Below are 72,089 nucleotides of genomic sequence, written 5' to 3'. Positions count from 1 at the left end.
AGTTCACCCCAAGGATCACTACAGTTGCCCTACTGGATAAAGGCATTGTGAACTAACATCAGGTGGCATGGTGCCAGGGCAAATTTTTGGGGGCTAGCTTAGTACACACCTATGAACCTACGGGGTCTATATCATATGAGCGAATCGTACAAATTGCGAACGCTCATAATATCACATGTATTGGACCTCAAAGTGCTTTTTCTGAGATCGTGGTACAGTGAAGAATGGGATATTTTCCCTTTCCTCACTGTAGTGCAATCTCAGAGTTGGAATATATATTTAGTGGGGAGTGTGGGGGACGCAGCAGCCCCCACAATAGGAAGTTTGAGGTCCGGTACGTTCGATATTATGAGCGTTCGCAATTTGTGCGATTCGCTCATATGATATAGACCCAACCTATGGTGAACTTGGCTCATAGCACTGATCACGGTCACTTAGTGCCATTTGTCCTTGTGCTTCATTTCCCTCTCTGACTGTGTAAGCCAGGAAGACCACCTAGCATGCCGTCCGATAAAAAGAACTTTCCCTTGGAAGAATGTGACCCTTCTCTGTCATCAGTTTGTGTCTCATGTTGGCAGGTGATTTCTGAAGTGAGAACAAAATTTGTTCACCATTGTTATGCTGAATAGAGCTAGTGTCCAATGCTTGCATGCTGAGACTCCTGCCCCAGTTTTCTAAAATTTTCCCCCAAGCACTCATGTCATGTCATCACTCAGTATTGTATTTTATGCCTCTCTGTTTACAGCAATGTTAAATACTTACATTTTTCTACAATGTTCTCATGGGCCTAAGTATGTTTTCTGTTTTACTTACTGACAGCACACAATGCATATGTAATATGGTAAACACTTCAGTATTAATTATTTTGGAAGTTTTATTTACATTTTTTTATGTTTTACAACAACTAATATGTAAGATTGTTGACATAATGGTATAAATAAGATGTACATCTGTGACACATGTCTTAGAATCAGTTAATGGCCCAAGCACTTGAAGAGAGAACAGGGGCCAGAGAACTGAATAGTTAAGTTTTTGCTCTCATCTTCTGGACAGAGGTATGATAAAGTGCTGCAGGTCAGACTCATACATTAACTGAGGTCTAACTCTCAAACCCTTCAGTATGTCTAGCTATAAATAGATATCCTGTGGTTGGGTATGCACCAGGAGCATAGCCAGGTATAAAGAAAGAGGCAGTTCCTGGGGTGCAAGTTGTTCAGGTGCACAACTGAGAGATGCCAATCAGTCATTAGTGTATTACTGGTATTCCATATTCAGAAATGAATGCTGATGGTATATTTGTTGTCAGGGCTGAAGCAGTTTTGTGTGTGATGTAAGGTGTAGCAAGCAGAATGCTAGAGTTTGAAAGGAAGCAATGTTGTTTATTTTATCTCCTTAAGAACATTTGTTTATTATTAAGTAAGACAGGACCATTTTATTGCTCCTTAACTGAAAAGTTGAGAGGGCTGTCATATTGAAGATCACCACATGGTGCCAGAATAGATAGGTATGGCTCTGGTATACACAGTAGCATTTTCATAACTCCTTAAGTGATTATATATTTGCTGATGCAGGGTCATGATCAGGATAACTGAACACCTCTAGAAGAGTTTCCTTGTTTGACAGTTGTGAGAGTGCATATCTCAAACTGCCCCTCATTGGTAGCTAGCAATTCCTCAGACATAGATGACAGAGTTCTATACAAATGCTTTCAGTTGCATCTAAGAGTCAGACCTTCCTTCGCATTGACAATATAAGGCCTAGGTAGGAATGCTTGCATGACTAAGCACAACAACTTCATTCCGTACTTAGGCCCCACCACCTCAACTGGTTTCTCCCACCTTGGAAGATCAACTGTTGCACACTAAAATCCATAAGAGTTGCTAAGGTCGTCACGTTGTCGTGAAGACTGAACTCAGCTCTTCTGCAAAGGCACATACTTTCTGCTTGTCTTGTTTATATCATGTCAACAATCTTACATATTGCTTGTAAAACAAAAAAAAAAATCCGCAATCTTACCCTTTTGGACATTACCCGCAGCTTGTGACTATAGGTGAGGAATGGGATATAGAATGACAAATAGAGAGTTTTGTTGCATAACCCAGTTCTCACTTCACCACCGTACTCTTTTACAGTGCTTGCACTAATGCCACTACTAGATCCATCAATCGAATAATATTCCAATTACCTACACCATTACTTGTGATTTAAGTGATAAGATACTTAAACACCTTCATTTTAAACAGTTGCTTTCCCCTTTTCTCCAGAGAGTAATCTCATCATTTCTGGGAGAAAACCATAACCTCTGATTTGGAGGTGCTGACTTTCATCCCAGCTACTTCACATTCAACAGCATGCCACATAAATGCACTCTGGAGATTACAGAAACTAAAGTAATAGTTCAGCATCATCAAAATGCAGTTGTCAGGTAACTAAACTACAGTCCATGAATGCGCCATTATATTGCTTTTATATCTTTCCCTTAAAACATCAGGAATAGTCAGAGGACTGTAGCTGCATTGGATGAAGTTGCCTTTGCTGCAGCTTGACTTATATTTTCCAAGGCATGCTGAAGAGAGTGATCCCTCTAAAACTGAAAAATATTTTTGTTTTCCACTTTTTGAAAATGGGGACTTATATTCTAATTGTCCAAAATGATAATGACAGCACTTCCAACAATCTCCAATGTCTTCAGCATTTCCAGCCAAATCTCAGCTCTCCACCTCACCCCCAATGCTGTGCAATGGCAGCACTGTTTAATCACTGCTGAGATCTTATTTATAGACATAGAACCATTTCCGTCAGCTGCCTCTGGCATTGCTTCTTCAGTGGAGGCCAAATAATGAAGACTCAGTTCCACAAAGTCTTCTTTCCATCTTCCCACAATGTCCATAGTTGAGATTAGCATTCCTCTATCTGCAGAGAGTAGCTTAGCCAGTGTCCTGCTGAGTCACTGGATGACTTCCCAGAAACTCTTTGAGGCAACCTAACCATTATTCTCCAAGGCCTCACTAAATTTTTCCTGTGCCTAAGTTTTTTGCTTCAGTGACGATCTACACCTTTCCTGTTTTTTTGGTACTAATCAGTCAAACCCACAGAACACTGTATTCTTTAACCTGATTATTTTCCTTATCATTGCTGTCCACTTGCTAGTCCCTGGTGTCACTCCTCCGGTCAGGATAAAACAGGCGAACAGTTGTGGGTTCAGTTCAAGCAGCTTTATTATATACAAACACATCAGAATTGAGGCTTAGTAACTTAAACTTAAATAAACTTACAAACAGATTGACTACTGCACTCATACATGTTAACACTTTGGCTGTTCTCTCAAAATGGTACTGCTGCCTGCACGTGCTCTCTATTTGTACGCATATGCCCTCAGTTTGAAATGCTTCTTAAAGTTACAACACCACTCTGTTCTATATCCTCCTTCTTTGAGAAATAAGTCACGCACAGTAATAATGACAACGATCACTGACATGCAATTGTAGAGATATAATCCTTTGACATGCAGTTATAAAGAACTAATTACAAATGAAACAGTCATGTCCAGGTTGCTCTGTATTTTACACTAGGTCTGGAAATACGACCTGATCATGTGACATACAACTAGGACTGGGTTTAGCAACAGGGGATGTCTTTAATGAATGTTCAACTTCAGGGACATCTGGGATATCATCAGGAATGGGAATAGGTAATGAGACATGTCCTTCAACAGGAACATCGTCTGGAGTGCTCTGAGATCTAGAGTCTGTGTCACAGGTACAATGCTGCGATATAGACACCGGAAAAAGATGCCTGCATTTTATTCTGCATTTTATACCCTCAGATTCCACTAACTAAGATCTCGACTTGGCAAATATACCTCTCACTTGACCAATTCGATCAAAATCTTTCACCGTTTGCATCCTCACTATCTCTCCTTCTTTTAATGGATGAAGAATTCTGTTTCTTTTTCATGGTTGAACTTCTGAAATGAGTGCTTTTTAAATAGTTGGGCTTTGATTGCTCTGGTGTTTTTAGTATTAGGCACCAACAAACTGGAACTAATAGGCAAGGTTGTTCTGGTTTGCCTAGACAGAAGTCTTTGAGCAGGTGAGCCAAGTATATTGTTATGGGGTATATTTCTAAGATTAAGCAAATTTAAGAAAACATTGGTATTGTCACGCTTTGACCTCTCTGGTAATTGCTTTGCACTTTGTACTCCACGTTCAGCTAGTCTGTTTGACTGCGGGTACTCAGGACTACTGGTAACATGGATAAAGTCCCACTCTTTTGCAAATTTCTGAAATAGCTGACTGGTAAACTGGGCGACACTGTCAGAAATAACTATGTGTAGACTACCATGGACTGTGAAATGATGTTTCAACTTAGCAATGACAGTACTGGACATTAGGTTTGTAGCAGATCAGTCTCGAACCACTTTGAATAAGAGTCTACAAACACTAAGTAATGTTGACTGTTCCACTCAAATATGTCAGTGGCTACTGTTGACTTGGCTTAGCTGAAGTGGCTCTTTTTTTAAATGCGGTTTAGGACTATTGCATACTGAACAAGATGAAAGCACTTTATCGATATCTTTTGACAGAGAAGGCCAAAATACTAGTCCTCTCGCACTTCTTTTGGTAGCTTCGGAATCTGGGTGGCCACAATGCAAAATTTGGATGTACTCATGTTATAAGGAAGTAAGAACAATAACTTTAGGACCATTGAAAATGATACCATCTTCCATCAACATCTCATCTCTGTAAGGAAAATAAGGTTGCACTTCTGTTGGTACACTAGATTGCTTTGATGGCCATCCAACATTGATGAAGTTGTTGAGCTTTTGCAAAATTGGATTAGTCTTTGTATGATCTCTTACCTGATCAAGTCTTTTGGTAGAAAAATTATGCACTTCCATGACATCGAAGTCAAAATTCTTTGCATCGTGCCTTTCTGTGGTATTTCTGGGCAATATGGATAAGGTATAAGCCAGATAAAGAAGTTTGCCTTTTGTATACACCATTTTGAAGTTGTACTTTTGTAATCTGAGCATCATTCTTTGTAGTTTTGCTGGATCTGTATGCATAGGCTTCTTTAAAATAGTGACTAGAGGTTGATAATCAGTCTCAGTCTGGATAGCTCAGCCATAAATATAATCATGGAACTTCGAACATGCAAACACAATTGCCAAAACTTCCTTCTCAATTTGAGCATACTGCATCTCAGTTTAGGTAAGAGGTCTAAACGCATAGGATACTGGTCTGTCCTCTTGAAAAATAACTGCACCAAGACTGAACTTTGAAGCATCACAGGAAAGAATCACTGGTTTGTGGATATCATAGTATCTTAACATAGGTGGACTGACAATTTTCTGTTTCAGGTTATCAAATGCTCTCTGGTGTTGTTCCACCCATGACCAGGTAACATTTTTGTACATCAGCTCTCTTAAGGGTCCTACTGCTGATAATATAAACTTGCCCAAATAGTTAACCACACTGAGAAAACTCTGTAAGGCTTGGACATTGTCTAGAGCTGGCATCTAAAGAATAGCTGTTTGTTTGGAAAGATCTGGTTGCAACCCTGAACTGGTAAATAAATTACCTACATAAGTAACTTCTGGTAGTCTGAATTTACATTTCAGAGGATTGAGCTTTAGATTCACTTCGAGTGCTCTTTCCAGAACTTTCCTGAGTTTTTTGTCATGCTCTGCTTCACCATTTCCTCCAACTAGTAAATTGTCTACTATTATAGCATGTGAATAACCTATAAAAATTTGCTCCATTGCATGCTGAAAGACTTCACATCCAGTCAGGATAAAACAGATGAACAATTGTGCATTCGGTTCAAGCAGCTTTATTATATACAAACACATCAGAATTGAGGCTTAGTAACTTAAACTTAAATAAACTTATAAACAGATTGGCTACTGCACTCATACATGTTAACACTCTGGCTGTTCTCTCAAAATGGCACTGCTGCCTGCATGTGCTCTCTGTTTATACACAAGTACAGGTACATCCTCAGTGTATATCTGGGTTTCCTGGGTCTGTTCAGCTTTTACCCAGCATGTATGACCCACCCCTGTACCAAATGGTGATCATTTGATAGCTCTACACCCCATTTAGTATCAGAGCATGCAGCCTTAAGTCAAACAACATAAATTCTTCATTGGCCTTTGGCCAAAGATGAACTGGTAGTTAAATTGTGTTACATTTGTTAATCATGTAAACCTGCTGGACACAAGGGTGAGCTGGGAGCACTGGTTAAGGAACATGCTCAAACACTAGGCAAATGAAGGTGCAAGAATCAAATTCTTTATCCCTGGCTACTGGAAGCTGCTCATTAATATCATAGCTCTGAGACACTGAGAATGGTGTTGCTTTGGTTGTCTTTCAATAGAAGGGAGGGAAATGAAGCCACTGTTGGGTACTTCCAAAGACCATAGCCTTAAATCCTCTGTATTAGCTGCCATGTAGCCTCTCATTTGCTGTCACTTTCTACAAAACCTTTATGAGTGTGCTTTTTGTTTGATTGCTAACAAAAATAAAAAACATTTTGACAGAAGTACAAAAACATTTTACAACTGAAGTTCAGATCAGGTAAGCCATTCCTCCCACTAATGTCACCCCAAGAATGTGCTTCATTCTTAGACTGTGCCTCTTCTAGAACCCCATGTAAAGTCTCTAAAAAAGGTCAAATGCTCCAAATAGATGTTACGTGCACATCCATTAACAACAAAAGAAAAAGAAAGCGTTTCTTTTTGCAGCTCATAATCACCTAAATTTGCCACTGGAATGCTACCTTCCTTACAAAAGGTGGTACAACCTGAGGGTGGGTGGGTATTGGCAAGGTGTCCATGGCCTCTGGTCTAACACTGCCTTGTATATCCTACCTCTGATCCTGTAACCCCTATCATCTACTGAGACAAAGTTAAACTGGACAGCACACAGACGGGGGGGCTTTTGGGTATTCTGTATCCCCATCTTGGAGTCCACCTCATGGATCAGCTCCAGAAGGAGAGAAAGACCATCCCTGCTCCAGAATTCTGGTACCAGAACCAATGCAGAGCATGGGAAAGATGAACTAAATCTACCTACTGCTTTTCAACATTCTGCAAAAGTTCCTGCTCCTTGCTCAGCAGTAAGGTGGTATTGCCTCTATAAGGATACATTTCCCATTGCTAGGGTCTAGTCTATCATGATTGACCCTGCTCCTGACTTCCAATTGACTGTCACTAAATATGACCTCCATGCTTTACCTTACAGACTGTAAGCACACTTTGGGGTTCTGTATGGATTTTTTGAAGTGAACTCAACCATGTTACATAGCTTACAAACACAGACACACACACACACACACACACACACACACACACACATTGCACTCACCCACTTAGTAGTAGTCTGTAACCTTGGCAATCTACCTGCCACGTCTCTGGGATGTAGAAGGCACCACTAGATGCTGCATGGACACAGATAACATGCATGCCCTGCTCAAAAGGCACTCCAGTCCGGAAGTGATGTAAAGAGTCAAGTAGTTTGGGTCTGCAGTATTAACTACTGTACCATTGTACCTGGAAATATCTAGTCTGTCCATTTGTCTGCAGATAGTTATATATCATTATTTGCTATTTAAATGACATGTTTTATAAAGCACAATGTGCAACAAATGACAATAAATAAATAAATGAAAACTAGGTATTCTTAGCAAGGCACATTCTACAAAGTTACAGATGTTTTTCAAATATAGAAGCAATATGTTCAGAGGTTTCATAATTGTCTATAAACAAGGAAATAACAGAGCATTGCTTTAACCTGATGCTGTTGAACGATCCCTGTTGTTGACTTTTATTTTTAAACATCCATTTTTGTATGTGCACAATTTCTTACATAGTGTCTGCCTACTTAACTTCTGCTAGTTTGTACTAAGACTTTGTTGATGCTCTGCGGATTGCCTCAGACATGGTCATATTTTTTTACTGTTGGTGATGTCTAGATATGTTTCATGTTCAAGGATTACTTACTGATAGAAAATATCACATACATCTTTGAATCTTGCAGTACTGAGTTCCTAATTAATTACCAGATCATTCCATCTGTCACTTTATGTCTTCTAAGTAAAGCTAGATCAAAGATGAATGAGTACTGCATTGTTTGCTGCTGGCCCATTTTGTCCTGATTCCAAATTTACAACACAGGGTATGAAAGTCATCTTGGTTATACACTGTTCTCACTGTAGCTGACAACATTTATCTCCAACTGTATGGCTTCATGCATTACATAGATGATTGTTGAAAGGCAAGGAAAATCTTAACAACAGGACCCTCTTGAGTTCCACTTGGCACACTGTTTTCTGCAGTAAGCACACAGTTAACAAGCAGATTAAAACAGTAGTTGAGGAATCATGTACAGAACTAATATTTGTTTCCTTTTTTGGAATGTACAACTTTAATTCTCTGTTAAGTATAGCTAAGTCGTATATATTAGAAAAGCCTGCTTGCATTCTAAAAACTGTAAGTAACAGTGGTTGAGCCTCACAGACACATCTGTGATAAGAAGGAAGGTTAGAGCCCTTTGCATATATAAAATAATATAAAAGGGTACTATATACCCATAGTGGTTTGAAATGAATAATTGTTTGAAATCCCTCAAGTTCTGAACCTGATAAGATCCATGAACAAGTCTAGAAAGGTATTAAATAAGTGAAGAGTTTGTTATATTTATTTATTTATTTATTGACCAGAAAAATCTGACTGGGTCACAAGAGCTCATTTTCAGTGGAGGCCCAGGGAGAAACGCTTCATTTAACAGAGAAAAAAATCAAATTACATAAAAAACAGTTGAAAATTATGCATTTAAAAGGTAATCAACAATAACGTAAGGCACAGAGATGCAACAACATGTTACAATGAGAACAATGAGAAAAAAACAAGAAAATACTATATACACTTCAGGAGAACATCCTTTTGGCAAGTCACAGTAGTAATAAGTAAAAGTCATGTGTTTAGTTTAATTGTAGCTATAAAATGGGGAGATAGATTACAACAGATTAGTATAAACAGGGAGGAGGTAATAGGAAGAGGTTATGTAAAGTGTGAGAGGGAAGGATAGCCAGATGAAGATGAGGAAGTGGAGATGGGTAGATAAACTGTACAGTTAGGGGTGGAGAAAACTAGACAAGGTTGATGTTCAACCAGGTGTATAGCATGAGCGGAGCAATGAGTTTGATAGGTGGTCTTTCAGAAGTTGCTTGAAAAAGGAAGAAGTTACAGTTCTAATAGCCAGTGGAATAGAATTCCATTTTTTGGCAATAGCATAGCAGTTAAAGTTATTTCCAATTGCTTTCTGAGGTTTATAGATTGTGTGACACTGCCAGCCCAGCTATCTCGAATTTTTGTGGATAGTCATGTGTTATTTGTGAATATTAATATGATTCAAATGCTTGTCTTACAAACGTAAGAGAACTATATGTTATGTATATATTAAACTACTGGTGCAGAAATGTGTGTTGAACTGTATGTTATGTACTGAGCTTCAAGATTGTGTCCACAGTGTACCCTACTGGAAAAGAACAGAAATGTATATAAACTATACACCTGTGCAAATGTATGTTTTAATAGTAGAAACTGGAACATACAGAGTTAACTTGCAAAACTTCAAGAAAATAAGTGGAAATTGTTTTACAATTGTGTTATCTCAGTTTCAGTGTTTTCTGTATTTATATAAGATTGTCCTGCAATGTTGTTTTAAAATATTTCCTGTGATTCTTAACTCTGTAGTTACTGTGTTGTTTGAGTATTGTCTTGTTCTTTTATTATTTATTATTAAGTATATTTAAACCTTTTAATTGTAGATGGTTTGTTTAAGCTCTTAGAGTACTTGCATACGTATTTGGTGACACTGTATAGTCCACTCCAATAGCCTTGCTCTTGGTCACACTTAGCATTTAGATAATAGCAACATTACACAATAGGATTGCACACCCTTTGTAAGGGCCCTAGAGTAGCTGATAAGTAGTGGTTGCTGGCAGTGATAACTACCTTATAGTCTGGGTAGAAGGGGGAATAGGTAGTAAACCTTTGCCTGCCTTACCCAGGAGTGTCTGCATGTTTGTATATAAATCAGATCTCAAAGTGTGCATGTGCTTGTCAGCTACTTGGGCATGGACACAAAGCACTGGTTGGACAGAGAGAGTGCTGAGTGCTGGAGGTTTTTGCTTGACCACTTGGCTGAGATCTTAATCCTATATCTGTGCCAGTGGGGAGTCTCACTGGGGATCTGGAGAAAGAGGCAGAAACCAGCCCCAGACTGACTGTGATTTCTGTGGGCTCTTAAGAGAGACTGTACTTTACTGTGTGTGTGTATTTGTCATCCTCCCAATGTGTACGTCCCTCACTGGTGCTACTGGTGAGGATTGAGGCTTTTTGATTACTGGGCCAGTGCATGGGCATCACAGATTGTGAGAAGTTTTTTATCATTAGAACAAAGGTGTCTTTCTGGGTGACAGGAAGGAAGAATAGAGCTTGTTGCAGGACAGGCAAATAGTTTATAAATGATTTTGTGGGACGTAGCTAATTATATGAATTCCAGGTGGTGGGGTAGTTCAAGCCAGTTCTAATCTTTAGGGGCCTTGCAGTGATGTGTATAGTATTGTTTATTGCAGCAGATTTAGCAGCTGTGTTGTAGAATATTTCAAGTTTAGTTTTGAAAGATACCTGAAAGTTGGTAAGGCTAGGGGCACCATATAAGAGTGAAGAAAGGAGGTAAGTGGTTACTAGGGTGGTTTTACCTGAGTTAGTAAGAAAATTTTTATGTCTATAAAGCATGACATGTTTCTGGTAATTTTTTTATATATTATTTTAAATTTGGAGCTCAGATCTAAGGTTGTCATCAATTGTCACACCAAGCAGTTTTGTATAGGATAAAATTTCTATGTCTGTATTGTTAAATGAGATGATTTTGAAGCTGGATTTGTCTTTCAGATGTGCTATGGGGAGGAGTTGGAATAGTTTTGTTTTTGGGGGGTTGAGTAATAATTGGGCATCATGAAGCTAGTTTTCAACAGAGGTGAAGGCCTCTTGTGTGATTTCAAAAAGATGCGCCAGAGCGTCAGGTGAGCATATTAGTGTCAAATCATCAGCATACTGTGTAACTGATGCTTGCTTAGAAGAACTATAGAGGTCATTGATGAAAATATTAAAGAGAAATGGACTAAGAATTGGGAATGAGGAGATAAGGAGAGAAAGTGTGTTGCCATCTAACAGTTTTCTATCAGACAGGTAGCTTTTAAACCACTGAAGTGAAGGAGGGGATGGGCCAAGGTGGAGCAATTTTTGAAGGAGTTTGCCACGTGAGATTGTAGCAAAGGCTTTGGACAGATACATAAATATGGAAGAGATTAGTTTGCCAGAGTCCCTTTTCTTGTTTATATTATATAAAAATGATAATAGTGCACTAATTGTACTATAGCCAGGGCATAATCCTTGTTGAGTATTGGTTAAGAGTTGTTCTGGCATGAGTTGGTAAAGATGTTGAGCATGGATACATTTTCTGGGAGTTTTGAGAGATGGGAGAGAATTACAATGGGATGAAAGTTAAAAAAATCTTCTGTAGAGTTTCCTCCCTTTATGCAGTGGGGTGATATATACTCTTTTCCAAATAGCTGGGACATAAGGTTCCTGATTGGATTTATTTATTAAGATAGGTACTACTACGTGGTAAGGTATGGTTTTTGCTGCCATCATCAGGTATTTGAGCGGGAGTTTGTCAGCAGCTGTGGAGCGAAGTTTAAGTTTAAGTAGCATTTTTATAGTAAATATCTTTATGGGTTTTAAAGTAAACGTGTTAACATTTGTGGTTAAGGATTGTTTGGATTCATATTTTTTCTGTGGTAAATGTGGTACTGGAGGGGCAGTTTGTAATATATTATGGGTTTGTGTAGGGGAGCATGATGTGCTGTCAGTGAGTGCAGCAATGCTATCTATAATTTATTTATTCAATGTAGTTGCTATTTCAAGGTGGGAGGAGCAGGTTTGGGAGGGACAGGGATCTTTTTTTGAGCTAGGATTGAGCAAATTGTGAATAGAGGATCAAATTGTTTAGGATAATTTTTATGATTAAGTTGTAGCTGGTCATAGTGTTATTTCTTATCTTTGTATATTTGTTTGTTAGCTTAATTTCAAAGTCCCCTGCATCACTGAAAGTTTTGGGATTTTTTTAGCACTCCCTCCAAGCCTTGTCTCTGGTATACATAATGTTTTTGGTGAGGGTGGATAGCCGCGGGGAGTGTTTTACTCCTACCCTTTTTATATATGGAAGGGAAGGTTATTTAGGGAGTATAAAACAGGTATTAAAAGTTGTAACTGCATCATCTAACTGGAGAGATTTTAGTGTAGACAAGTTAAAGGACGTTAAGATACTGTTGAATAAGTCTTCACTAAATTTTGTGAGATTCCTGTTTGGTTTAAGTTTGTGGGTTTTGGGGTGATGAGTTGTAACTGTGTGTGTATTTATGCAGAGAGATGGTCACTTAAGGTGTTAGGATAGGTTCACCTGATAGTATATTTACTGGGGACTGAGACTAAAATCCATTCATGAATTGTGCCCTTATTGCTTTTGTTGTATCTAGTAAGTGTTGTGATTAGTTGAGTCACACCAAATAGATATGTGCAGGGTAAGGGACTGTCAAGGGTTATGTCACCCAGAATGATTTTTTTCATAATAGTACTAAATACCCAGGAGAGAAATTCTTCTAGAATGGGTATTTATTTTCCAGGGAAATGTGAAGTATACTAATGCAGAGTGTTTTTTCTAGAGTTTAGCTTTAAAAGTATAATGATCATTTTGGCTAAGTGAAATTTGAGGATGAAAATGGAATTGGAAGAGAGGTTGTAGGAGCTGGGGTGCAGTAGGGTGACTCCTCGTTCTTTTTTCTGGGTTTGGTCAGTCCTCATAATTTTATAGCCTGAAGGTAGTATTACTGTATCTTTCATATTGGGTTTAAGCCATGTTTCAGTGATGGTTAGGATATCTGGGGAATGGAGTGATATCCAGGCAAGTAGATCTATAATTTTATTATGAATGCTACAAAGATTTAATGTTAAAAGACTTAGTATTTAGGCCAGAATTGATGGTGTGGTGGATGGTATATATGTGAATGAGAATTACATTGGGTGGAGAATGTCTATGTACAAGGAGTAAAGGATGCATTAGAGGAGGGGTAGCTTATAACTGAAGGAGGGGTGTTATCTGAGCTGTTATGATTCTTGCAGGAAATAGTGGTGTTGAGGTTTGTGTTTAGATTAATAGGGCCAGTGTATGGGTGAATGTCCCCACACAATTGAATCTTAAGAGGCTAGGAGATATAGTAGAATAATTACTATAATTGTCTAGGTTAAGAAGGACGCTGGAATTTAGAGAGTTTGGGTTGTGCTTGTCTGATTTAAGAGAAAATGATAGTTCATTAAGTTGAAAGTCATTTCTAGAATATGACAGAATAATATAAGGAGCAGCATTTGTTTACAAGAGTTATTGATCATGGGGAGAGGTGGTAGAAGGGTGGAGTTTAGGAAAAAGTCTTTTAGATGTAAAAGTGAAGGATTGAGAGTGGGATAAAAAGATGGTGGTTGTTTGGGATGTACAGAAAGAGTTTGAGATGATTAAGAGATTAGGTAATATGTTGTGGTGATATGTTTTTAATTGTCTTGCCATTGAGTGGTCAAACCTAGAAGAGTTTGGCTGGGATGGATGAGAGAGAGCCTGAGATGATTAAGACATTAATTAATTATATGTGGGTGGAGTTTTATACTATCCTGACATTGAGTGGTCAGGTCTGTTAGGGGGAGGAGTATGATGTAGAATAGATACAGAATAAATGTAGAGTAAAGAGGGTGGGTGGGAGTTGGGGGCAGGGTAGAGGTGTGGAGTGAACCTGAGCAAAGTGAGGGTAAACAGAGCAGGATAAACATACTGATAATGTTTGGAAATACCAAAATAAACAATCAGTGGATTATACTCATAGCAGGTCAGTACTTCAATCCAATTATTGCACACAGATATAAGGATATAAAAGTCCAAATCACAGCAGATTTAAACTGTATAATGCTTAACAGTGTAGTGTAATATTCTTAGATAGAGTTTACTCCTTTGAGTTAAGGGTGCTTGAATTTTCCCTTTGAGTGTGATGGGAAAGGCAGTGGGTGAACGGAAACAGCTGCAGGATTAAATGGCAGCTATTAAGGCTATGTTTAGCAAATACATGCTATTGTTCTTATGCTACTTTAGGGTAAATCCTGAGTTATACATTTATACAGAAGTATTGGACAGTTTTTTTATTGGATATTAGGTAGGGTAATGTTGACTAGGCCCTCTGTACATGTGCACACCATTTACATTTAAGAAGACCCACTTATACAATGTGTATATGGTAATTGTGCCTATGCATCTGTTTTAGCAATAACATATTTGGCCAGTCAGTGCAGGCTGTCCTTTCTAGTTTCTCTCAGGAAATTCCTGTGAAATAATTCTGGAAATGTGACAGTTTAACGTTTCTGATACTGGAACAACAGATAAATTTCAGTGATTATAGAGGTGAGTCAAGCTGTTTTGACCAAATAGTAATGTATGCTCAAAGAATATTTGGAAAAATGAGTTTTTCCTCATAAATTCCTTAAATTTGTTAATGATGTTCATTTAGTTAGCAACAGAAGCGGTGCTTGACTCAGTGTGTTAAAATGCAATCAGCTTCTTGCAGGAATGTTTTGCTTAGAAAAATTAAGAGCATCTTTTTTGAATATTTCATCTGATTAAGTGACAGCAGCAGGAAGTCACAGACAAGCAAGGAGCACAGCACTAATGTGAATGTATTAGATAGCTAATTAGAAATTAAGTAGGCAGGCGATGGCCATCTGTAGATGGGTCTATTGATGGTTTCTTCATTACAAACTCTTAATCAGACTTAAGAAAACCAATGCAGTGGTCTTTGAAAGTACTCAAAAGCGGCATCATTCCCCCTCCCTTCTATTGAAAGACAACCAAGGCAACACCATTCTCAGTGTCTCAAAGCAGAAATGCCTTGGACTGGTACTTGACACATCATTCTGATTTACCACTCACACAGATGAAATCACCAATGACGCAGTGGTACAACTAAATACTGCTAGAGCATCACACACTTTTGTTTACCTATTGCATGGGCTGGAATTCACAAAAACTTAAACTTAAATATGATTTTGCTTTTGCTGGCTCTGTATTTTTCTTCCAATATTCCAAGATTACAACTCACACAAAACAAAATCTTAAGATTCATTCTTCTAGCAGATGCACTTGTACAGCACTACTGTCTACTTAATGACACCAAGTGGCTAGAAATAATACATAGATCCACATTTCTTTTCAGCATTCTTTTCAAAATCTATTTTTTGGCTTTATGCAATTTATTAATAATATTGTCAAACACATATATCATTAATATGCAATAGAAAGAAGAAATATGACAAGAAAACCAAAAACATTTCCAACAATGCATAACATCGTGCAATAGCATATAGTTCAGTTAAGGATCTTCTGATCCAAAACAAATAAAACAAGGTTTATAAAAAATATGCATTGGCATAATGAGTAATGAGTGTAACTGAAAGTACATCTAAATAGTTTATGCATGGAGACCGTTTCTCACCAGCTTTCATCCTCTCAGTTCTGAGTCTTCTTTACTTAGCTCGCAAGTTGAAATTTCTTTCAATTATGTAATAAGAACAGTAAAAGATGGTGGCATAGTGGATTTCCAGTTTTTAGTAATACACTTCTTCTCTTACTAACATCACTGTTTCCAGTAACTTACAGGATTTCATACATAATAAAGGTAGTAGAATATAACATAACCAAAACATTGATTCTAAAATAACCTAAGCAAAACATTGATTCTATGAGCTTAGCCTGACTCTGCCACAGTAAATTACAACTTTGTGGTAACAGATCTCTACATTTTACTAATTGGGACATCTCCAAATTCCCTAGTGACCCTGAATATCATCTTCAACAACCAAAAACTACTTCTGGATATATCATAGCCAGCTTCACTGGTGTATACAAAATTACATTTCCAGCTAAAAAAATGGAATTTATGGGACTTTTATGTGAATCTTGGAGTAGGCAACAAACTGTGCCAAAGCAAATCAACTATTGAAATTTTAGATCCCCTTCTCATGTAGGTCTATATTTATTCAGGAGCTTCTCCCTCAGACCCAGTAATAATTTGAATCATTGTCCAATGATTTTATCGTATTAGTTTCTACTTCCCTCACTTCCATCAAACAAACTTTCCATCCAGGCCAAGCCTCTGTCTTAGTTTTGTAGTTTTAGGGAGTCTGCTTTGGCTTTTAACTTCCTATAAAACTCAGTACATTTATATGGTAAGCCGTAAGTAGTTTCAAATCCTGGCCAATATATCAACTATTCATCTACTAATATTTGCTCCCAGTAATGCAGATTCACACATCTCTATACATTCACTGCAAAAGCTTGACAAAGGACTACACCAAAGCAAAGAAAGCATGGACACTGATATTAGCTCTTTCATTTACTTTATTCATTATATTTTATGAACACCTCCTAGCCATGAAGAAGAAAGAGTTAACTAATGCTCTGGCTAGGCACATGAATGTATGTGGTGATTTTTAAAAAAATCTCCTTTTTTTTTTGTTATAGATAGTGTTAGTTGTAATTCATTCTCATGTGTTTACAAGTTAATGCTGGAGTGTAAAGAATCTCTGTGGCAAATTTACCTAGGTGCAGATCATGAGCCAGGTTTAAATGACACTATTAATATCAAATGTTTTTTTGCAATCCAAATAGTTTGATTATTTTTGTGTAAATATATGATGTTTTTACTATTTGCAAAATAAGTATTTATAAACTGTGCATTCATTATTAAGTACTTTTTGAAATTAATGGAGTTTTAATTAATGACATCATGAGGCACGTGACATGAATTTTATATTTAAGTGAAGGTTGGGTTTAGGTTTTCTGAAGAAGTCCACAGGAATAAAGTGAATGAACGTGCTAATATCACTCTCTGTGCTTTCTTTGCTTTGGTGTAGTCCTTTGTCAAGCTTTTGCAGTTGCTGTATTTTCTAAGTTTTTGGTTTATCTCTATACATTCCTTACAACATTTGGTGCCCAATCTTCCAAAAGCCTTTTATCGTGTATTGGGAGAATACTTGCCAACCATTTGGTAGTGGAGGCAAGTTTAAACATTTTTTGAACCATATTTATCAAGTGAAAGATCTCACTTGTGATTCCTTCCTACTACCCGTTTCACCAAACAAACCTGTGGAGCCTCCTGTGTAAGACCTTAAGACCCTGCTGCAAATGACAAATTTATCTGCATTTACCAGTTCCCCAAATAAATTAAGCCCGGTTGACATTACATATAATTCTGGGTTTGTCAAACCAAGCCCTCCATGGGAGGAAGGAAGAGTGAGATGCTACTACTTTAGCCTTGTTTTTTTCTCCTTCCCCAAGAAAACCCCAAAGATGTGAATTCAATCTTCTCCAGAAGTGTTGCAGGGGAGTTACAGGAAGGCCCTGTTAAGGATGCATCATATTGTTGTATAAACTGTCTGTATCATGTCCAGACAGAGGTGTTTTCATCTTTGACAGCAGACCTTTGATTTTACTTACATTACCCTAGCAGTAATAACTGACAATGATAGGGCTTAAACAAATGAAGGTCAAGCATATTATTGTATTATATCCTTGCAAAAAAATGAAAATATCTAATGAGATGCTGTGATGGAATATAATGTATTTTTACTACTTTTATTTTAGTGAGATTTACTTTATTTCCAGAATATCTTCCAAACCTGCCCGGCTCAACTGAAGGGTAGAAAACATGAAACTCTCTCTGTTATGGCCCTTAGGCTACAAAGTAGTAGCAGGGGTACTTGTGGCAGTGAGTGTTCTAAGCTGCCAATGTGATAAATTCCTGGATGTCATAGCCTAGTTTATTTATTTAACATTTATTGACCAGGAAAGTCTGACTTGGAATGAAGCCAATTTTCAGCGGAGGCCCAGGGAGAAATGCTTCAGATGCATGTCTTTGTAACATGGTTGGAAACCAGAGCACCCAGAGGAAACCCACACGAACGCAGGGAGGACATGCAGACTCCACACAGAAGGCACCCCAGCTAAGAATCGAACCGGAGAACCTCTTGCTGTGAGGCGACAATGCTATTAACATTAATTAGTTTAGTAATCATCCTGAAACCATAAAAGGTAATTGACCAGCCACATACATAAAACTGAGAGAGGTAAGACATTCATGATCAGGCAAAATTCCTTTGGCTTTTCCCCATTTGACTGTGCCACTTTCAGAGTCTTTGGAGAACTGCTTCCCTAGCTTGTGTGAAATCTTAGCCTTGATTTAAGAAATGTTTACATACTTACTTTTGTTTAAAGAAATACTATCTGTGCTTAATGATAATAAAAAGGGCACCACTGTTTGTTAAACAAGAGACCCACTCTACAGTACAGCTGAAAATTCAGTAGCTGCAGCTAAACTCCTAAAAATTATAAAACCTAATAGTTACTATAACCCAGGCATAGTATTGCTAGCTAGTATTTTCTTTTCTTACTTCTCCATCTAATTAAGCATAATTGGATTCATGGTATCAAATAAGATTATAAGAATTGTCTGTACTGTTGTGACTATGCAGTTTTACACTGATTCAGTTTTCCTGAGTGCATTACTAACTTTTTATTAACTGAGCTTAGACTTTTAAGCCATGCTTTCTTGATAAAAGAGTTCTGGGTTTTATGATAAAGTACAGTTTTTGTCCTAAGGCTTCTGACACTATAAAAGGGTGTCTGAAGAGTGTTACTGGTTTACACTTAAATTACTGGGAAAAGTACAAAATATTCTTGTGAATCCGACTGACATTTTAATTGCAGCAAAGATGACATTATTTTTCTAGTGTATTTTGCTGTCACTTACACTTCCCAAAGTAAAGGGTAAGCTACATATTTAGGATTCCCAGTAGACCATTTGTGTTGATTTATTTCACTTGCTATCTTATGTTCTCTTGGTGGGAGTATTTCTGACATATGTGCAGGTATTTCTGACATATCGGCAGGTATTTCTGACATATCTGCTTGAACATCTACTGTGCACTAATTTAGATGAACTACTAGCACATGGCACACTTGCGTACATGTGTGCTTCATTTCAGGTGAGTCAGTTTATGTTTAGTACTATTACATTCATTACAATCATTGCATTTTTGAAAGATTTTTCTTAATGGATTACTTTAGTGTCAGATAACCTGACATTTCATATTACAATATATTGGTTCACTCGCAGTAGCGCAGTTTACCTTCTTTTTTTATATACTTTTCTTTGTCAAAGTGTGAGGGAGATAGGGCTAAAATTTATTTATTTATTTGACATTTGTCAACTGAGTTGGTCCAACTGAGCCAAGAACCCATTTTCAGTGGAGACCTGAGGAGAAAAGTTCCAATCTACATACAAACATACAATAGATATACAATAACATAATGGTCAAAAGTACATTCCCATAACACGAGGGGACAAGCACCACAGCACAATAACGCAATAATCCAATGAAAATTCCCATTACAAAAATATACAATGTAAAAGAGGTGCAATCATGTATTTAACAAAAGAGACAAAGCAGTGGCATAAGATCCATCCATATGATGCAAGAGTGTAAAAACACAGCATTACATGTCAGAGGGTGAAAGAAATAGAAGGAGATAATTCTAATAGAACAGAAGAGGAGTGAGTCCAAAAGAGGGGATGTGTAGACAATAATAACGTCATGTAGGGGCTTGGCATGAGCAGGACCAAGTCTTTTGGTGATAGCATTTTAACTCTCTTTTAAACTGGTGGTGTTGGGCGATATTTCTTATATTGAGGGGGAGTGTGTTCCAAAAGTGCTACTGAGTACGTGTAAAGAGACTTTCCAATGTTCTTTTTGGGTTTGTAGATGTCAAGAAGATGTTTGTCAGTTGTGTGGAGGTGTTGGTGGGTGCAGTAAGATACTAGGTTAGAGAGGGAGGAGCAGGAAGAGGGATTGTAGAGAAGAGAATGTGTGATATGTAACTGAGGAAGTAGTAGTTGATGAGAGACTTCAGGACATTGAAGCTTCTTTAGGGTGAGACAATGATGAGAATTGTGAGAAAGGTTTGTGGCAAATCTGGCTATTTTATTGTATGATTGGTCTAATTTGGACAATAGAATAGATTGAGTATTAGTAAGGATAGGGGCAGCATAAAGTAGACAAGGTAAGAGGAGTGACTGAGCTGGAGAAGGTTTGGAGGTAGGTCTAAGGAATTTCCGATTTCTGTAAAGTACTGGTGTTTTTTTTAATACATTGTTGGATGTGTAGGTTGAATTTTAGTTCATCGATTATGGTGCCAAGTAGTTTGGTAGGCGGTTCAATTTTAATGATGGTATTGTTGAGGGAGTTGATGACAAAGGATGATTTGTGTTGTACCTGTATAAAAGGAAAGAAGAGAAGGAGTTTTATTTTTTTAGGCTCTAATACTACCTGATTATTGGACAGCCATGTTTTGACAGATGAGAAGATTAGGAATACTATGGGCAGTGGAGATAAGTGTAGAATCATTGGGTTATTGTAATAGAGTAGAAAGTTTACAAGCAGGATGTAGTTTGTTTGTGAAAATATTGAACAAGAAGAGGTCCAGGATTGATTCTTGAGGAACTCCTCTGTTGACTGGAAGGAAGGGGGAGAAGGACAGTTTGCCAGCAAACAGATTGTTGCCTATTGGAAAGGTAAGTGGAGAACCAGTTTACTGAGCTGCTGGAGAGGTTGAGGTCTGAGAGAGTTTATTTAGATGTTTACAGAGAGAAACAGTATCAAAAGCCTTTGTGAGATTGAGGAATAAGCAGGAGATGACCATGTTGTTATCACGGGCCTCAGCTACTGTTTGGGTGAAAGAAAGTAATGTAATGGATGTACTGTGGTGGAGCCTGAAACTGCACTGGGTGGAGGTTAGCAGGTTATTGTCAAGCAGGTGCTTGAGTAACTGGGTATGTAAGCATTTCTCAAGAATTTTGGAGATAGGGGACAGAATGGCAATGGGCCTGTAATTAGAAGGGTCGGTAGAGTTGCTGCCATTATGTAGTGGGATTGTAAAGAAGGATTTCTATATGTCAGGGACACAGGCTTCATTAATGGATCTATTTATGAGTATTGAGACAGGGTAGGCAATAGACTCTGTAGCAATTTTGAGAAAGTAAGAAGGTAGTTTGTCAGGGGAGCTAGGTTTGAGTTTTAGCAAGAGAGATTTGAAGTAAGTGGTGGGAACTGGTTTAAATGAGAAGCTATTGGAAGGTGTTTTGTTGGGGGGTGAAGGAGGGGTAGAGAAAGTGTTATTTTGCATTAGTTTTTAGATTATTTCTATGAAGTAGTTGTTTAGGAGAGTGGCTGTTTCAGTAGCAGTGTTATGGGGAAAGAGGTTGGGTGTGGTAGGGTTGCCAGGATAAAGAAGTTTATTAATGGTTGTCCAGAATTTTTTTTAGATTATTCTGCGAATTTGATTGGGTTGAGTAGAAGAAATTATTCTTATCATTGTTAACTAGATTTTGAAAGGTTTCTGAGCTCTTTGTGCTTTTGAAGCAGGGGAGGGGATTTGATTTTGACCCACGCTTTCCAGACACCATCACTTTTATGCATACTGGAGTAGGTATGTTTGGTGAGCCAAGGGGCAAAGGTAGATTTTATTCTGATTTTTCTTGTAGATGCTAGTGAATTTAGTTTGTGTAGGAAGATTTGAGTGAATGATTTAACAGCCATATTGAGAGGGAGATAATGAAGGAAAGACCAGTTTATGCTGGACAATTTAGAGTTGAAAGTATCTGGACTGAAGTTGGTCAGTTTATGACAGTCTCTGTATAGGAGGTCTTTGAGTGGTGGCTGACAGTATCTTCGGATATAGGTAGGAAAATGGTCACTTAAAGAGTTTGGAAGTGTCCCAGGGTTATGATAAAGGTTGGGATCTGCATTGAGGATCCAGTCTAAGATAGGGCCAGAAATGGAGTTTTTGTTAGTGTGAGTAGGGAAGTTGGTGAGTTGATGGAAGCCATGAAAGTTGATGCTGGGATTAGGAGCTATAGTTGTATGTTTAGTCCAGTCTATGTTTACGACACCAAGGATGATGGTTTTGTACATTACATATTGAGCGATCCATGACAGTATGTTCTCAATGAGAGGAATATTGTTCCCTGGGGGGGATACAGATAGAGGCTATAGAAAATGTTTTGTGTGAGTTTAGGTGACAGTTTAATCAGTCAGGAAATCTTTCTATTTGGCGCACCTCATCACTAAGGGCTTTTCATCCAGAAAAAAGGAGGTCATTGTCCTACTGTACTCATCCCTCATTAGACCCATTATAGAATACAACGCCCCATTTGGTATGTACCTCTCAAGACATCTGCAACAACTGGAAAGGCCACAGAAATACCTCACTACAAGAATCACAGGCCTAAAGCAGATGCTCTATGTTGACCGCCTTAAAAAACTCCAGCTATACTCTGTCGCTTATCATCTACTCCGAGGCGGTCTCTGCTTAACATACAAGGCCATGTCAAACCCAGAGTTGTTGGACATGCTACACTTAAAGAAATCCCAATCCCACAGAGCCACACGCTCCAGGGATCTAAAGCTTGTCATCACAATAAACAAAACATGCTGGAGGGATAGGTTCCTGACCCAGAGACTCCCAAGACTCTTGAATAGACTGCCAATGCATGTCAAACAGAGCACCTCTTTGGCCCTCTTCAAAAGGAACCTTGATAATTGGATGGGAGAAAGGAAATTTACCCCGGGGATCACGTCAGTCACCCTGCTACACAGGGGTCCAGGGAAGTAAATAGTGTGGGAAGAAATAGCCAGGGAATTGTTATGGCTAGGATTGTATAGGCCCTAGGGCCAACCTATGCACCTATGAACCTATACGAAGTTCAGCAGGCTGAAAGCTAGGTATAGAAATGCAAAGTGGGGAGAGATTAAGTTGGTCAGAGTAGAGAATGACAATGGCTCCACCCCTCTTTTTGATTCTGTCAGAGAGAAAGATGTTATAACCTGGGGTAAGATTTTGGTGTTTGTGATATGTGGTTTAAACCAGGTCTATATCAGATAGTCGAACTGTGATAAGTTTGAATACGAAAATATCAAACTTCAAATTCTGAAATGTAAATAGTTCGAAAACACAAAACATTGAAGATCGGAACTCCGAATGGTTATAGTTGGCCCTTCCATATTCAATGATGTTTAGCGTCATTGTGAAAGCATGCACATGCATGAAGTATTCACTGTGGTGCAATCTCGGAGTTGGTATATTTAAGTAGGGTGGATGTTTGGGGCACAGCGCCAAATGTTGGGGGGTGTGGGGGCCGAAGCCCCCCACATTAGTAATAGTGTGATGTGTTTGTGTGTTTTGACATTGTGTATCAGAACAGCGATTTTTTCCCCTAGGAAACAAATCACTGTTCTGAATGTTGGGAGCTCTTACATTTCAAACTTCCGGGTAGTGTAGCTTCATGTGGCGGATGGGTTGTGGTATGCAATATTTCACAGGTATAGTGGTTGTGTGTTATCTTCATTATTTGAGGTAGTATGGGTGTAAATTTGGCTGACCGTTCCTATTTGGAGTTCCGATCTTAGAAGTTGTGAGTTTTCAAACTAATTACAATTCGGAGTTTGAAGTTCGATATTTTCGTATTCAAACTTTTAACAGTTCAACTATATGATATAGACCCATTTTAACCAGGTTTCTAACAGGGTTAGATATGGGGGGAAGTGTTAGCAACCCAGGAATGCAGTTCTGTAATCTTATTTACAAGGCTTTGAATATTTAAAGTGTAAATATTTAATGTTTTAGGAGAGGGATGGGGGGTGAGAAGTAAGGGGGTGAGGTGTGTGGTAAGTGATTGTGAGAGGTAGTCGCAGGTGGACCTGGGTTGGAATGGACATCCCCATCCAGGAGAAGTGTATCTATGAAAGCAATAAGATGTGTGAAGAAGTTTGTAGTAGCGGATGCTCTTAACTTCAGAGTAGAAGAGAGTGAGATGTTTGGAAAAGTGTTAACCTTGAAGAGGTGTGAAGGTGAGAAATTATAGCGAGATGGAGAGATTAGATGTGAGTGGAGGATGGTGCTGTAAATGTGTGTGATGGAGAGAGTGGGTGGTGTTTTTTGATAAGAGAGTGTGATGTGGTAAGAGGCTGACAGAGAAAGTAAGAGAAGAGAAGTAAAAAGATATGCATGGAGCATGATGAAAGATGAGCTGTGAGTCAGATATAAGGACTGAAAGCTTAAAGATAGGTAACAGTAAGTACGAATGAGGATATTGAGGTACAGGGGAGCTACTTATATGTAGTAGGATTATTGGAGATAGAGGTTGAGTAGAATGTTACAAGGAGAGGAGAGACATATTTAGTGATACTAGGAGGGAGGAGATTATGGTAGGAGTGGGAAAGTAGAGAGGATTGCTAATTGGTGGAGAAAGCTGATTGGTTTGAGTAACATGAAGAGGTGTGGTGTAGAGAATATAAATGTAAGGAAAGTGGGGGTGGATGGGAATGGGGGTAGAGTAGGGAAGCAGAGTGAGCCCAAGCAGAGTGAGGGCGAATGGAGTGGGGTGGGCGGACTTCAAGAAACAGCAGAATTTACCAAAAAACTATCAGTAAGCACTCCTGTTTTTTATCTAGTAAAAATTGAAAAAGATAGCTTGTGGTGAGGAGCTTATTTGGAGGGATAGCTAAAAATGCATGTTCGTATAATATGCACAAGTTGCAGAGTTTATTAGAGTAGGAGAGTAGAGCAGAAAGTTCACTTGTATCTAAAGGAAAAAAGAAAAAATATACCTGTAGTAGTGGTCTTTTTAAATGGGAAGCTATTACAGGGACTAACAGTGAGGGAGGAGAGAGCAGAAAATAGTGCAGAATAAATGTAAGAAGGCAGGAGAGAGGAGGGAGCAGAGAGCAGAAGCCAGTGCAGCATAAAAGTAAAAAGGCAAGATAGAGATATGAGCAAAAGGAAATCTATAAGTGATATTAGCAGGCATCAGCATTTCAACACTATGAAAAAGAGAAAGACAGCTTAGAGGGAAGGGTTGGAGTTTAGAACATCAGTGATATGCAGCATAAGTTGGGGCTTAACAGCATCTGTTATTCAAAGAAATAAATAAAATATAACAACATACATGCAATGTAATTCAGTAGTGAGGTTGCCCGGCTTTTAACCCTGGTGGCTGTTATTAAGTAAGTTTGCAACTGCCTGTCCTGATAGACCTTTAGGAGCTCTTTATAAAAATAAGGAAATGCATAAACATTACTTTTTTATAAATCATGTGTTATCCATTGACACTGGTACATAGATAGTGTTACTTTCATTTTGTGTACTTATTCAAATGTGATATAATGGTTTATTTCATCTCTAAGAGTTTAGCATGTTATTGAACTAATTACATTTCCATATCATTAATAGAGTATGAAGTGATTTCTCTGAAAGGAGATAATTTTATTGCAGACATATAATAGTAACAGTACTAAATGAAATTTTACTGAGCATAATCTAGGAGGCTAACCATGCAGGAAGTTTTAAATATACCCTAAAAGAAAATGGCCTGGAAACAAAAATGATGCATTATGACAAATTGAATGAAGACTTGGAAAGTAAATTCAAAAGTGCTTCATTTCTAATTCCAGCAAACCACAGTGATATCATTACAGGGTACACTAAATAAATCCAGACTGCTGCAGTATTTCAAAGCCCGTTATTGTTCTACTGCTATTGAGTAGGTTTTCAATTGTCTGTCATGATAGGCCTTTAGGAGACATCTTTATAAAAATAAAGAAATGCATAAAGTTGTGAATTATACAAACAAAGGAACATAATTGCAGTTATATGCAAAGAAAGCATCAAACAACACAGCAATATTTGGTGGTTACAGCATGCTGACTTGACACATTGCTAAGACCTATTCCCAGGTAGTATCACCATTTGGAAAATGTTGTGACTTCTACCTATTCAGTCTAGCATGTACTAGCACTTCTGTTTAAACTCATTTCTGTTAATTCATGAAAATGTATCGATATTTTGATGAATACCAGGAAGCTGTACATACCTATTTTAATTAAAGTCCTCCCTGAACTGGTCACTTATGACAGTGCAGATCTAGTCTATTCTTCCACTTAGGTTTATTCTGGAAAAACAACTGCTTGTACTGAAGGTAATTAACTTAAAGGTAGTCATCAATCTGTGGTACTATACTTCCATTTCCAATATAATTACAGATCAAATGGCAATACAGTGGTCTTTATTAACTGTGGCTGAAATAGAGTTGTCTTGGCCAGGTAATTAATTTGGTTCAGTAGATTTACTGGTAGCCATTTATTAAAATAGTCTTGTGCCTGTTATTACAGGTACTGTTCTAAGATCTTAGCAGCTCAGGGTGAGTGTTAACTAGTCGCGCACTGAAGGAAACTTGCCATGCAGTGCTACTAACGTAATAGTGATGACAGCTACACTCAGCAACCACAGACCATGAAAGGAAGGGACAAGCACACATCCAGTTTCAAAAACATCTGCAAAGTGATGAACCTGAGCAGAAAATATCAATATGGGCAGTGATTCTTGCTAAATAAACATGCAAACTTAGATATTAATTGACTGGATGAGTTCTGCATTCTACTACAGGTCTGCTAACTGTCTAGCAAATGCACACTGGTCTGAAAAGCCAGATAGTAAATAGCAAAATAATGGAAGGATATATAAAAAAAAATGTTGCTGTGATACATGATCTTCTTCTTCTTTCAGCTGCTCCTGTTAGGGGCCGCCACAGCAGATCAACTGTTTCCATTTCTTCCAGTCCTCTGCATCTTGCTCTGTCACACCAACCACCTGCATGTCCTCTCTCACCACATCCATAAACCTTATCTTAGGCCTTCCTCTTTTCCTGTTACCTGGCAGCTTCATCCTTATGATGATGATTAAAAAGGAGAAAGAAGCACAACTGGTTATGGGAAATTATTTGTCTTTATATTTTCATGAGAAGTTGTAACATATATTACTGCTGTGGGAATCTGGAAGGAAGGACTGTGTAGAAAAGGAAACCCATTTGCTGAGGGTCGTGGTCATAACAATGCATGTGCTGTCAGGGACAACCAGTGGATATCTATTTTTGTATAGTGTGATTGCTCTGTATGAACAGCATGTCAAAATGAAGTGAAAATGATATAAAATTACATATATAATGCTTTTGTTAATAAAGTATATAAACTATTGGACCATTTATCTGTAAATAATGCTATTAATTTAAAGAGAGCTATTCCTTTAAGAAAGACAGAAGCCTTACTTTAGCATTAAGGAAGTCGATTTATAGTATACAAAAGGAAGGAATCATTGGGTCTTCCTGGAGAGAACTTTTGTGTCCACAGCCATAGTTCTGGGTGATGCATTGCAGATTAAAAAGAGACCTGGAAGAAGACACTAGGAGGAACCTGGAAAAATTTCCCTTCCCAAGGACAATCAGCAGAAACAGAGTTGCTGAAAAGTTTAGAGAGACTTACTAAGAGTAATTGTTCCTCTGCTGTATGGAACTCTGCTTAAAATTACTTTAACTTTTTGTCATTCCACATGATTATTTCAGAAGAATCTTTTTTTTTTTCAGTGTATGCAATAAAACCACATTATTTTATAGACTGGTGGTCTCTGCTATATTTTTATATGCTTTTCATGCCAAAGGTCTTAAGTCTATACCTTTCATTGCCTACAGAAAAGCCAAGTCTTTGAGTATATTTTCCTCAACTTGAGACAGCATTCCTGTGGTGTGTGACGTCAGCAGAACTGTTGGAGCAAATCTATCTCAGCTAAAGGGAAAGCAGTCATGTGGTTTGTGCTGAGAACTTTTGTTTAGAGTGCATCTGTGTTTGTCCTTTTGTCAAGATAACAACTATGGAATTATGGTTTAAAATTAAACAATATGTACATTTTCCACACCTACTTGTAAGTATATAAAAGTTGATATGTTTAACATTAGTGATGGATAAAGGCTTGTTGCTTTGGAACACTACGTGGGTTTCATGATTTTTGGAAATTATTGTAACTGAGCTCATCAACGAAGTTTTAAGACTAATAGGTTCTTTGTTTTTTTTTTTTAACTGTGGAGTTGATGTACAGACCATTGCCAATTCTACCAAGGAGATGGTGATGGTTGCCAACTCCATACAAATGTCAAAGATATTTCCACTAATTAAAAAAAACAAACTAACCAGGAAGTAAGATCTTGAAGTGTACATTGTAGCTTTCCAACAGTGCACCCACCAGAAGGGATGAAACTGTTGTTACTGAGTTAGAATCATCTCAGACAGTTAATGTGAGAACATTTAAAAGCCTTCTTGGATAAAAAAAGGATAGAGTATCAGGAGAGTTAGAAAATAAAAAAGCACGGTTAGCCAGAGCTGGTGTTACTTCTGAGGCACAATCTCACAAATTTCAAAGCTGGACATATTTTCCTAATAAAATGGTAAAATCTCAGTTATGTGATGTAAAACATGTACTTACATTATGGCTAGATCATAATGGTTAACAAAGTAAAAGTGAATAATTAAAAATACTTGCCATTATACATTTACAGCTTTTTTTAATAAAAGTGTGTGTGATCAAACTGACAATAATGATGTGCTGGTAACTAAATGTTTACAGAGTGAAATTATGGTTAAAACTGAACAATCTAGATCTATCCAGAGTCTATTTTAAATGTGGGAAAAGGAGTCATATAGCTTGACTTTGCTCTACTAATAGTATTGCTATGTATTTGCAAACTGCAACCACCATGGAGGATCCTACTGATAATATTAAGCCTATGGAATGTAATATGGTTTCTGTAAGGATAGCTAAATCAGTCTTTTGCTGTTGTAGTACTGTATAGTTAATTAAGTGCAATGTCTTTACTGATGGGAGAAAGCAACCAGGATTGCTAGAGTCAGTCCATATGGTCATGCTTATAAAGATGTACTCTATATGTGTAAAACAAAGACCCTTGCTATAAGCATTTGGAGTGGTCTGCATTCATGGAGGTAGGAAACAATATATTATTACTCAAGTAGAAATACAAACTGAGTTAAAAGATAGTTCATCTTGTTTTCAAAGTTCCCAGTTTAACACATGATGTGGTAACAGGGATCATTTTGTCCACAGTAAAGATTTGTGGAGGCAATGAGAAGAAGATAATTTGTTTTGATACACCACCTTTTGATGCATTTTGAGAATAAGCAAATGAATAAACCTACAGGTGCACCTCTATCTAACTTAGAAAAAGGGGAGGATAAACTACCAAACACACTCTTAAGAATAAATGAAGCCAACAAATATCTGGGAAAGTTGTATGAAAGATGGCTAAGGATATTGAGAGAAAAACATACACAATTTAAAGAGATATGTAGCATGCATCTGGGACAGAGCAACCTGCAAGAGCCAAACCAGAAGAAGGAAAGGAGGTACACGCTAAATACTGAAGCCTGAAAGTATTATAAATCAGGAAATGTAAGTGTTATTACAGCTTGATAGTGTGGCAAAGTAGGGAGTTGAAGTGACTAGCAGAATAAAAGAAAAGGAATCACTCAATGAAATTATAAATTCAAAGGGAAGGAAATTAGGAATTATGGAAAATGCAGAACCTGAGCAAAATTCTAATTATTTTGTCAAACTAAAACAAATGGCCGCAGAAATGAAGAATTCTAAACAACAAGTGAGTGCTGAGACAGAGAAATGTATTAGTAAGAAATACTTCACTGGTGTAGTAAAAGAGGAAGAAATACTACTGGATAAAGGGCTACAGTCATCTATCAGTTTAAGACAGAAAACTCTTATAAGAGAGGACTCTAGGGAAAAGGTGTCTGCAGGCAAGGAAAAAATAAAATTCAGCACATTTTATTCTGAAAATACCTTTTGCAGAGAAAGAGAGCAAACTAGTGAAGAGAAATAAAGTGAGAGGGTAGTGCTCACTTACACTAAGACACAGGGAGAACAACCTAGAGAAGGACAGATAAAGAAGTGCATACCAAGAAACAAGATATACTTGAACAGGGCCCCAGTCATATTCTCTTGAGCCAACCTGCAGGATTCCTTAACTTCTGACCAATGCTCAGAACTTGGCATACCAAGTCGGGGTACATACTCTTGGGCTTTTTCTACTGTCATATCAGTTTTCCTTTAATAAGGACTCTCTTCCAAGACGGATGCATTTAAAATCTCTCATTCTTAACTCATGTTCTTCATAGGGATTAAATTGACACCCCAATGCCCTACCTAAGCATTTAAAATAATGGCACACTAATTTTCTCATGCATTTATCCTTAAAGACTCCATTATGTGCCCTTTCATGGTAAGCTATTTGTGGGATAGCTATACCCATTTGGTATAATTCCTATTTTAAGTTGTTGAAACAAATGGAAAGACCTGGAATGGAATAATAAAGGTATTAGATGGTTATCCAATATCAAGAAATCTGGATTTCTAAGCACAAAAGGTTGGTTCTATAGGTTTAGGTTTATATGAGAAAGAAACAAGGAACAAAGAAAATGAATAATGTAGAAATAACTGACACTAAATATAGGTATAAGTTGCCTTATTTGGGAAAAGATAATGAGAAGACAGTGCCAGCAATGCTAGGAGAGGTGCTACTACCTTCTACCTCATAACAGTCTGATCCTGAGGAAACTCCACAGTTTTTGACCTTCTGATAATACTGATTTACCCAGGCTGTGCCTGCGGAGGGTCTATAGTGATCAGTGCACTACCCCTGTAAACAAACTAAAATACGTTTATTTATTTATTTACAGGGAAATTCCGACTGGACGCAGGTCCTTTTTCAGTGGATGCCCGGGGAGAAAAGCTCCACATCATGTACATGATAGAGATACAAAGTTGCAGCAATTGTAAACAACATTACAGGTTGTTGGCTTTAATACAATAACAAGATATTGATTATCAACAGTATATGCAGAAAATGTTGCAAGTTAAGATAGTTTCTTGTCATTTATAATATTAGTAACAAAGTTGTCAGACAAAATGTTAAATTATGTAAAGACGACTAGCTATTTCTGACTGTGGTTAGTAGTGGCGGTAGTATAGTTGGGTTAAGAGTCTAGGTTCAGGGGGGGAGGTAAGGGTGGGGGTGTTAGTCTGGATTAGAACAAGGACAAAGCCAGCGCAAATTTAAGTATAATCTGAGTGCAGTCTTGAAAAGGCTGCTGGAAGGTAGAGTAGTTATAAAGGGTGGAAGATTGTTCCAAAGTTTAGATATGGTACATGAAAATATGGCTTCTCCTGCTGAGTTTTTGGGTTTGATAACAGTGAGCTGATTTTTGTTGCTTGATCTTAGGGGCCTAGTGGGATGATAGGATTGGAGAAAGGTTTAAAGGGAAGAGATGTTAAGGGGGTGGTTAATAAGTTTATGAGAGAGGGTGAGTTGATTAAAGTGAAGGAGTTGTGGGAGTTCTAGCCAGTTTAGTTCTTTAAGGGAGATACAATGATGGCTGCGGTAGGAGGTTCCAGTGGCAAATTTAGCAATTTTGTGGTAACAAGCATCCAGCTTGTGTAGGTCTGTCTGTCTAAGGTTAGTAAGTATGGGGGATGCACAGAGTAAGGTGGAGATTAGCTGGGAATTGGCTATGGAGATTCTAGCCACTTTGGTTAGGAATTGGTGGCTTCGATATAATGCACCAAGTTTCTTGTGATCTTTATTTATTGTGAGAGATATGTGGGTGTCAAATCTAAGTTTGTTGTCTATTTCCACACCAAGAAATTTTGTATGTTCAGATGGAGAGATGATGGTATTGTCTTTGGCAAGAATGTTGAAGTGGGGGGTGTTTTGGGTGGCTTTGGAAGGTTGGAACAGGAGAAGTTTTGTGTTACTTGGTTTGAGTAAGAGCTGAGCATTGGATAGCCAGCTTTCTACAGAAGAGAATGATTCCTGTGTGATTTGTTGTAGTTCTGGTAAAGTGGGGACAGAGCAGATGAGAGTAGAGTCATCTGCGTACTGTATAAGAGATGCTTGTGTGGTGGCAGTATGTAGGTTGTTAGTGAAAAGTGAGAATAGCAGAGGGCCAAGGATAGACCCTTGGGGAACTCCGAGAGTAACTGGGAGGCAAGGTGATGTGTTATTGCCCCAGATTACTGATTGCTGGCATCCGTACAGATAGCTGTGGAACCAGTTGCAAGCTGGTTGTGAGAAGGAGAGGTTGGGGAGAGTAGAGAGCAGTAGCTCATGAGATACCATATCAAACGCCTTTGAGAGATCTAGAAATATGGCAGTAGATAAGAGGCCATTGTTTTTGTGATGAAGTATAGTGTTGGTGAAGGAGAGCAGAGTGGAGGTAGTGCTATTATATGGCCTGAAACCATGTTGGGTTTTGGAGAGGAGATTATTAGCTAGGAGGTAGTTGGAGACTTGGGTGTTGATATATTTTTCAAGTATCTTGGAGAGAGGGGAGGGGATAGCAATAGGGCGGTAAATGGAGAGGTCAGTGGAGGGGGTGCCTTTGTGGAGGGGAATGATGTAGGATATTTTCCGTATCGAGGGAACATAGCCTTCTGTTATGGAATGGTTGATTAGAATTGAAATTGGGTAGGCTAGTGTATCAGATACAATTTTCAAGTATTCAGAGGGGAGGTTGTCAGCTGCGAGTTTGGTGGGTTTAAGTTTTGACAATAGTCTTTTTATGTTGGAGGTAGGTACTGAGGTGAAGAAGAAAAGAGGAGTGGAGGGTTTAGGGTTAGGAGCTAGGGGGGCTGTTGTTGGGAAGTGTTGTTTGTTTAGAGATGTTATAGTTTCAGTGAAGTGTTTGTTGAAGGATTCAGAAATACTGCTGGAGGAGGGGGGAATGAATGGCTGGGGGGGTATTATCCTAACCTGGGTGGAGGATATTGTTAATAGTGGACCAGAATTGCTTAGGGTTGTGGTTGGTAGGGTTTAGGGTGGATTTGTAGTACAGGGATTTGTCTAATTTTATATGCTTTTTGGCTTTATTGTGCAGTTCAAGGAATGATTGCCTATCTGAGTTATTTTTTTGTTAGATGCCAGTGCTCCCAGGCCTTATCTCTGGATTTCATTAGGGTTCTGGTGGTCTTTTGTTACCATGGGGCATGCCTGGATCTGACTCTGGCATTTCTTACAGGAGCATGGGTGTTTTGGATGGAGAGGAAGGTACTGTTGAAGAAGTGGACAGCCTCATCTAGGTTGAGGTATTTTAGTGGTGACCAGTTAATTTTTTGCAGGGAGATGAAGGAGTTGGGGTTGAAGTTGGACTTGTTCCGTATTTGCCTCTGGATAATGGGCTTCAGACTGTTTGTGTGGTGCCGAATTAGAAAAGTGGGGGAGTGGTCACTAAGACTGTCAGGTAAGCAGCCTGCTAGGTAAGAGTGAGAGGCTTTGTTGACTAGGATCCAGTCAAGTAAGGTATGATTGCTGGGGTTTTTGTTGATTCGGGTAGGGGATTGAATGAGTTGAGTGAGCCCATGGAGATTAAGGTGAATGGTTGGAAGACTGTTATTACAGGATAGCCAGTCGATGTTAAAGTCACCGAGAATTATGGTTTCCTGGGGTAGAGATAGAGTAGCCCAGCTCAGGAGATTTTCTACAGGTGTGATATTTTGCCCTGGTGGGAAATAGCATCCTATGATATTGATTGTTTTGTCTGGGTTTAGTTTGAGATTGGCATAAAGGATTTCTTCATTGTTGTGGTGAGGGGCAGATGAGTTCAGGAGATGAATATTGAGGTGGTGTTTAAATATCAATGCTACACCACCTCCTTTTTTGGACAGTCTGTCTATGCGAAGGATGTTGTATTCAGGTGGAAGTATTTCCTCACTTCTGATGTGAGGTTTGAGCCAGGTTTCAGTTAGGAAGAAAATATCTGGGGAATATATGCTTATGCTGGCTTGTAGGTCTTGGATTTTATTGCATATGCTTCTGATGTTTAGCGACATTATAAGTAAGTCTGTTATTTTCTTATTGGCTAGGAGTTGAGTTGTGGGGGGGGTTTGCTTGGACTAGGGTTTGTGGTTGGGTTGGATTTGGGAGGACCCGGGTTTGGATGGATGTCTCCAGCAAGGGCTAGTTTATAGAGAGTGTTTAGGATATGTTTTATATATATAGTAAATTGCTTATGGTATCTTAGGGATATTTTATTTTTGAGTGTGTTAGGTGTTTGGTAATGGAGTGTGTGTATTGGAAGGATGGTTTTGGTGGCAAGGGTTGTGTAGTTACAGTGTAAATGTTTGAGTGAGGGTGTTGAGAGAGTACAGTGGAAGTTGCTGGGGCATGTGACTGTGGAGCCTTGGTAGGATGTAATGTGAGCTAGAACTACACAGGTTAGGATTGTTATTATATTAGGTAGTAGCATGATTGTGTTGGCTATAGGGGGAGGGGGTGAGTAGTGGTGTAGCCTAATTGCTGGCAATTAAGGGTGGGATTAAAGCTAAGAATAAATGTAGAGATATTGGGGCGGGTGGGAATAGGGGGCAGGGAGAGGAGCGAAGTGAGCATATCAAACGGAGCGGGCTAGAACCCCCCTCCCCAGGCTAAAGATTGCAGGGTAAGTGTCTAAATAGCCAAATTGCTAGAAGTTATTAGAATGTAGTAGGGAAAAACAATCTATAGACCTGATTTCAGCTGTGTCCTTTCTGGGTAGATAACTAGTATGAAGCAGACAAAAAGTGGCAGTTTAAGTACCTTTTTGACTCTATTTTACAAGTGGGCAATTGCAGTGTATCTACTGGGTTACTTTTTTCACCTAGAACTTTATCTTGGTTTACTGATAACAAAAAAGAAAAAGTTAACTGGGGAATGTATTACAGCAGATGGGGGTGGGGATGCAGATGCCATCCCTAGCCATGGGTAGAGCCAGTTATTTCTGCTTTAGACCAGGTACTTTCTACAGCAGCAGGCTAAGAGGGAAACATAGCTAGACACCTACAGTAACCTATCTTCTTTCCAAAGCCCTTGAGTCCTTATGGCTGGTTTCTCCACTGCAGATGCACCAATGGCCAAGGATTCAGAAAGTGGGGGACTGAAAGAGAACCCGTTTGCAGGGACAGTGGTCACTAAATGAAAAGATGGAGACAAAAACAATTATTACATTAAGGTCTCTGAAAGGGGAATGAGAGAGAAGTGCTGTAAAAAGTAACTGAAATAATAAATTATCACCCAGGCAGGAAGGGTATTGGATTTAAGAGTAGCAGCACGTTACACTATTTACACAGGTACAAAATGTTTAGTAAAAAAGAAAATAAATAAATAAATAAAAAATGTTATCTGATGTGACCCTGTAGCATTGAAGGACAAAGAACTGTAGATAGTTTTTATTAGCTCAACTAAAGCTGGAATTTATCTCATTCCTCCTTCTGGAAGTACCTAAGTCTAGGATATATAATCTTCAGATCCCCATTTGCAAAACATATTTCCTACAATCCTGTAAACTCTAGAAACTTTTATTCTAAAAGCACTTGCACAAGTGAAGAGTCATGTGAACTCAGTCCCAAGATTTTGTAAGCACTTTCCTAAAACAAATTTGTAGCTTCAGATATATTTCTTATATCAATGAAAAATAGTTTTGTACATTCACAATGGTTGCTGGGATTCTTGCTCTGATATTCTGTCTCTGAAAACAATTGCTTTAAATACTGACAATCCTCAAGGCACAAATTATCATTTGAAACTATTCTGGATAACCTAATGAACTGGCCCTTCTTTTGTTTCTTTGCATGATTATTCCTGAAAAGAAAATAACTATTAGAAAATGTGGCTTTTTGTAGATGACTGATGTGAACCCAATGACTTTCAGGAGTTATAAAAATGTGACAATCCAAAAAATTGATTGCTACATCTGAAAAAAATAGGTAAAATTCAAAAACTTGGTAGTATCTTCAAATACTAAAAATACTTCTTAAGGGTTATTTGATCACCAGACAATAAGATAAAAATGCTATCCAAAAAACTAAGATACAGTTCATATATTCTGCAAATGCACAATATTTAACAACCATTTTCTCCCACTGGTACAAGATAGTGCTAGCATATATGTAGGTGCACAGGGAGCCCACATGGCTACACCTGAAATCAGTTTAAAGGACTCATCTTCAAAAGTACAAAAAAAAAATCAAAATGATTTCCACAAAAGAGAAAAGAATCTTCACCTTGGTGCTATTTGTTTAGAATTCTCAACCAGGCAGTCCCTGAACCAATCCAAACCATTGAATGGGAAATTTCTATACAGAGCTAATTAAAATCAGCTGTAAGTGAAAGATTCCCTGAAACAAAATTCACATTATGAACCTTGTCTAAAAAGATCCCAAGAGTCTCAAAGGACACAGGAGAAACATTCAGAAATGCCTTTCTACATATAATCAGCATATCTAGCAAGAGGTTCTAGTTTTGGTCTCTCTGTTTAAACAGTGAGACATGCAGGAGGCTCAAATGAGTCACTGTGCACCTTATGGATACCAGAAATCACTATATATATATATAGTACGCTTTTCTTAAACATAAATAAATCCAAACACTTCAGAGTCTATAAAGCTATTCAGTAAAGGCTCATTAAGAATGAAATCAATATTTCTTAAAGCATGGCAATTTTTATTCAAGGAAACAGTATGAGAAAACTCATTGTTCATTAGATTGTCCAGCATCCTATAACAGTAGTCAGTGGCATTCATTACAACCCCCCTTATTTGCCTTCATCATACAAATTGATCTGTCTATACACAAATTAAGCAGCACTTCCATTTCATTTGTCACATTAGACAAGCTTTCATATGGTTTATTTTTAGAAGCATTCCATATATCCTTTTTACACATTTTCTCTTAAATTAAAAAAACAATGATGTAAAGGAGGGTTCACTGTAGAGTGTCTATGCAAACTGCTATCAGTAGACTAGTAATATAAATGCAGTTCCTGATAAGGGAGGTGGATCAGTTATTATGGACAATGTGATCTATGAAGGTAAGATGATGGACATTTTGGGCGACTCCAGTACTTACTCTAGGGTCTCTAAGAATGAGATCAATTTAACCTACAAAAAAAATTGTCTTGGCTATTAATGATTTATTACTGGAGGGACTTATAGATTTGAATACTTTCAAATATATTTTAATGTGACACAACCCAGAATTCCTACAATATTTGGAATTCCAAATGTTCACAAGGACCAAATTGACCTCCCTTTGTGACCCATTGTCTCTGCAGAGGGTTCCAAGGCTACTCCTCTGGCCAAATATGCTGACAAAAAACTGAAGACCATTTGGGTATGGAGAATTTTATTTTGAAGGATTCATGGGATTTTCTTAGAAATATTGATTTGGAACAATCTTATGACAATATTATTTTTGTTACTGATGATGTAAAAGATTTGTTTACAGTTATACCCCATGATATAGGCTTAGATTGGCTGGAAAAGGCCTTGGGGGGAAACAGGTCCCATACCTAGTGACCAACTAGATGTTATTTTGTGTCTTATGGAGTTAGTATTAAAGAATAATTTTATTTATTTTTGTAGTGAATTTTTCCACCGGGTAAAGGGGGTAGCTATGGGGGCCAATTGTGCCCCCACTTACGCTAATATTACCCTGGCCTGGTGGGAAAAGTCTTTTATTTTCAACTCTGATTACAATAATTGTTGGGTCCTATGTAAGAGGTTTCTTGATGATATTTGTATTTTTTGGAAGGACTATGAAGAAAAACTGAGGGACTTCATAAAGTATATTAACAGTACTACCTCCTTTCTTAAATTTACTCACAATATTCAACATGATAGAGTTGATTTTTTGGATGTGAGTATTTGTAAAATTCAGGGGGGTATCAAATCCAGGGTGTTCCATAAGGAAACTTTTTCAAACTCACACCTATACTTTCAGAGTGCATGAGGAGCATTTATAAGGGCCAACTCGTTAGGGCCAGCCGGTTGACTTATTTACATGAGGATTTTAAAAAAGAATATGAATATTTGGAAGTGTTATTTCTCAAAAGGGGATACCCTAAGGAAATGTTGACGGATGTTAGGGATTATGTGATGAGCCTTAGAGATACTAGATATTTTCCTATTTTGGGGAAGAAGGCAGATACTATTACTACCCACTTGGTAAATATAAACAATAATGATTATCAGATGGCTTTTGCCATGGAATATAATTTCGATTCTAGGATCTTTCAAAATACTTTTTCCAAGGAATGGGACAGGTTTAGGTCCTTAACAGACCTTAGAGGTTTACATGAACAACCAATTAGGATTATATATATAGGAGGGGAAGAAATTTAAAAGATTTGTTTGAAAGACACAATACATTATTAGGTCATGATGGAGGTAGAAAGTATGGTACTTTTAAATGTGGGACGTGTGATCAGTGTAGTTTTATTTCTAATGTGAGTTATATGGAGATTAAAGATAGAGACAAGGTCTTACACAGTTCCAGTTTTAGTAATTGTAATACCAGTGGAATAGTTTACCTGGCTACGTGTTGTCAGTGCCAAGCTTTTTACATGGGGAAGACTGAGTGAAAATTAAAAAGACGGATATACGAGCATGGGTATGATATCCGGACAAGAAATGAAAAAAAAAATGCTCTGTTCAAACATTCCCTGGAATGTGATCACACCAAATTCCTATTTTTTGTTATTGAAGTAGTACCCAAGGATATCCGAGGGAGTTTATGGGAAGCAAAATTGGAGTACCAAGAGGTTTATTGGCAGGTCACCTTGGATGCAGGTAGATTTCCTGAGTTAAATGACTACATCTCTATTGCCCCACTGTTAAAACTAAGGGCAGCAAAATTATGACTTTTCACAAAGTGATTAAGAGTGAAAGTTTTTGATTTTTATATATTTTTTATATTTATATGTGTTGGTTTTAGGTACAGTTTAAATATTTATTTTAGGTAGTAAATTTATTAGTAATTATTTATTATGACCACTAGATGGTAGCACATTCATGAGGAGATTGATTATAGTAATGCTTGAAGATTCAGTTCACAAATTTAATAAAATGTCATTTTAGTCTTTTAAAATGATTTTTTAAAATGTTTTAATATAGGAAGTTGTTTACATTGACTGTCATCCTATCAATTTATGTATTTTTACTGATTTTTATACAGTTTCTATTTAGTTAAGTATTTTTTAGTTAGGATTGTTTAAGAAACTTGTGATAATTAAAATTATTGTGATTTCTATTGGTTGATTAGTGATGAAGGTTCTATATAAGCCTTAGTTGGTGTTTAATGTATTATTTCAGTCTGAAGAAGTCTTTAGAGGGATGAAAACGTATGTGCAGTGTTGGCATTTATTTACTTGTGGAAGTGACATTAAATCCTTTTTGTCAAGCTGTGTCTGTGGTTTAGTGACTCCTTGCAACCCTGTGCTTTGTGTTACTGGTCATTTTTGAGGGTTGTGTCTTCTGATTTTGCTTGGATAAATGCAGTTCAGGCATTTGGTTGGTATAAATTTAACTTCCCCTTTTTAAATAAGTTTATACATTATTCAGTTATATTAAAATATTTAAAATTGTGAATCTGAAAGTGAGCATTACCAGTACCTAAAGTGTAATATAGGGATGGTTGCTCATCTTCCATGAATGAAATGTTTGATTACAGTTGGGGGTTGACATAACATTTAAAGTGTTTACCTCAAAGGCACAAGGTACAGGGTTCGACACTCACTTTTGAAAGGAAAATTATCTAGGTTTAAAATGGCCCACAGGGGCACCTAGCCTAGTGCTTATCTGTGAGCCTATGTCTCAGTACTCCATTGATTGTTGTTTCCTAGAATGGAATTGATCCCCCTCTGTTCCTGCAAGCATCTCCTGATTGTTCCATCAGTTCATCTGCTCTGCAATCCTCACTGATGATTCTGTAAAAAAAAATCAGATGAAACATTGACAGTCTCATTAGTAGCAGTGGTCACCATAACCCAAATGAAATTGTCTGCTCTACTAGCTGGTGAAAACGTGATCTTGTATACAAAACCGGCATATTCATTCTGATTCCTAGCCACCTTTTTATCTTTGTGTTTCTTTGTTTTCCATATTTTTCTAACCTACTGAAAAATATTATTGTATTCAGTTTTGTTGCTTTAAACCATTAAGTCTTTGGTGATGCACTTCTTCCTTGACAGCTTTGTTAAGGTACACCTACTGTGTTTTAATTAGAAGGCATTCTGTACTTGTTCTCTCAAAAAAAAATTTAATTCTTCAAATAGTTCATCATTTAAACTGACTCCACTGGGAAATTTGTGGAACCTCAGACCCTTTGGTATCAGGTTGGTTTTAATACATTAATGAAAATCAGTAACCAGGAAATACAAAATTAATGTCCAAAGATGAAATAAGGAACACAGGAAATTCCACTCAACTTTATTGCACCAACAGCCAAAAGCAAAATACTAAGTGCTTTCATCCCCTATAATTCACTGGGACTTAGAGTAATTGTATGGTCACCAACCACTTCCTTTGTAATACAATCCAACTAACGAAATGCCTTATTGATAACTAATTAATCATGTAAGCACACTGAAAAACAAACATAACATGATAACGAAATAACAAATATATTAAACTACCTGTAAAATGTAACAATAAAAACTGCTTACTTTTCACTATACAAACTAAAAAGAAATTAAAAACATATACATGTATTTCAAAATTAAATTAATCGTTAGCACACTCATTAGAGATGTATAACCATTAAAACTTGGTATCATAGAGGCATTGAGCCTCATTTGCCATGAAAGTTCTTTACAATCCAAACGATTGTTGGAATCACCAACCCCCTCTCTCAAGACATAGTACCCTGTCAATAACAAAACAGTAAAATTTTTAAAAGCAAGGGCAATGTGCTCAATGCTTATTTAAAGCATTAGTTAGTTTATTCATTCTAATATAATTGTGTTCCCTAATCCTGTCCTTTAATCTTCTGTTGGTTTTACCAACATAAAATGTGGGACATTCAGTACAAGTCACTAGATACATCACTCCAGTGATGTCACAATTACATCTACCTATACAAGCTAAACTCCTATCAAAACCCCTCCACTAATACATAGGGACCTCATGAATAAACCTACAGTATTTGCATCTACCACATTAATGCATTTGGTTAAGCTGTCCAGGATACTTTACATCACCAATATTGGCATTCAACACATTTTTGATACTTTTACAGATACTAAAAATTATTGTTGGCTGTTCATCCAATTTCTCCCTCAAAACAACTGTAAACACTAAATTCCAAATTTTCCTAATAGACTTAATATATTTTGAAATATCCATACTAAAAGGGAGTACTAGTGATGGATTATTATCTCTAACTGATTGAATTACATCCACGGGTAAATTCTCTACCAATAATCCTCATCCATTTTTATCTGAAGAAGAGAGGCAAACTTGTTGGTTCTACTTACCATCACTTCTTCCTTAATTGCTTGAAGTAAAGACTTGGGGTAACCCATATCATACAACATTAACCAAAGATGATGCAGCTCATTAGCAAAAACCTTGTCATCAGTGATAAGTCTAGATAAGCGAACCATATGAACTTTCAAAATACCTTTTTTTTATGAAAAGGGTAGCAATTTTCAAAATGTAAGTAAGAATTTGAAAAGGCTTCTTATGATAAATAGTTGAGATACAGCTTTCAGATGCACAAGTCTTACCTATGGCGACTTTCAAATAATTGATGCTCGAAAAACTAGCTTGGTATATAAACCTAAAAAAAATTGAAGTACTCACCAAAAATGACTTAAAAGCCACCCATTGGTCAACAGATCCTTTCCATAGTATCAGGATGTCATCCAGGAATCTATAATAGGTATGAATCTAAGATGTGTAATCAGAGGTAAATACATGCAACTCTTCCAAAACTACCAAAACAACACTTGCATATTTTGGGGCGCATGCTGCCCCATAGCTACGCCAGATATCTAGTGAAAGTATTTACCCTTGAAAAATATGAAATTTTTGGTTAACACCATTTCAAGAAATGTTTCTAGCATCAAAATATCAGTCGTGGTGATTTTATTCTAAGCATTTAAAAAGATAGAGAAACATTTCAAACCTTCAGCATGTGGTATCACAGTGAATAAATTAATAACATCCACTGTGACAAATAACGTTTTTGTCATCAAAGGGAATCAAATTTAAATTTTCTAATAGGTGCTGAGAGTTTCACAATATATGCAATCTTGTCTCTAATAAACATTAACACTTTCATTCAATATATTTAGCCAAGAGTTCAGTTTTAGAATCCCTGACAGCCACAATAGGTCTTAAGGGGGGATTGTCTGGCACATATATATCTTTGGACTCCCAAAGCTAGAAGGAATGTTTGGTTTAACTACTTTGAGAAAGTCAAAACTCTCACATTCCATGGTTCCTTGCAACACTAGATCTTTAAGCAAACAATCCACCTTGCTGTAGGCGATGTTGATTTCATTTTTAGAAACATTTTTATATGTTAACTTAGACCAAAGATTTAACAGTTTAAAAGAATAATCAAGATTGTCCATCAACACTGCCCCACCACCCTTTTCTGGTTTGATTACATGTATATATATTCCTATCTTTCATTAAATTATTTAAAACTTGTCCTCCAAACCTGAAAGATTGTCTTTAAAATAGCTTTTTCGCATATATAATTATCTGAAGTGATCTTTACAAACTCTTTCAAAGGCAGCCACCACAGGTTTTTGTGGAGGTAAAAAAACAATCTTTTCCTTTTCAATTTTAACTCAAAATTGTCAGAAGGTTTAGCTGAAAAAAGTCTCAAATTCAAATTCCTAGTAAAAAGTTTCAACTGAATCAATGCTTTTATAATATCTAATTTAAAACTGGGAACAAAGTTAAAACCTTTTTTAAACACTGCTGAAGAAGTTTCTGAAAATGAAGTGTTGGACAGATTAAACACCTTAAAACTAGTAATGTTGAATGACATAAACGTTCTGTTTTAACTATCATATAAACAACTAGTTAATGTCCATTCCCCTTCCCCTTGCCCCTGCCATGGTGACTGGGGAAATTGTTCTTGTAGTGAAGTTGAGTGGAGCGCAGATTTGCCAGCCACTCTGACCATCTCACTTAAAAACTGTCTAAAAATGGGGGGTTGGGTCATAATCCACATCACATGGAAAATCTCTTCTGGCTTTCTCATTTTCAATCTGAGAAAAAAATGGAGTGGCAGTATCAGTGATGAACTACGCTTAGGGGAAGCCTACTTTTCATCATATTTGTGTCTGCCCCTCTCAAGTTTTTTAGATTTACATTCCCTATTTTTCCCCATCATTTTGTTAATTTTAGCAAAAATATTATTGTAATTTTCCCTAAAGGATGGAAAATGAAAGCTGTGTGTGTGTGTGTGTGTGTGTGTGTGTGTGTGTGTGTGTGTGTGTGTGTTTGTGTGTGAAAAAACAACATTCCATCAAAGCAGTTATATCAACAGAATGTTTAAATGAAAACACAAATAACACTAAAGTAAGTAGTTTTGCAGAGGGTGACACCTCCCTGCACCCTCTACATACCTTGCAACTATATAACTATACAACTACATATATATATATATATATATATATATATATATATATATATATATATATGTATATATATGTATGTATGTATATATATACACACACACACAACCCAGCCACTGGGAATGCACAAGCCAGTGCATTTCTTTGTGTCGGTCCCAAGCCCGGATAAATGGGGAGGGTTGCGTCAGGAAGGGCATCCGGCGTAAAACTTCGCCAAAACATTTCATGCAGACACCAAGATCAGTCGAGGCCCGGGTTAGCAACGACCACCACCAGTACTGTTAGCCTACAGGGTGCTGGCGGAAATTGGGCTACTGTTAGCCGAAGGAGGAGAAGAGGTGGAAGACATGGCCAAAGTCAGGAAGAGAGGAGAAAGGCTAGGACTGTGGTAGTGAGGGTCGGAACATTGAATTTTGGCAGTATGACTGGTATAGGGAGAGAGCTAGCTGATATGATGGACAGAAGGAAGGTTGGTATATTGTGTGTGCAAGAAACCTGATGGAAGGGGAGTAAGGCTAGGTGTATCGGAGGTGGGTTCAAATTGTTTTATCATGGTGTGGATGGGAAGAGAAATGGCGTAGAAGTTATTCTGAAGGAACAGTATGCAAAGAGTGTTTTGGAGGTGAAAAGAGTGTCGGATAGAGTGATGTTTATGAAGCTGGAAATTGATGGTGTAATGATGAATGTTGTTAGTGCATTTGCTCCACAAGTTGGGTCTGCAATGGATGAGAAAGAAAAATTTTGGAGTGAATTGGATGAAGTGGTGATGACTGTTCCCAAGGGTGAGAGAGTGGTGATTGGAGCAGATTTCAATGGGCATGTTGGTGAAGGGAATAGAGGGGATGAGGAAGTGATGGGTAGGTATGGTGTTAAACAAAGGAATGCAGAAGGTCAGATGGTAGTGGATTTTGTGAAAAGGATGGACATGGCTGTGGTGAATACGTATTTTAACAAGAGGGAGGAGCATAGGGTGACATACAAGAGTGGAGGAAGATGCACACAGGTGGATTATATCTTATGTAGGAGGGCCAGTTTGAAGGAGATTGGAGACTGTAAAGTGGTGACCGGAGAAAGTGTAGTTAGGCAGCATAGGATAGTGGTTTGTAGGATGACGTTGGTTATCAAAAAGAGGAGGAGGAGGAGTGTGAGGGCAGCACCAAGGATCAAGTGGTGGAAATTGAAAAAGGGTAATTGTGAGGTGGAGCTTAGGGATGAGTTAAGGCAGGCACTGGGTGGCAGTGAAGAGTTACCAAACAGTTGGGTCACTACAGCAGAGCTAGTAAGGGAGACAGCTAGAAAGGTGCTTGGTATCACATCTGGACAGAGGAAGGACAACAAGGAGACATGGTGGTGGAATGAGGAAGTACAGGAGAGTATACAGAGAAAGAGGTTGGCAAAGAAGAAGTGGGATTGTCAGAGAGATGAAGAAAGTAGACAGGAGTATAAGGAGATGAGGTGCATGGCAAAGTGAGAGGTGGCGAAGGCTAAGGATAAGGCGAGTTGTATGAAAGGTTGGACACTAAGGAGGGAGAAAAGGACCTGTACCGATTGGCTAGACAGAGAGACCGAGCTAGGAAAGATGTGCAGCAGGTAAAGGTGATAAAGGATAATGAGGGAAACATACTCACAAGCAAGGAGAGTGTGTTGAGGAGATGGAAAGAGTACTATGAGGGGTTGATGAATGAAGACAATGAGAGGGAGAGAAGGTTGGATGATGTAGGGATAGTGAATCATGAAGTACAATGGATTAGTAAGGAGGAAGTAAGGTTAACTGTGAAGAGAATAAGAATGGAAAGGTTGTTGGCCCAGATGACATACCTGTGGAAGCATGGAGGTGTTTAGGTGAAATGGCAGTGAGTTTTTAACCAGACTGTTTATTGAAATCTTGGAAAGTGAGAGGATGCCTGAGGAATGGAGAAAAAGTGTTTTGGTGCCGATTTTTAAGAATAAGGGTGATGTGCAGAGCTGTAGTAACTACAGAGGGATTAAATTGATCAGTCACAGCATGAAGTTATGGGAAAGAGTAGTGGAAGCAAGGTTAAGAAGGGATGTGATGATTAGTGATCAGCAGTATGGTTTCATGCCAGGAAAGAGCACTACAGATGCGATCTTTGCTCTGAGAGTGTTGATGGAGAAGTACAGAGAATGTCAGAAGGAGTTGCATTGTGTTTTTGTAGACTTAGAGAAAGCATATGACAGGGTGCCTAGAGAGGAGTTGTGGTACTGTATGAGGAAGTCGGGAGTGTCAGAGAAGTACATAAGAGTGGTACAGGATATGTACGAGGGTAGTGTGACAGCAGTAAGGTCTGCGGTGGGAGTGACGGATGCGTTTAAGGTGGAGGTGGGATTACATCAAGGATCAGCTCTGAACCCTTTCTTATTTGCAATGGTGATGGACAGGTTGATAGACGAGATCAGACAAGAGTCCCCGTGGACTATGATGTTTGCAGATGACATTGTGATCTGTAGTGAGAGTAGGGAACAGGTGAAGGAGACCCTGGAGAGATGGAGATATGCTCTAGAGGGAAGAGGAATGAAGGTCAGCAGGACTAAGACAGAATATATGTGTGTGAATGAGAGGGAGGACAGAGGAATGGTGAGGATGCAAGAAGTAGAGGTGGTGAAGGTGGATGAGTTTAAATACTTGGGGTCAATAGTTCAGAGTAACGGTGAGTGTGAAAGAGAGGTGAAGAAGAGAGTACAGGCAGGATGGAGTGGGTGGAGAAGAGTGTCAGGAGTGATTTGTGACAGATGAGTACCTGTAAGAGTGAAAGGGAAGGGTCTACAAGAGGGCAGTGAGACCAGCTATGTTATATGGGTTGGAGACAGTGGCATTGACAAAAAGGCAGGTGTTTGAGCTGGATGTGTCAGAATTAAAGATGTTAAGATTTGCACTAGGTGTGACAAGGGTGGACAGGATTAGGAATAATTATATTAGAGGGTCAGCCCAGGTTGGAAGGTTTGGAGACAAAGCAAGAGAGGCATGATTACATTGGTTTGGACATGTGCTGAGGAGGGATGCTGAGTATATTGGGAAAAAGATGCTAAGGATGAAGCTACCAGGTAACAGGAAAAGAGGAAGGCCTAAGATAAGGTTTATGGATGTGGTGAGAGAGGACATGCAGGTGGTTGGTGTGACAGAGCAAGATGCAGAGGACAGTGGCGACCCCTAACGGGAACAGCCGAAAGAAGATGATGAGAACATGATGATGATATGTATACAAACACACATATATATACATAAGACATACACACACACACACACACACACACACACACACACACACACACACACACACACACACACACACACACACACATACACGGGTCTCTTTCAGAAACCCGAAAGCTCATTTACCCGACTTTCAAAAGACGGAGAGGAAAAAAATAAAACTCCAGAAGACAGACCACTTGGAACACTGACATTTCACTACAGGTAAGTAACCACTTGGCCAGCATGTTGAACTTGGCCCCTTCACTCCTCCATGGCAAGGCGGAGGTGTGTCCATATTCATTAAGGATATCCACACCACCAGGCTAATTGCTCCGCATAATGCATCCACGGTTATCCAAGTGCAACTAACTCTGGGCAAAACTGTAATCCAAATTGTAGCTTGCTACAGATCCCCCACCATGCCCCAGGATTCCCACTCCTCTTTTCTTGATGTACTGGAAGATATTAGGGTTCAACCAAACACCCTAATAATGGGCGACTTCAACTAACCCACCATTAACTGGGAAAACTACTTGTGTACCAACTCCTTAACTCAACGCTTTCTGGAATTCATAAACACCAATGCCCTATATCAACTTATCCACACTCCCACCAGGAGCAACAGTATCCTAGACCTAGCCATTACCAACATGAGTGACCAGTGTTCCACACATGAAGTCAACTCCTCGTTGGTCTGATCCAATCATAAGCGTATCACTCTTGATATCTACATCCCACCCCTACACCCCATTAAACCACAGTAAAACATTTCTCTAAAGCCAACTTCATGCTTCTTAACTCATTCCCTCCGGTACAACTCTTTAGACTGTGTACCTTTAACTCCCAGTGGGTGTCGCTTCAGCGTTTAAAAAATGAAGTTATCACCTTACAGTTCTAACAAATATTCATTGAAAGAGGTCAAATTTCACTACAATTGTGTTTGCCATACTGTATTCTTCAAGATAAAATCTTCTACATATTTTTCTGACAATATATTTACAAGTCGGTATTACACTATTTATATTATTTTAAGTCAATCCATATATAACAATTTCTGCATCTTTAGATTCCAATTTCCTCACTGTATACCTCAATCTTATTAGCTTTTGCCACATGATATTTTTCCTGCCATCACTATACTATGAACACTCAAATGCATTCCTCATCCTGGGTAGGAGTCATATACCCACCCCAGTGGAAACCAAACATAATATAAAAAGCCTTATTGTTGAAAAATGATTGTGCATGCCTGTGTCTAAAATGTGCTACAGGAATCAAATTCAGCATATATGAACACCCTTGAATACATGTAAAACACAGTTGTGATATGATATTCAAAGAATATTAATATTTAAAAAAATAACACTAAAATATTAAACAAAAGAAAAAAAAAACTCAATGGGACAAACCTCTGTAATGATATTACATTCCAAGAAGGTTACCATTTATTTACGAAAGAAAATAGAAAAAGCTAAAAATGGAACTGTCCAGTTAGTAAACCAATCTTTTCCACAGCTTTAATATGTGTGAATAGGTGACCAGAGTGATATAATACTCCAGGAAGTTGTTGTTTATACCCAAGTATCCACTGCATTAGAATGATGCATCTTATTCTTGTATTGGAATGTTGGATGGATGGCATCTGTTAAAGCCCAGATTTGAGCTCCAAGCTAGTATGGAAGAAAGGCTAAATTTGTACTCTATCTACTGCATGAATCATATCTGTGATGTCAGCCTGCAAAGCTGGAGAAAAAAAACATCTGTCCAGTTGAGTTACAGAAGTCCATGGAGGAAGGCCAGAGGTTTATAGCAAATATTGTATTTATTTTTTTTTAATTTATTTATACTTCATAGTTCTGTGCACAGACATACATACATTTTGTGTGTATCTACCTATCCATATGTGTGTGTGTGTGTGTGTGTGTGTGTATATATATATATACATATATATATATATATATATATATATATATATATATATATATATATATTATAGTATAAGTTGAATTTTTGCTACAACTAAGCAGTTACATTTTATGAAGCTATTACTATAGAACAATTACTTCCACCATATGACAGTAACAAAGCTTAACTGATGCAGCAAATACACGTTCCACAACAAATATCTCAGGTATGACCGTAACATAGCACCAAAACCTTTCCTGCAACAGATATGAAACATTTAATTTCTTTTACCTTGAAAAAATGCATTAAAATTGATTTCTGATGTATAAATATATGTGCATATATATCACATAGACCTAGCCACATGCACATATATGTATATGGGTCTACTTTGTTTCACTGAAAGCTCATTTCACTGAATTTGAATTCACCCTGATCAAATCGTTGAAAGCTCAAATTACTGAAAACTCATTTCACCGAATCTCATTTCAGTCAAGTGAAGTACTGGTGCTGTGTAGAGTACTGTAAGGCAAGTAAAAGGTATATGCCCTTTTCCCCACTGTAGTCCGATCCTGGAGTAAGTATACATAGTTCGGGTGTGTGGGTGGTGTAGCCCCCCACCTAGTTTGGTTTTATATTATACTTCACCATACTTTGATTTTGTACTTACCGCCAAATGAGAATACAGTGAGTAAATAGCAATATTAAGCCATGCTTTCCAACTACAGACAGTCATTACAATGTGAATAAATGCAAATCAGTTATTCTGACAAATAAAACCAGGGAAAGGAAGCTTCATGTTTTGTATATTTAATACATCATTAGAAAGAGACAGACCTATTTAACTTCAGTCTGGCATTTCATCATCACAAGAGCTATTCTAAGGAGCTGCTGCAGAGATAATTGTTTGGAAACTGTAGATAATGAGTTTGTGTGGCATCAGACAAAACACAAACATGACAACAGACTGATATCACTGCTGTACAAATTAAGACAGTTTAATTTCAAGTTACACAAGAGTAAATATAAAATAAAAGCAACTGGTCTGAAGTATATTGGTCATATTCTAACATCAGGAAATTGAGAAACTGCTGAAATACCAAAGCTAGAACACGAAGGCACAACAGAGGTTTCAAGGAATGGTAAACCATATTTTAAAGTGTGTTTTTAGTACTTCTGAGGTAACTATGCTTCTAAGACAGATGATAGAGCAAGATGTACCACAGCAATGGAAACATGAACAGAAAAACAGTTTTTCAGTGGTCATGAAATTAGTTGCAGAATATGTTGTATTAGAATACTATTATCTAAATAAGGTATTTGTCTTTCAAGTAGACAGCAGTCAGGATGCAAACAATAGGAGCTGTGAGGCTTCCTATTGAAATGTTGGCACTCATAATGACTAGTGCCGACAGATCCCCCCCCCCCAAAAAAAAAAAAATTAAAAATGCAGGAGAAGAGCGAATTTGGACTCTTCTCCTTTGAACTTTTCCCCCCTGATGTGGGGAAAGCTTCCCCCACACTCCTGAACTCCAAGATCACCATACCTTGGAGAAAAGGGAATATTCTGGGAAATGGCAGCCTTGGACTTAATATATGTAAATCCACTTTTTCGGCCAGTCAGTCTCCATATTTTGGGACTCACTCTACCATGTTCTGACATTTCAAATGGTTACCAACCTGTGATCCTATAGGAGAACAGACAAGCAGCCTATGAGTAAAAATGTATTTTCAGATACACATATGGAAAAACTACCTGACTATTAGAAATAGTGTATAGATTCAATAAATCCCACAAATACATCTATGGTAAATAAATTCAGGCAGAAGCAGACCATTTATTTATTTATCTGACATTTGTTAACTGGGTTAGTCCAACTGGGCCAGAGGCCCATTTTCAGTGGAGGCCTGATGAGAAAAGCTACGGTACCGACGATTTAAGGTACATAAGATGTACATTCAAATAAGACAATACATTTACAATACATAAGCTATAGTTAATAACATAACTCTAATACAAAATGAAAAAGCTACAGTGAAGTATAATAATCATATTTTTTTAATGAAACAATGAGCAGCAGTGGACCTTGCATAGAGAGAGCAATTGATTATATGGATTTAAGTAAATAGAGAGAGGTATTCAGAACTGGAGAAGTAATAGTTACATATATACATGAGGTGAAAGTAGTAGGGAAAGGGTGCATTTCATAGTAAGACTGTGAATAAAGGGAGGAGACTAAAGAGGTGGTATAGTTAATAGTCTGTGAGGTTGGAGTGGAACAATGAGGTTAGGTAGAATTCATTGGTATTGTGGGTCAGATGTGGTCATTACAAGGGCAAGACTTGTTTGTATTGCTTTATATCTTTATTATGTGCTTATAATATAATACTGCAGTTTTTTTAACATGGAAAGGAAAATTAGAAAACATTTATCTGAAAAGACCAAGACATTTACCATTTTTCATATTTCTGTAAGAGATTACTGTCTAAATCAAGAAGAAGGATAGATGATAAAAAATATTGAAGCTTCTAGTCACTCAAATTTTGGGAATATTTTTAGTATCTGTCTATTTCTCTATCTATCTATCTATCTGGTTTGCATTCTTTTTTTTTCTCAATTTTTTTTATTTTTCAAATACATTTGAATAAATTCCGTAGTATTTATACATAACATCTTAAATAACTATGTACACTATTTGCATTAGCCTGACACTAAAACAGATCTTAATGTATACAGTTACTTTATAAGTATGCCCAATCCATTATCCGAGTGTCTGATCAATTATTGTTCAGCGATAAGAATTTTCCCCAAGGGTTGTTGATAAATGGCTTTGGATAAATTCTTAGTTATTTAATTTTAATTTCCAATAATGCTGTGGTCTTCAGTAGGCTGTAGAAGTCTTCCAAAGTTGGTATTGTGTTTGTATTCCATCTTCTTGTTATACACTTCCTTGAAATTGCACGTATAGTCCATACTAGGTACATATTTGACCTATTCAAATGAGGACCTTCGTTCACATTTAATAATACAAGAGCTTTAGTTAAATAAAATGATTCCTTAAATAAAGCTTGTAGAAAGTTATTAATACCATTCCAAAATGGCTTAAATTTAACACAACCAAAGAGATTGTGGTTCCAATCTGCATTGTATACTTGTTCACATCTCCAACATATTCCTTTTATGGAAGAACAAATTTTACTGATTCTGTCTGGGGTTAAGAATGCTCTGTGCAAGCATTTCCAGTTAAAAACTTTCCAGTATTGTGAAAAGGATTCATATTTTATCGATAATAAGATATTTGTTTTAATATCTTCAGTTTACTGTATTGAGTGTCCTTTTGTTATATACTCCCAACATGAGGTTTTGGGTGTTGTTTTATAGTTTATCAATATTTTCTAAAATTTTGAAATACTTTTTCCCATGCCAAATTCATTATATATGATTTCATATATGTATTTCATAAATTTAGGTATTTCTTTAAATGAAGAATTGTTAATTATTCTACTTAAATCTTGCAACTATGACAGGATACTCTGTAAAGTTAGCCATGCCTGTTGTGGAATTTTGTATGTTGTTTTTATTACTTGCATATTTAATACTTTTAGTTCTTTGATACATTGTAGCCAACAAACAAATCATTTCTGTTCCCAGGAATTAATAATTTATCTATATATTTTATGTGGAAAGTTCTTTGTGACTATAAATGGTGTTAAAAGATCAAACCAGATTTTTAAATCTATATTTGCATTAATAATGTTCCTAAATGAGTCAATGTAATAATTAATCATACGAGTTTTAGTGGGCTTAGTTATGTTATATCGCATACTAATACATAATATGTGCCATGGCAAATTGCTTTTATCTGTTGTGTGAATTTTTTTTGTAAATCAAATTAATTTATTGAGAGTTAGTAATTCTTTCCAATTTGCAGAGTAATTTGGACTTATCCAATATGAGATTGTATTAGATATTGATGCTTTTATATATGGTTCTTTATCAGGAAAGTTTAATCCTCCCTGTTTACATGGTCTGATATGATGTATTAAAGCTATTCTGTTTCTTTTGGGAAAGCATAAAAATTTTATTAGACATGAGTTTATTTCTTTAAGTATATTCCTTTCTGGTAATGGTTGTATTGCTAAAGCTAAATATAGGATCTTGGGTAGTAAAACTATTTTTATTAACTGTAGTCTATCTTCAAATGTTAATATTATTTTGTTCCACTTTTCCACAGAGATTTTAATTGTATTGATGATTTTATTGTAGTTTTTTTTTCAGACTAATTAATTATTATCCTTGTATAACTCAATTCCTAGATATTTTAAGGTAGATTCTTGTTTCCCTATGATGTGATTCCCCCTTAGTCTGCAGTTCTTTTTTTATTTAAAAACAATTTTCATTTTGATTTATTGAAATGGAGTCCTGAAGTCATGTAAAATTTGTCAATTACTATATCTAATTCTTCTAACGTTCCATTTAGAGTAGATAATGTTAGTAATATGTCATCAGCAAATAGCATTATTTTAGAATTGTATTGTTCATAAACATCTATTTCTTTGATTTTTATATTGTTACGAATTGAATCTGCCAATATTTCAATAGCCAGAGCAAACAGAATCGGTGACATGGGACATCCTTGTTTAGTGCCTTTTGTTATAAGTATAGATATAGAGGTAAAAGGACCTAACTTGACATACGCTAAATTATTTTGTGTATGTGTATATATAATATATATATATATTCTTTAGGGGATGAACAAAGGATGCAGAAAATTCAAATGGCATTAGGATTCTGAATAAATAGTCCCAATTTTGGGAATCAAAGACTTTCTTTATATCTAAGCCAATTATGAGTGTTTATTTTCTTTATTAACATAATCTATAAAATAAATTATCCTTTTAATATTGTCACGTGTGTGTCTATGATATATAAATCTACTTTGATCATTATTTATTGTTTTGGATAGTGGTATTTTCATTCTGTTAGTTAATATTGTCATAAATATCTTATAGTCATTATTTAATAATGATAGAGGTCTACATGAGCTACAGAGGTTTGGGGATTTGTTTCCTTTAGGATTGGTGTGATTAAGGAATATCTCCAAGAGGGTGGTATTAAAGCTTGTGACTGAATTTCTAATAGAGTTTTATAGAAGAGGGATAGTGTCTTTTAAGGAAAAAGTTTACCATCATCTTCTTTCAGCTGTTCCCATTAGGGGTCGCCACAGCGGATCCCTGATTCCATTTCTTCCTGTCCTCTGCATCTTGCTCTGTCACACTAACCACCTGCATGTCCTCTCTCACCACATCCATAAACCTTATCTTAGGCCTTCCTCTTTTCCTCTTACCTGGTAGCTTCATACTTAGCATCTTTTTCCCAATATACTCAGCATCCCTCCTCAGCACATGTCCAAACCAATGTAATCTTGCCTCTCTGGCTTTGTCTCCAAACCTTCCAACCTGGGCTGACCCTCTAATATACTTATTCCTAATCCTGTCCACCCTCATTACACCCAGTGCAAATCTTAACATCTTTAACTCTACCACATCCAGCTCAAACTCCTGCCTTTTTGTCAATGCCACTGCCTCCAACCCATATAACATAGCTGATCTCACTACCCTCTTGTAGACCTTCCCTTTCACTCTTACAGGTACTCGTCTGTCACAAATCACTCCTGACACTCTTCTCCACCCACTCCATCTTGCCTGTACTCTCTTCTTCACCTCTCTTCCAAAATCACCGTTACTCTGAACTATTGACCCCAAGTATTTAAACTCATCCTACCTTCGCCACCTCTACTCCTTGCATCCTCACCATTCTTCTATCCTCCCTCTCATTCTCACACATATATTCTGTCTTAGTCCTGCTGACCTTCATTCCTCTTCTCTCTAGAGCATATCTCCATCTCTCCAGGGTCTCCTCCACCTGTTTCCTACTCTCACTACAGATCACAATGTCATCTGCAAACAACACAGTCCATGGGGACTCCTGTCTGATCTCGTCTGTCAACCTGTCCATCACCATTGCAAATAAGAAAGGGCTCAGAGCTGATCCTTGATGTAACCCCACCTCCACCTTAAATGCATCTGTCACTCCCAGTGCAGACCTCACTGCTGTCACACTACCCTCGTACATATCCTGTACTACTCTTACATACTTCTCTGACACTCCCGACTTTCTCATACAATACCACAACTCCTCTCTAGGCACCCTGTCATATGCTTTCTCTAAATCCTCAAAGACACAATGCAACTCCTTCTGACCTTCTCTGTACTTCTCCATCAATACTCTCAGAGCAAACATTGCATCTGTAGTGCTCTTTCCTGGCATGAAACCATACTGCTGATCACTAATCATCACCTCCCTTCTTAACCTAGCTTCCACTACTCTTTTCCATAACCTCATGCTGTGACTGATCAGTTTAATCCCTCTGTAGTTACTACAGCTCTGTACATCACCCTTATTCTTAAAAATCGGTACCAAAACACTTTTTCTCCATTCCTCAGGCATCCTCTCACTTTCCAAGATTTCATTAAACAATCTGGTTAAACAATCTGGTTAAACATTCCACTGCCATTTCACCTAAACACCTCCATGCTTCCACAGGTATGTCATCTGGGCCAACAGCCATTCCATTCTTCATTCTCTTCATAGCTGTTCTTACTTCCTCATTGCTAATCCATTGTACTTCATGATTCACTATCCCTACATCATCCAACCTTCTCTCCTTCTCATTCTCTTCATTCATCAACCCCTCAAAGTACTCTTTCCATCTCCTCAACACACACTCCTCACTTGTGAGTATGTTTCCCTCATTATCCTTTATCACCTTTACCTGCTGCACATCTTTCCTAGCTCGGCCCCTCTGTCTAGCCAATCGGTACAGGTCCTTTTCTCCCTCCTTAGTGTCCAACCTTTCATACAACTCTTCATATGCCTTATCCATAGCCTTCACCACCTCTCTCTTTGCCATGCACCTCATCTCCTTATACTCCTGTCTACTTTCTTCATCTCTCTGACAATCCCACTTCTTCTTTGCCATCCTCTTTCTCTGTATACTCTCATGAACTTCCTCATTCCACCACCATGTCTCCCTGTCATCCTTCCTCTGTCCAGATGTCATACCAATCACCTTTTTAGCCGTCTCCCTTACTAGCTCTGCTGTAGTTACCCAGCTATTTCAAAACATACTGAAAAATATTAAGATGCAACCAAACACCCTAATACTGGGCGATTTCAACTACCCTGCCTTTAACTGGAAAACTACTCGTGTACCAACACCTTTGCCCAACGGTTCTTGGAAATCATAAATTCCAATGCCCTGGATCAACTAATCCATAGTCCCACCAGGGGCTCCAGTATCCTAGAACTGGTCATTACCAACATGGGAAATCGATGCTCTACACCTATGGTCTCCCCCTCGTTAGTCAGGTCTGACCATAAGCTAATCACCCTTGACATCCACATTTGTCCCCCACCCCCCAGTAAGGAAACCTCTGTAAAAAACCTCTCCAAAGGCAACTTCATGCTACTCAAGTCAGAAGTGACAAACTTCATGACACCCATGCAGACGGGAACTGAAAGTTCGACTGCCGAATCCTACACTAAGACAATGTACAAGCACATCCACTCGTGCATGAATCATGCCATCCCAAATAGAACCAAGACGCTCTCCTCCAAAAAAAAGGAAGCCAATCTGGTGGTCCCCTGCCATAAACAAACGTTACAACAAAAGGAAGAAACTGCTGCAAAATGAGGAAAATCCCAGGATGCAAAAAACTCTCTTATCAGTCTCAGTAGAAGCTGAGATCCCTCATAAAAATCCTCCAAACCTAGTTACGAAAATAAAATTGCCAAAGATTCCAAAGACAACAAGGCATTCTATAGCTATGTCAAGAATCTAAATGGCAATGCTCAGATCTGCTCTGAGCTACAACAGAATGGCATTAAATATACTGACACCAAGGATATTGCCAATATCCTAGCAGATTGATTCAGTGCCAACTTCACCCCTCTCTCACCCCCTAAAGGGCCCATTTTAATACAAAAAGATTGCCAAATTCTGGTAATATTGGCCACACAGGTAAAAAATGCACTCTCCAAAGCTAAGAATACAGCATCCATGGGACCAGACGACATCCCGGGTTGTGAACTACATGAACTGCAAAATGAACTGGCACCTCACCTAAGTGTCATGTTTAATCATAGCCTCACCTCAGGCTTCCTGCCCACTGAGTGGCGCACAGCTACAGTTATCCCTGGGGGGATCCACCTTGGATCCTGGGAACTACCGCCCCTCAGTCTGATGAGCCTGATCTGCAAGGCCATGGAATGTATTATCATGGAACTTATAAACAAAGACATTGGCAACCTTCAAACACTGGACCCCACCCAGTTTGGGTTCGTGAAGGACCGATCTTGTCTCCTGAACCTGACTGACTTCTTCAAATCAGTCTCCAGAGCTGTGGACGAGGGTAAGGTGGTCCACACAGCCTATCTGGACCTCACCAAGGCCTTCGACACCATCCCCCACTCTGGAATCATAGATAAACTTACTAAGCTGGGCATTAATCCCTATGTCACTCGATGGGTTGCCAACTAGCTTACTGACAGAACCCAGACTGTAAAAGTAGCTGACTCCAAATCCAGCTCCAGATAAGTGACAAGTGGAGTACCTCAAGTTTCAGTCCTGGGACCGCTCTTGTTTGGCATCTACTTCTTTGAGGTACAGGCCAACACTAAGGGACTCTGACTAACAAAGTTCACAGATGACTGCAAACTGGGAGCCATTATTGAATCCCCAGATGATGTGGATATTCTACAAAAGGGCCTTACAGATACTGATGCTTGGTGCCAGAGCCACAGGTTCAAGCTCAATGCCAAGAAATGTACAGTTATCCCCTTTGGAAAAAAACATGTACCTGTGAATTACCACATAGGTGGCAGTACACTAAACACCAAAAGTGTGATAAGAGACTTTGGGACACAGGTGACAGTGGTCTCATCTTTGATAACCACATTGCCACAACAGTCAGGAAATCCTTCTATGTGGCACATCTCATCACTAAGGGCTTTTCATCCAGAAAAAAATAGGTTATTGTCCCACTGTAGTCATCCCTCATTAGACCTATTATAGAATGCAACGCCCCATTTGGTATGTACCTCTCAATACATCTGCAACAACTGGAAAGGCTGCAGAAATACCTCACTAAAAGAATCACAGGTCTAAAGCAGATGCCCTATGCTGACCATCTAAAAAAACTCCAGCTATACTCTGTCACATATCGTCTACTCAGAGGTGAGCTCTGCTTAACATACAAAGCCATGTCAAACCCAGAGCTGTTGGACATGCTGCACTTAAAGAAATCCCAATCCCTCAGAGCCACACGCTCCAGGGATCTAAACCTTGTCATCACACTGAACAAAACATGCTGGAGGGATAGGTTCCTGACCAGATACTCCCCAGACTCTGGAATAGACTGCCCATACATGTCAAGCAGAGTACCTGTTTGGCTCTCTTCAAAAGGAACCTTGATGACTGGAAGGGAGATAGGAAATTCACCCCAGAAATCATGTCAGTCACCCTGCTGGACAGGGATCCAGGGAAGTAAATATTGTGTGAAGAAATAGCCAGGGAATTGTTATGGCTAGGCTTATATAGGCCCTAGGGCCAATAGCCTAGTACCAACCTATGAACCTATCAACCTATGAACCTATAAGAATCATCTTAATGAGCTAAACGAAGTGTTGGGAGACCATCAATATGTGTACATGTGGCTTAAAACAGCCCTTTTATTATATATATTTTTTTAAAAAAACAAAAATTTCATTGCCGAGAATCATCTTGGAGTCTCCTCAGAGCCGTTAAGCATTACCGTCACTCTGTCTCCATTACCATAGCAACCTGGGAGCTTCTGTTTCTGTTAGTGTGTCTATGTACTGCATACCAGAGGGTCACAATGCACCTGAAGCAAAGCTTCACTTCACTGCAACTTCAAGCCTAAATTCCCTCCCTTTCAGCGAGGAAAAGAAAGGAGAGCAAACAAATAAAAAAAAATAATAATAATAATAAAACCTCCCAACAAGCTGCCACAACAAGTGATAACACATTCTTCCAGCCTTCCCACCTCTCACTCGGCAGATGTATAAACAAACTATTCTCTGCCAAAACATCCTAAATCACAGTTTTATCCACCCCCTTCCCCTGGATCCAGGCTAAAACACCAAATGTCTCTTCCTAATACACAAGCATCAGTAACCCTCAATCACAAGCTGCATCCCACAGCTTCCCGGAGACGAATGTGGCAACATACAGCAGCTGCCAAACACACCACGCACACTATGTCAGGATTAATCAAACAGCACTCAAAGCTATGATACCTGCCATAAATGATATTAACTATGTTTAGACAGAGTAATAATGAAAATTTTACTAGCTGCCAGACAAGGCTGCATCCACGCACACCATATCAGGATTGATCAAACAACACTCGTAGCTATGATACCTGTCATAACTGATTTTAACTATATTTAGACAGAATAATGATGACATTTATATTAACAGCTTGCTACTATTACTCAGCCAGGATATACATGACATTTGTAAATCGTACTTTAACTGAATAAGGCATTATTCTCCATGACAGCATTTTTTTTCAAAACACTCTACTGTTACTGCTGTTATATATGATATTAATTTGTTACATTTGAGTCTGGATTCTGATGAATGGTACCTCGTTGACTTAATTAATTACTTAAATTATTATAAGCAAAATCAATGAAAAATGAACAAGATAAATATTCATTGAGTTCAAGTAGGGGAATTGAAACTTCTATGTTTGCATTATATGTTGTTTTGTTTGGCTTATATATAAAGTAAATAGTAACCCATCTTGACTTACCTTTGTTTGTGAAGAATTATTGGACTCTGAACATTCTGAATAAATCATTATTGTTTCTCAGTTGTTTAAGAAACCCTCCTTTTTTAAATAAAACAGATGACAAGTGATGTACCATATCAGCTGATACTTTGAGAGATGTAGTTGTAAGAGTTATTTTTTAATGACAGCTATCTTGGAGTCAATTTTTTTGTTTCGTCTTTCTAGCATCAGTCCAGGGATTTGTTTCTTTTATTCTTTTATGAGTATGGGGCCATCCATTCCATTCCTTCTGGGATAGACAATATGTTGTTTTTGATGAACGTACTAGCTTCTTCTAAATCATTAAAGGTCCTCATCTCACTGGCAAAAAGTATTTTTATCTTGGCTGGAAAGGTCAGCTGTGCTTTAATGCTGTTTTGTTTTAACAGTTTTATTATTGGCCAGACATTTTTTCCTTTGTTCTGCTATTCTGGAAGAATTGTCAAACCTTATCAGGATTTGATTGTATTTTAAGGGTGATTTTCTCCAAGCAGATTTTAATATTAGTTCCTTGTCCAGAAATGAAAGAAATGTTATAACTATGGATCTAGGTGGAGCATTTGTTGAGTTAGAAGCAGGTTTCCTCAGTGCTCTATGTGCCCTTTCAATTCCAAATGAAAGTCCCTATTTAAAGTCTAAAACAGGGGTGTCCAACCTTTTCAGTTGCAAGGGCCGCATTGAGTCAACAGAAATGGTCTGGGGGCCGCATGTAAAATATATCATTGTAGACGGCCAAGTGAGGACCCAAAAAAAAAAAAGTCTTTCACGTAAACTGAAGAGCAAAAAAAAAAAAAAAAAAAGGTTTTTAATGCAGAAGCATTGCAGTTCCGCATTCAACAGAAGTAGCTCCGTATTTAGTGTATTAATATTTAGTGTTTTTTGATTGGCCCATATACCGGCATACAAGCCAATCAAAAAGCGCTAAACACGGAGCTACTTCTGTTTAAGGCAGAACACAAGAAGCTCTGTGTTTAGCGATTTTTTGATTGGCCCGTATGCCAGGTATACGGGCTAATCAAAAAAGAAGTCCACCCTAGTAACAGCAAAGCCTGACTTCAAATTACCCTCATTAATTTCAGTTATCTTTCTCCTGCATTCGGACCACTCTGCATTTCTATATATTCCACTGACTGCAAAAGATTCCTCCCCAAGGTGTAATAAGCTTTCTAACAAAGTATGCTTCTGATTGCATACTTCTTGTGGCTTATACCGTACATTTCACTGCATATGTATTATGCCTCTAAATACATAGCCTGGTGTACAAAGCAATGTCTTTCGGCTGTTCCTGGTTAGGTCGCCACAGCGGAACTCCGGTCCGCTAATGATTGGCAGTAGATTTTTACAGTGCCGAGTTGCCAGCACGACACCCAACCTTCAAAGAAGGCACACCCATTCACGCACGCACCTACCTGCAAGTCTTTAAACATCACTCGACCGCAGGGAGGACATGCAGACTCCACACAGAAGGCACTCCAGCCGAGAATCAAATGGGAGAACCTCTTGCTGTGAGGTGACAACACTAACCGCTGCACCACCGCAGCCTACCAAAAAATACCACATTCCTAAAAATATTAAAGTGCACACAGCAACATGCTGATCACATCCAACCATCTGAGGTCCTTAGTGATGGCCATTTCACTTTTCACAGTTCTACCACTTGGTTATTTTTTCATTTCTCTCTGTAGTGTAAACACTTCCTCCTTCAAATCATATATAAACATTAATGTAACATCTTCAAGACATATGTTAAGTATATGGACTGAGCACAAAAAAAATCAAAGCTTCAGTCTATAAAATCATTTGCATATAGGACAAACACTTCTGTTAGTATTAGGAAGCTCATTTGGCTCTTTTCTATGCAAATGATGTTACAGAGAACTGGCTAGCCAAAGTAGGTGGACTTTCCACTTCAACAATCATAGGAAACTATTGGAGTTTGCTTCTGCCACTAGCGTGACACCTAGTTTACAAAACCACTTCTCCCAAACAAAATCAGCGAAGATCATATGAATAGTAGTACTAATTCATAAAGCAACATCATATAACAAGGTGAAACCCAAAATGGAAACACATTTCCCATACATGTCTATCCTCTTATCAGTTCCTTTAGTTTCAATACCTGCTGTCAATGAACTGCTCAAGTATAACCAAAGCCGTCACAATGAGCAGTGTACTAGTAGAAAGAGAACAAAGTCAAAATATATTAAACACCTTTATAGTATGAAATGTCTTTTTATGGCCTCAACTCTCCCAGCAGTTTCTTCATAAACAGAAGACATTACCATCAATCAAGAGACCAGTACTTAACATTAAACAGAAAGGTGAAGCAAAGTCCTCAGTCACACTACACAGAACACCTTTTTTTTTTTTAAGTATACAGTTCTAGGTTACACTAAAAATGCTGACATACTAGTTAGTGAAAACAACAAATGATAAAGAAGTACTGAGGAGATGTATGGCAACTATAGCACTTCCCTTTGAAGCAAAATTGTTTCTGTAGGTCTCTAATATATGCCATATGTAGAAGGAGAAAAGAAAATCTGCACAGTTGTTATATTACTCCATTCAAGTACACAGCAGTTAAAAGCAGTAAAGAAGTGGGAATCAGATTAAAATCTTACTGCAAACAAACATTTTTAAGTAGTTCACTTTTTAAAATAAATACTTAAACAGAGAAGCATCTTCCAGCAGCTCACTGAAAACTGAGCACTGTTGAAGTGCACAGCCAGTGATCTGTCTTTCCTGAAGACACTGAAGCTACAATCTGGACAAAATTATGTTGCACTGAGGAAAAAACACTGTCACTGGCAGAACAGCAAATGAAAAAGAAAGCCTGATAGGAGAAAACAGAGAAAGTATGACAAATTACTGCAAAGCAGCAATTTTAAAGGTGTCACAATAAAGCTGAGATGATGGGCTGAAGACAGGTTATAGTTCAAGCAGGTCACAGTTTCAAGCAGGTCCCTGCCATATATATATTTTTAACCTAGTCTTGGAAATGACAGCTGTGTTAATTTTAGCAGGATATACTTCTTTGCATGAGTGGTCAAGTTTGTATTTGGGTGAGCACCTGAACAGTCAGCAGTGCAAAACATCTCACTTCACTCAGCCTGTTCAGCTTATACTTATCAAAACATGTCACCTCTGCACTACACAGCCAAGCTAACCAAACATTTATCAGATATACAAGCAATCTGTATCAAGCTAAAAGGATAACTGGATAGGGCAGCTCTTGAAAACCTGGAGGCAAAGTTATCAGAAAACAAATACAGTGCCACAGCAAACCTTCAGACTCTTGATATGTGCACACCTTTGTACAACTGGTCTTCTTCTAGCATTCTGGTAATACTACAAACTTCAGCACCTTAGCACATTTACTGAGACGATATTCAAGATCAGCGTACTTGCACAGTGAAGAAGCACACCCTCACGTCAGAGTCACAAATTTAGCAAACCATTATCCATGAGTGGTTTGGGTTGTTCTGTAAAGGTTGCCCTAATTCTCTACCCTCAAAAATCATAGCCTGGTGTACAATCCTAGCAAACCATATAATTAAAATAAATAACAGCAGCATTTCATACTTACCTGTCAATACAGTTAGGAGTTGCTGTTTGTTTTAAATACAATGGCTAATCCCTCTTCTTCAGGTCTTCGGTGCAAACAATGAATCCTTCCACTTCAGCTCTTCGGCGCGAACACAAAAGTCCTATTTCGGCATGAAAAAAAAAATAAACGGCAAGGGTGCTCTTGGCACATGCGCACACCGACAATGTGAGGTTAAAGGTTGCGGTCATGAAAAAAAAATGGCGCGAAAAAAAAAACGGAAAAAATGTTGTATTTTTGTTTTTGGACTGAACTAGGGTCACGGGCCACACGGAAGAGCTCTGAGGGCCGCATGCGGCCCGCGGGCCACGGGTTGGACACACATGGTCTAAAAATTCAGGAATCCAGGTTGTTAAGAATGAAATAATGTCTTCGCCTTCAGTGTTTTTAGGCAGACCAGAGATCCTTATGTTGTTTCTCCTTTCCCTGTTTTCTAAGTCATCTATTTTGTTAAGCAGGCATGTATTCTGTTCAAGCAGAAATTCTTTTTGGAGTTCTTCCTCTCCGAGTCTCCCTTCAATATCATTTAGAGAAGTCTCTATATTTGTTATTTTTGTATGGTGTTGCTGTAATAGTTCCTTAAGAGTATCAGTCTGTTTCTGAGAATTTTAATTCTGGTCAAAGCCTTTCTATATTGCACAGCTTATAAACAAATTGATAATGACCCAGAGATGTTATTGTCCCCCTTTACAAAGCTCTCATTAGGTCAATCATTTTGTATAATGCCCACTTTGGCATGTATCTGTCCAGCCCCATGCAACAACTGGAATACCTTCAGAGATAACCTTACTAAAAGGATACAAGTCCTAAACAATAGGTCTTGCATGGACCACTTCAAAGATTTATTACTATACTCAGTATCCCACAGAGTGCTTAGAGGTGACATGTCTGGCATACAAGGCATCCTCGACTTAATACAGATGGACCTACTGAACATCAGCAAGTCAAATGGCATCAGAAATACTCATTCCAGTTATCTAAACTGAATGTTGTGAGAGCTGGATATATATCACAGAGGCTACCACTGTTCCAGAACAGACTATCCATAAAAATAAAACAAAGCTCATCCCTCCATATTCAAATGCAACTTGGATCTAAGGATGGGTAATAGAAAATGTATTCCGAGACTGCCCCTCATGCCAATAATGGATAGAGATAGTTCCTAAATGCTGCATCCCTTACATGGGTCCCCCCAAATTATGTATAGTATGATCACAGTTATTCTCACTAGGGCTAATATACAACTATCAGCCATGGGATAGGTAAGACCAATCAGAAAATGTTAATTAAAGCACCAAAAGGGAATTGGCTACGCTTAAAATGTCCTCCAAGTGAACCTATGTTGTGGTAGTAAATAGTTATAAAAAAATGCCCTTTTTAGATCACTAAGTGCCCCTCTCACCCAACACCCCCCCCCCCGTCTTCAACAGCTTCCGGCACCTACGGTATACAGTATTGTTTCACTACACCATTTCTACTACTTTTTATGCAGCTAGACAAATCTGAAGGTAGAATTCTTATTTATTTTTCATTGTAGAGATTAAAGTAAAGTTTGCCTATTATCTCCTGTCACAAAATACTGTTATTTTAAATGCTGCCATATATTTTTCTGTCTTAAATACATCAATCAATTCTGCAGCTCATCAAATATTTCATGTTGTAAGAAATGATTTCTTTAAATTGTATGTGTTTGACAATCTGATAAAAATAATCCCTTAATCATATGCTGCTTGTGCGGTGTATAAACTCCACAATCTGTGCTAATTTCAGAAAATTAAGTGAACTAATAACTATATTGGAGGGGAAGAAAACAGATAGTATCCAATTGTTCTTGTATCAATGTTGTAGCATTTGGGAGAATTACAGAATTTGTGACTACATGGAAGGAGGACATCATGTATCATTTATCAAGCCAGGAATTATGCAGCTATACTTAATCAACTAAACATTGCCCCATAGTAAAGAAAAAAAAGAGCTGGATTAGATATACCCAAGAAGTTAATATTAAGGAGTCAAAAGAAGAAGTAGAGGGAAGTTATATACTTGACCATCATAATAGAAGTGTTTCCGAAGCTTTCAATCTAACAAAAGGAAACAATACCAAAATCAATGAGAATTGTATTCATTGAAAAAAACTCCTTTGGCAATAAATATAAAGGAGAAAATAGTAAACCAAAAACTGAGCATAAATCTGAGGATGGTTCTGACATTTAGTCTGCTATTTTTAACTTCAAGTAACAGACAGACTCTACGTTAGAAGACAACACTATTGGGTGCAAAACTAAAGAATTGTGTAACTAAACCTTTTAATAATGTTGATTTTGCAAATATGTTTTTCCCACTGTGTTTTATCAAGAAATATTTATTGAAAGCTAGTAAGTAAGAAGAGAGAGAAATACTGGTAGTTGTGATAAGGGTGACTGGCAATCCATTAAAAAAATAAAAAAATGGAACACTGACATCGACAGTTTGGATCATATTTCTAATGTGCAGGATAACTATACTGCTGGCTTAGAAACCAGTTTTTATACACAAGAAATTAAAACCACAGAGGATTGTGAGAATCTAATTTTTGCTGATTCCATACTTAGATCAACCATTAGACGCTTCTGTAATTACTTAAGAAAAATGTTACAGTTTCTGCACTTCCAGGCCTATGATTGACTCATACCATTAGTTTAGTTAACAGGCGAATACAAGTCAAGCCCAAGTACACACAATTTTTCATGCATGAAGGATCTAATGACCTACACTCCACATCATTAAGTAAGCAATAATGCCCACAGGGTATGTGTTAATATGGAAATAATGCCCACTGCCTCTACAACACTGGAAGGGTATTATTTCCACAATAACACACACCCTGGAAGGCATTACTGTGCTTAGAGAATGGTCTGTCTGTAAAATAGTTGTTTTACTTATTTATTTTTTATTGCTCTTATTATTTTTTATACAGTAGAACCTCGATATGTTGACCTCCCAAGGGACTGTAACAAACTGGTCAACATATGGAGGTTGTCACCATAAGGAACTAGGCCTACTGTATTGATGCATACATGTACTTTACTTCCTTGTACAGCTTTTATTAGAGAATATCACACGAAATCATACACAATCAAAACACAGTAATACAAAATCAATACATTTACTGGTTTTTCATGGTTTAATTATTCTTTCTGAAAAAAGAGTCAGTCTTGGTCTGTTCCTTATTCTTATTACAAAGGTAAATGGAGAAAGTACTCTCAATGCTGACTACACCAGTCAGTATACCTGGGCATTTTTTCACAGCAAATGAATTCAACTGCATTATCAGATTCCTGATATTCTATTCTTTTGGATTCTTTGTAATTTCTGTGTCATCCTCACTTGCTTCTTCCACGTCATCAGCTGTTTCACGCACTTTTACGCTGGTCTGTACTTCAGTCAATATCGCTTGGAAAATTGCTTCTGGGTCAGGTTCATTACAGGTTGCCACCTCATCATCCATTGCAACAAAACCTTTAAAATCTACTCCTTCGAATTCTGCCATGGGAGATGGACTGTCTGATGGGGCCAAAACTTTGTGCTATTGGGTTATGACAAATCCAACTTTCTTGAAATACTTCTGTATAATTTCTGGCTGAACATTATTCCAAGCAGAACTGATCCAGAGGACAGCATCCAGAGCATTAACTGATGCAGCGGATGAAGTTGCTTCCATAGGCAGACCAAAGATTTGTGTCTTAGTAATGACCCACTGCAGGAGCTGGGCTTGGTAGTGCATTTTAAATGTTTTAATGATACCTTGGTCAAGAGGTTAGATTAGTGTTTGGAGGCAGAAATTTCAGTGTCATGTTTGTGAGATGATTCACTTACAGGTGGCCAGGACAGTTGTCTACTCTCAGTTTAATAGACTGTTTCTTCTTTTTCATTTCTCGGTCAATACCCCTTACCCACTCCTCAAAAAGGGCACCAGTCATTCATGAGCATTTGTTTGGTCTCCAAGTGACGGGGAGGTCTTCGGGCTTCACGTTCTTGAATGAACGTGGATTTGCCAATTTACCAATCACCAAGGGCTTTAGTTTCTCTCAGGTTGAGCTAGTGCAAAGCAGAACTGTGAAATGTTCTTTGGAAAGTTTTCTGCTCTTACATTTGTCACCTTTCATGATGAGGCTCCTCTCAGGGATCGCCTTGAAAAAGAGTCCGCACTCGTTATGTTAAAGATGTCATCTTTGAAGCCTCTGGTGAAGTCCGGGAACTTTTTGATGAACTCTTCCACAACTTATATTGGAACTTCATTGAATTAACCACACAAGACTTTCTGGGAGATCTTGTGACGCAGTTTAAATTTCTTGAGCCAACCACTTGATGCTTGGAAATCTGCCACCCCGAGTTTCTGTGCAAATTTTTGAGCAACTTCTTGGATCATCAGCCCAGAGATTCAGACTTTAACTGCCTTCATTTGTTTGAACCAGCTTAATGTGGCTTCACTGACTTCATTAAGGGAAGTTTTCCTTCTTTTCCGCTGAATGTCTCCGCTTTCCTTACCATATCTCTCCAAGTACTCATGTTTACGTTTTTGGACATTGCTAACTCTGGTCTTGCTAACACCAAAATGTTCCACTGTCTTTCTTTGGCTGCTGCTTTCCACAAAATGTAGAAGATCAACCTTTTCCTTCAATGTCAGCTCTTTGAGTTCTTTCCTTTGGGCCATCATGTCTCAATTAACTGTAAATTTTTTTCGGTAATTACCTACAATTCAGACCAGTCCTTCACATTGAAAAAATCTTAAGCAACACATGATAAACAATAGAATGTTAGGCCTAATCCAACATGTGGTAATAATAAAACATGAAAAAAGAACTTATACTAAAGAAAAAATAATACAACTAAGGGGCAAAGCCCCCACCTTCTACCCCGTGGTGTAGAGTAGACTCAAATGGTCAAGTTATACAGGGTAAATTAATATTGTGTGTCACAGTCCAAGTGATCAAGATACAACTTACATAGGTGGTCAATATGGAGATGTCGGTTTTCCATTGAGTACATGTGGAACATGTCCAGTCTATGAAAATTAGGTCAACTTAAGGAGGTGGTCGATGTAGGGAGGTGGCCAACTATGGAGGTTCTAATGTATATTTTTGATGTAAAATAGTTCCTCCGCCTAATGTTTCAAAGTTGATATGGTATATGTAAACAGTGTTGAAGGAAGCATTTTACATCCAAAATAAATCTTTTTTTTTAAAGATCTAGAATTTTTTTTTATTTTTGGTCCCTTACTTCTAAAATGGCAGGAAAAAAATGATCCACAGACCAAACAGGCTATAGATAAATATAATTTAATATACCAAACAAAGATGCTAGCGCTTTTGGGTACAAAACCCTTCTTCAGACATACAATACTCAACAACTCACTTGATATTTAAATAAACTTACACCAATCACATTCTAAAACCAATAAAAGTCAATTAGGAATTAGTCTTTTTGGATGTAAGGTCTATGCCTATTCAGAATCAGTCTTAAAAGCACCACACCATTAAGTCCTGGGTGCCTATTAGCCCCCAGTTTAATAATCCACCTTGTTTCACAATATTCTGTGTAACTGGAAACATCACTCTTCCTATTGTCTACATTAATGTGTTGTAAGGCCTGGAATAAAAAGCTATGACCTGGATGTTTCTCTACATGCAAAGAAAGTGCATTGCGCTTGTCTTTAATTCTAACAGCTGACATATGCCTCAAAATTCTGTCCTTCAAACTGCAGTTTGTCTTCCCCACGTAAAACGAGTGTGGCAACAAGTGCAGATCGCTAAATAAACAATGTTCTTGGACAAACAAGTAACCATAGCTCTAATATTATATTGCTTCCCTGTCAAGGGATGTACAAAGTGGGATTTCCTACTAATGTATATACATGCCTTACAATGTTGCCATGGGAACATCCCAACCTGAGTATAACCACTATCCACCCTTGGTTGCTTATAACAAAGGATCTGTTCTAAATTCTTATTTCTCTTAAAGACAAAAATCTGGATATTCTCCCACCAAATCTTTCAGGGAGTCCTCAGTTCGCAAAATTTTCCAGTTTGTCCTAATCACATCCTGTACCCATCGAATGTCACTACTATAGGCGACATGGAGAGGAATCCTGCTCTTCTTGCTATTATCTGACTGTTTCCTAAGCCATCCAGTGTCAGTCCTATTCGATATCCCCCTATGAGAGAACCAGGATGCTGCTTCTGTTTCCCTGATGTCGACCACATCTTGTACGATGTGGTCAACATCTGACTGATGTGGTCAACATCTGACTGTTTATAGCCTCTGGTCATAAGTCTAGTACTGAACATATTTAATTCATCATGCAGGGCATCATCATCAGTGCAAAGCCTAGACAAACGCAATGTTTGTCCCTTAACAATGTTACGGAACACATATCCTGGGCACATACTATCTTTGGCCAACAACTCATTCTTCCAACAAGGTTTCCTATAAACCTTGGAATGAAAAATACCATCATCACTCTGTATTAACTGTATATCTAAGAACTCCATCTCTATGTAAGAATGGTTCACAAAAAAACTAAAAAAGTCAGTGGACTGTTCAAGATATGTGACAAATTGAAACAAATTGAATCAAAGACTCAGTAGTGCCTGTCCACAATATAAAAACAGCCAAAAATATTTCTCATTAAACAAAAAAAAATTATGTTCCAACACCAATTCTAAAAGACACTTGATTTGTTGTGCTTCTTGCTTACTAACAGACTCTTGTTGTTGTAAGAATTTGCTAACAGCCCCAAGGCCATACCCATTGCGTATGACAGTAAACAAATTCCTTACATCCAAAGTGACCAATAAATACAAACCGTTAAAAGTGTAACTATCTAAAAATGCATATAAACTGGTAAAAAAATGTGCACTGTCTTTAAGTATCCTGGGTGTAGCATAGACAACTGGTTTTAGTTTAAACTCTATCCACATAGAGTAATTCTCTGTAACCCACCCTCTTCCCGAAACTATGGGTCTGAGAGTGGGTTACTCAAATCTTTATGTATTTTAGGCAATGCTTTAAAGACAGGTACAACAGGATGTTCTACATGAACAAAATTATAAATTTCATCAGTAATACCTCCTGACACCTTTAACTCAATCAAAACATTTTTAACATGTAAAATTATGTGACTAACTTCTCTTCCATCAATCTTAGCATAAGTGGAATTGATGCTAAGCATAGATTCAATTTTACCATTATAATATGCAAGATCTAACAGGACTATAGCCCCACCCTTGTCCACTGGCCTTATAACCAAGCTGGGATTATTCTGTAAAGTTATTAAAGGCGATCTCTCTTCTTGAGTGAGGTTATAAAAGCATTTATTAGAACTGTAGTTTTCTAAACTATGTAACTGGTCACCACGTTTTTATGAACACATCTACTATGGAATCACCATTAGGTTAGCACCCAAGGCAGAGGTACTCTCAACCCTGCCAAACATTTTCTTTATTTGCAAATTCCTGCCAAATTGTTCCAACTCAATCATCACATCAGTGAAGACATGCTTGGTTGCTGGAACAAAATTAAGGCCTCTACTCAATGCTCGTAACTGTGTATCAGATAGCTTAAAGCTAGACAAATTATAGACCAGATTATCAGTACCTGTAGTCATATTGAAGTTTTCCTTTGTTTCCTTTCTCGACTTTCTGATTTCTTCAAAAACCCTTTCCCTTGTAACTGGAGTCTGTTTTCTTTCTTCTTCCTTACGGCAACTGGCAGCGGGTGAAAAAACAGCTGCGAATAGAGAGTTTTGGGGCAGGCCCCTTGTGCTATATTGCGATCCCCTCTTTCAGAGTCATTATGAATACTGGCATCCACTGTAGTAGCTGAAGGTGAGGAACCATTCACACAAATGCCAATGTTACTAGAACTGGCAACATCACAGTGGACAGGCCCACCGTTCACCATTTCGCTAACACCCTCCACAGGTGCCGATGTGAGCTCCATTCCTGAATCACTATTATCCATTTGTAAACGAGAGGTGGTGGACTGAACAACGGTCTGCTTGTCGGATGGCACTTCTTCCTTCTGTGACTCTATGGGAGTACACTTTCCTATCCTCATATCCACCCACCTAATGGAATTCCTCGCTGACTGGTTGTCGGAGAATGGAAAAGATCGTGTGTCACCTAATCGAGTTCTATCCATGGTAGTGACTGTATTGGTAGTTCTCCCAGATGAAAGAGATGGACTCCTTGGCCATACAAAAATGTTGCCGAGCTGAAAATCAGAGTAGTCTCTCTTCAGTTTTTTTCATTTTTACTTGCTGCAGCTTAGTGTCGTAGGCACTAACTGCACAATATAAGGTGTCCATCTTAACCACATAATTATCACTACGAAATTTAGACTCCGTTTCAGACTGCTTCTGTTCAATAGATTTCATCAGCCTCTGCTCTTCTGGTAGGAAAAAGTTCACCAGGAGACGCATGTACTGGTAACTTGTCTCCAGGTTTATTTCCTGTCATTGTGCCAATAATTCAGGCTAACGGTCCCCGTAAGTAGGCATGCATAAAACCCTCATGCCTTGGGGAACTATATGGAAGTGCAGACAGGCTTCTAAATGTAAACGTATAGTCCCCTGATGCATGAGGGTTTTATGCATCTCATGCGATCTCACTCTCGCTCTCATATACACACAATCGTGTACTTCATAAAATGCATGCTAACACAAGTCATATTATTAAAGCAACTCTGATTTTTATAACTATTTAAAATCTGAGCATTTGTTCCCACTTTATTTTAGGCTTTATCCAGATACACATACCTCTCAACTGTCCAGATTTTTGGCGATTATTTTTGGTCTGTTTCTCATAAAATGTGTG

Source organism: Protopterus annectens, chromosome 2.part1, assembly GCF_019279795.1.
Source record: "Protopterus annectens isolate FY-2018-M chromosome 2.part1, PAN1.0, whole genome shotgun sequence".
NCBI lineage: Eukaryota > Metazoa > Chordata > Ceratodontiformes > Protopteridae > Protopterus > Protopterus annectens.
Note: the sequence above shows the minus strand (reverse complement) of the source record.